The sequence below is a fragment of the Quercus robur genome, chromosome 10 (genome assembly GCF_932294415.1).
Source record: "Quercus robur chromosome 10, dhQueRobu3.1, whole genome shotgun sequence".
Classification (NCBI taxonomy): Eukaryota; Viridiplantae; Streptophyta; class Magnoliopsida; order Fagales; family Fagaceae; genus Quercus; species Quercus robur.
In genome coordinates, this window is record NC_065543.1 from 42,340,338 (window position 1) to 42,412,426 (window position 72,089).

The 72,089-nt window shown below is 34.9% G+C and overlaps 4 protein-coding genes and 1 long non-coding RNA gene across 5 annotated transcripts in view; 1 reads left to right on the forward strand and 4 right to left on the reverse strand.

Moving 5' to 3' along the window:
• Positions 1 to 497: 497 nt before the first annotated feature.
• Positions 498 to 1,622, forward strand: LOC126704193 (RNA polymerase II C-terminal domain phosphatase-like 4). The gene has a single exon (XM_050403216.1). The coding sequence runs from the start codon at positions 498 to 500 to the stop codon at positions 1,620 to 1,622; it is 1,125 nt and encodes a 374-aa protein (XP_050259173.1).
• An 11,130-nt stretch (positions 1,623 to 12,752) lies between these two features.
• Positions 12,753 to 13,864, reverse strand: LOC126702137 ((+)-cis,trans-nepetalactol synthase NEPS1-like). The gene has a single exon (XM_050400782.1). The coding sequence runs from the start codon at positions 13,829 to 13,831 to the stop codon at positions 13,043 to 13,045; it is 789 nt and encodes a 262-aa protein (XP_050256739.1). The 5' UTR covers positions 13,832 to 13,864; the 3' UTR covers positions 12,753 to 13,042.
• A 4,074-nt stretch (positions 13,865 to 17,938) lies between these two features.
• On the reverse strand, positions 17,939 to 19,631 carry LOC126702311 (uncharacterized). The gene is made up of 3 exons (XM_050400979.1): positions 19,294 to 19,631; positions 18,308 to 18,367; positions 17,939 to 18,188 (listed from the first exon to the last, which is right to left on the reverse strand). Exons 1-3 carry the CDS (start codon positions 19,548 to 19,550, stop codon positions 18,185 to 18,187), a joined length of 321 nt encoding a protein of 106 aa, XP_050256936.1. The 5' UTR covers positions 19,551 to 19,631; the 3' UTR covers positions 17,939 to 18,184.
• A 2,559-nt stretch (positions 19,632 to 22,190) lies between these two features.
• On the reverse strand, positions 22,191 to 33,424 carry LOC126703550 (uncharacterized). Its single transcript, XR_007648125.1, has 3 exons — positions 33,289 to 33,424; positions 31,394 to 31,470; positions 22,191 to 22,452 (listed from the first exon to the last, which is right to left on the reverse strand). It is a non-coding gene; the product is annotated as an uncharacterized LOC126703550 (long non-coding RNA).
• Positions 33,425 to 71,627: 38,203 nt separating this feature from the next.
• Positions 71,628 to 72,089, reverse strand: part of LOC126704194 ((+)-cis,trans-nepetalactol synthase NEPS1-like) — a 798-nt gene continuing 336 nt past the window's right edge. Inside the window, exon 1 of the mRNA XM_050403217.1 lies at positions 71,628 to 72,089. This exon is cut by the window's right edge and continues 336 nt beyond it. Coding sequence (XP_050259174.1) covers positions 71,628 to 72,089 — 462 coding nt within the window.

Sequence of the window (72,089 nt, forward strand, 5' to 3'; positions counted from 1 at the left end):
TGATCTATGGCCCTGCGTTTAAAGTGCGGCTCTTGTATTTACATTAAGCCGCGTTTTTAAAAAACGTGGCTTTAGTTCGTCTGGGGCCACGTTTTTAGAAACGCGGCCCAAAAAAACGCGGCCTAATGCCCCTGAGTTTTGTAGTGAAGAGTAAAAAAAATATTTATAATATACGGATAAAGCTGTTTCTCAAAAATAATAATAATACGGTTAAAGTCTCAACAATAAAATAAATGATTTAAAAAAAAAAAAAGTAAATAAAGGAAGAAAAGGAAGGTATAAGAGTGCGTTCTCTAAACTCCATAACACTACCGAGTACGGACGTTCACAAATCACAGGTGACGTTTTGGTTCTAATCTGTTATCCACAAATATAAGAGAGAGAGAGAGAGAGAGAGAGAGAGAGAGAGAGCTTGCAACAATCTTGGGCTAAAGAAACATACAAGATTCATCATGAAGATCATTTCCGTGAAGGGCTTCCCACAAGATTTATCAGCCATGGCTTCCAGTTCATCCAGCAACTTGAATCTTCATACACGTAAAGCAAATATTGGGATTGAAAGGGTAGAGTCTACGGAGACTTGTGCACATCCTAGTGTCGAAAGAGGAGCGTGTATGGTTTGTAAGAGTCGAGTATTCATGTACATTGACAAGGATTTGTGGCTTAGCCCTGATGAAATTGATGGGATACGGAAGGTAGAGTCAGAGAGACTGTTAAACGATAGAAAGCTCGTTTTAGTTCTTGATTTGGATAATACTTTGCTTCATACAACAGGAGAACGCAAACATCTCAAAACCCGTCAAGAACTTTTGCAACATAATATCAAAGAGGATGGCCTAATCCCTTTGAAACATTACGGGATGATGCTCAAGTTGAGGCCTTTCGTCCACACTTTTCTTAAAGAAGCAAGTACCATGTTTGAGATGTACATATATACAAGTGCTGATCGACGCTATGCATCGTTAATGGCTGAGTTTTTTGTCCCTGAAAATGTTTACTTCAAGTCAAGAATTATTGCACGTGAAGATTTACTTGCCCCAGATGAAAAGAGTCTTCTATTGGTGATGAGACACCAACGCATGGTTCTTGTTCTTGATGATACCGAGTGTGTGTGGAGAAATCATCGACATAACCTGATTCTTGTTAAGAGATATGATTACTTTGATGCAAGCCATGACCTTGTATCTCTTTCTACAATGAACAATGATGAAGGTGAGACCACCGGCGTGCTCGCGACCATTCTCAAGAAACTCAAACTAATCCACAGACTGTTTTTCAACCCAAAATTCAAGGGTAGTCTTGCTTATAGAGATGTTACAATGATACTTGATCGCCTTCAGGTACTCCAAGGATGTAAATTAACCTTTGAAGGTATTTTTCCTTTCGGTTTCAAGCCCCAAAATTTGCGTCTTTGGATGATGGCAGAGGAGTTAGGAGCCATTTGCTCTACGAGTGTTTTCACCTCCTGGACACATGTGATCACTTTGGAAGCCACAGAGGAGGAGTCTCAAGAGGCGGAGCTGGACAGAATGATTTTGGTTCATCCAGCTTGGTTACATTATTGCTACGAGAAAGTCAGAAGGTATCCTGAAGCGAATTATCCGATTAAGCTGAAAAAATAGAAGTTGAGATCATTATCTTAGTTCACTTCTATTGACAGCACAGGTATAATTTCCTTTCTTTTTTTTTTTTGTTAAATGTTCTTTGCAATTAGTGAAGTAGAGTTTTTTTTGTTTCTCCTGGACAAAGACATTTAGGTTTTTTTACTTCTATTTTTTGGAGCTTGGTTTCAAGTAGTTAATTGCTATGTCTAGGAATTGATTTCTACCTCAATTGTGATGAGGAGACATGATTACGATGGTTTTTGATAATCTGATTCATATATCTCCTTTTTTTGAGGTCCACAATTTTTTTTTCTATGAATTTGGCCATGAAAATTGAAACAAGACCCTACTGAATATATCCAACTATGCTATTGTTAAATAGAAAACTTATTTTGTATCTGCAAGTGCATGAATTGTAGGGGTGGGAGAATATTAAGCCATGTTAGTCTAACATCAGGTGGTTAAACTGATCTTGAATCATAGTTTAACATGCATAGACAGAGAATGTAAGCTGAATGAGTTTTACTATACCTGAAGTATTTATACAAAAAATGGGAAGCTGCCATATCCCCACTACTAGGGCACTTGTTTTGTCAAGGCCACTTGTTTCGCTTTCAATACAACCTCTCTTAATACTAAGCACCCGTTTGGATACAACTGATATTTATTAGTGTCTGTGTTTTGGCCCCTTTTTTTTAAATTTTTTATTTTTTTATTTTTTTATTTTTTTGAGAAGAGCGTTTCACGTGGGATTATGCTTTTCCAGTGGGTCCCGTGCATTTTTTATGGGACCCAAAAGTACTATATTCAAAAAAAAAAAATTAAAACTGGATCCCACAGTACTATTCACATATTTAATTATTTTGTTACAATATTTTTAGTTTTTAGCAAAATAAGCGGTATCCAAACAGATCCTAAATATGACTCATAAAGTTTTTCAACTTGCACGGATCCATTGATCCCAAGCACACTAATTAATCATCATTGTAGTTCACTCTAAACTGGCAAAATATTGTCTCATTCTTGGTTATTGAACACTTTATATAGGCAATGTTCATAATCTCATGCCTGATGTACATATATTTTATTTACTAATGTTCACATTTAAAAGGTGAAATAAATAATGTGTATTGATGATGTACTTTGAAGAGTGTGTGAGAATAAATGCTCTCTAATCACATGCACCCCACTCTAAACTGCTTGCTTGTTAATTGAACCGCAACCCAAGCACAGCATATATGCTTTTGACATAAAATAATCAATGCACCTCTTCTCAGATAACAAGCAACCATATACACTGTCACACCCCAAATCCAAAAGGTTTCAAAGCGTGAGGGAAGAACCATTAAGAGCGAGAATGTAAGAGATTTTTTTTTCCCCTCTCCTCGACACATGATAAGAATAAATAACCATATTAAAATCTTCATATTACAAGTCAGAGCTCTATAACACTTTTACAAACTATAACTCAAGTCATGTGCCTCCAAATAATGCATGAATATATATCAAAGCTCCAAATGGATAACACAAACCACAATCCCTTCTAGAATGCACGACCTCAACATTGAAGTTATGCCTAAAAAGCCTAAGGCTAACAAACCTTAAGTATCTAACCTCCAATAGAATTAATTATGATCTCGTTAAACTTTGCAAGATTGAGTCACCAACCAATCATAGCATAAATCTCTCAATTAGCATAATTCTCCAATCACCACTAATAAAACAAGCTCCATGCCCGAGGTATAGCAAATTTATTTGAAAAACTGTTGGAGAGTGGGATGAGCTAAAGCCATGTAAGTAGCATAATTAATGGGGGTGGAGGAAATGCAAGTTCATGAAAATGAGCATTTTAAAAACATGCAATAATTTTGGGGATTTCCATTTGAATTCTGCAAAATAATTTCCTTAACATCATGACAAGAATGATAGACATATTGTAGCACCAAGCTTCCCAAAGTAACTATGAAACTACATATTATTCATTATGAGCCATAAAATATCCAATACCATTTCAAATCCAAAAACCTCACCCAAGGTCACATGACAAGGTCATCACACAGACGGGGTCGTCAAACAGACGGGTCGTCACACAGACGGGTCGACACACAGATGGAGTCGTCACACAGACGGGCCATCACACAGATGAGGTAATCACCGATATCATGGCACAATGACAAAACCACATCAAAAGCTTACAAGTTAAAGTATTTGAAATACACAATTCACTTCCACGTAGTTTCATAAAGTATTTACATAACCAAATAGCCACAATATTCTCAAAGTCCTCTAAACTATTTCTTGTCATAAATATTTTGTGAGAATTTCCCAAATAATACAAGCTAAAATAAAGCATCTTTAGAATTTGCAAATAATGCAATAAATTCATAAAATCCATTCCCAGGAATTTTATAAAAAATGCTTATCTTTTCCATGTCAACAAATCATGCATTTCCCCATATACATCACCAAATATAATGCCCTTTTCACAAATAATCACATACATTAAAATTACAACAAAAAGCTTTCTAGGAAAATATAGTTTCCATAAACAATTTCCCAAAATGTGTTTAACCCAAAAGCAATGCTTTATACAACATGGTTATTTTCAAAAATATTACATTAAAAAGCTACTTACCTCGGAAAGCCAACCAATGTTACCTCAACCGGGCATCACAAAATTAACCAATCCCGTCACTCGGTCCATCACCAAGAATCTCAAAACCTTGGGTCTCTTGCACTTCAAAATCTCATGGAGTTTTGGCTCATCTAGGAGAATCAATGGAGACATAATCCTCCCTAATAGGGAGATTTCAACTAGAGAGGAGGAAAAAAATGATGAAGAAGATGGGAGATAGAATGTTTGTGTGTGTTTCGGTGGGTGGGTGAGATAGAAGGATAGAGAAATAGAGAGAAGGGGCAGCTGGTCAAGAGGGAGAGAGATATCAACGTGAAATGAGGAAGAAAAAAGGGGGGGGGGGGGGGGGGGGGGGGGGAGGATAGCTGACTTATGGGAGGAGCTTAATTACAAGTTTGCCCCCAAAATATCTTGTGGTAAATTACCACTTCACCCTTAAGGTTCCTCCCATATTTCATTTGGCCCCATAAATCACTTAAGTATTCATAAGTCCCCCCCTAAAATAGTTAAACACACAAATAAAAAGATGAACTCCAATTCAGATATTATTCTCTTTCAAAAGAAAATTGCTTTAAAGAAAAATATTTGGGGCGTTACATACACCTTGGCAATTGCTGAATGCTTTATACAAGCTGCAATGCCGGAACAATGATTGCAAATATGTGGTTAAAGCTTGAAAAATGAATATCAAGAATCGCCTGATTTGACCTACTAAAAAAATTTAGAATTATTGAATTACATGCAGACAAGTTGCCTCAGATTTTGACCATCCATTATGAAAGAGTTCTTGCACGAAAGACTTGAATTTTTTATGCATATTCCTTCTCGAACTAATTGGGTTTTTATCAAAACCCAACAATACAAATAATTTTTTCATGAAATCTTTTAGTACATAAATTGAGTCACACAAGTGGGATTCAATTTGTTGGAACCGAAGAGTATCACCAAAAGAGCAGTGGAAGAAATCTTTTAGTACATACATGTACATCGCCTGCTTGTTCCATACAAAAGCAACGTCCCAAGAGAACTAATTTCCAAATCAAAGGCTATGTTTCAATTTGAGAATTTAAAATGAAAGTTACTTGTTTAGACCCTAATGCATGTGGCTTGCTATTGAATTTAATCAATTTTGACTTAACTGAGTAATTAATTAATCCAAATTTAGTTTGCAAGATTAACGCAGGTAAGCAACAACAGTAAAAAATTATGACTCACATAAGGGACAAAAAAGCTAGGGACCGTGATGCTCTTAAACTTTAAGGTAATGGTCATCACACTCTATAAAATTTTTTATAGCCAATTTATTCTCTGAACTTTACACATATACCAAATTAATACTTTTGTTCATTTTACCATTTAAGTTAACTAAGGCCAGTAATTTGTTAAGTCTGGATTATTCCATTATCCCAAAAAAAAAGATTATTCTACTAATAAATTATGTTCACAAAACCTTATTATCTTATCAGCAAATCAACTTAGCCATGAACCAAATTTCAGTAGCTTGACCTGTTGTATCCCTTGTTTCTTTTTGTTTGTTGTAAAGAAATGTCTTTAAGATAAAAATAAAAATAAAAATTCAGAAGAACAACATTCAAAATTCCATCCCTATGGCGCACAACATGGCCATGATTTCATCGGGTAGTAGTCTTCACCGCACCAGATTAGAGCAGGCTAGGTGGCTGTAGCTGTCAAACGGCTCCGCACCAGATTTGCTGTGGTTCAATTGAAAGATCCTGTCCTTCTCTCTCTCTCTCTCTCTCTCATTAATTTGGGTTTGGTTAATCTTGTCCACGTGGGTGTCACGTGAGAGACTTTAATTTATTTAAATGGTAAACTTAACAAAAGTATCAATTTGGCACATGTGTAAAATTAAGGGAGTAAATTGACTAAAATAAAAGTTCAGAAGTATGATAGCCACAGCTCTAAAGTTAAGGTGGTGTTTAAGAATTTTTACGGAAAAAAACCAGTAGTTTTTAAGGATATTTGACGAGGATTCATCTATGAAAGGAGCTTACCAAAAGAGCGTCATGCTAAACTAATGCCTATGGTTGATGGTCCTCTTAAATTTCTTCAATGAATTGGTGAAAATGCATACAAATTCAAGCTTCCAAGGGATTATGACGTTTCAGCAACTTTTAATGTTTCTATCATTCACCATCCAATGAAGAAAAAAGCAAGCAAAGACTTGAGGGAGAGTCTTTTTTAACTAGCCAGGGGAAAGGACAAGTGTTTTCCAACTAGGAGAGCTTGACACCGAAGTCTCTCATGACTAGGGAAGTAACCCGTTTATCCAACCAAACTGAGCAACCCGCCCAGGCTGACCTGCTTGCCGCCCAATTCAACGACTCTGGCTGTTGGCGGCAGGTCTCAACCCTCCAAACTTGATTCTGGCTGGTCAAGTGGTGGGTTTTCTCCTTTAAAACCCCAGCCACCCGACCTGCCCGACCACCACTTCAAATGAACCATCCTCTGTTCAGATCTGGCGATGATTAGCCGTCTTTCTTTTAGATCTGGCGACGATTTTTCTCAAATCTACTTAGATCCGGTTATTTTGGCTCAGATCCGAAGATATTTTTCAAAAAACCGCTCAGATCGGTGACGTTGAAGCTTAGATCGGTAAGTTTGCCTTAGATCCAACAATGTTTAAGCTCAGATTGGTGACGTTTCGCTCTCCTCCAACTAGATTAGACAACATTTCATTCTCCTCCACTCGTCACCACTATTCATCAGTTTCAACCGAACTGACCGATCGTTTTTTAGAATCCGATCCGACCCATGGTGATTAGTGGTCAGTTGCGAGTCTGTTCCTCTCCCACCCGACCTGAGTAGGTTGAGTCCGGGTTGAGTCCAAACTTGACCCGAATCGACCCGTGGTCAGCCCTACTCATGACCAAGTGAATAACTTGCAAAAATAGAATGAATTAATCCAAAATAATTAATCCGCAAGCCATACACCATCGGAAAGATGTATGTTTTTAGTTTACAAATGCAACAAACAGTATGCACTTTGAATAGTCTTTTTCAACTGAAAGAATGAATTCAGAAAACTATACAAATTTTAAATGATCTTGTTATTAGTTGCGTCTATTTGCTTTCCAAAGTATCCTTTTCAATTATCATGCATATTTGGTTAGAGGGTGATTTTTTTTTCTTTGAAAGCTTGGCTAGAGGGTATTTTTAGTTGTATTTCGTCAAGTATTTTATTTTTATAAAATGTTTTTGTATCGAAATGTAAGTTATTATTAGTCTAGAAGTCCTAGTGAATGTATAGAAGCATATCAGAAAATATTGATTGTTATTTCAACCCTTGCTTTTGAGAAGAATTGTTTCTTTTGTTTAAAAAAAAATAAAAAATCTCTCTCTCTCTCTCTCTCTCTCTCTCTCTCTCTCTCTCTCTCTCTCTCTCTCTCTCTCTCTCTCTCTCTCTCTCTCTCTCTCTCTCTCTCTCTCTCTCTCTCTCTCTCTCTCTCTCTCTCTCAATTAACAAAGGATAAGGCTTAGGGAGAAATCAAATAGATAGCTACATACTCATTAATACATCCGAAGTACAAGTATAAACAGGGAGAACTTACATTCTTAAACTAAATAAAATACATGGTTATTGTCATCTTTCAAATGTAAAAGCCTTTTATTTTGACCATGGATGGTTAAAAAAAACAGTCTAAGCATCCATAATTTATGTCAATTTTATAAATATACTTCAGTTTTACTCTTTTCACACTTTTGAATACTTCTCATTCATATTTATAGTTTCAAATGTATGTTTTTAAGTCTACTGCAACCAAATTATCCTGGTATTTACTTTATCATTTGATATCTAAAAATCTTTACTTATTATGTTATTCAAGTAAGAAGAATGTCTCAATATTTACTACTTCTTTTTTTGGTATTTACTTATTGCATGCAATCATCAATTTGTTTGCATGCAACTAAATAAAAATCTCAATTGTTTTCTTGAAGCCATTGCATTTTAATGGTGTTAAAATATAAAAATGTGTGTGTGTTTTTTTTAAGTGGCATCATCCAAAAAAATATTTTAAAAAATTGATTTTTTTTTAGAAATAAAAAATAACGTGAATTATATTATTTGTTAATTGAGTTTGGATTGTGCAGTGTAAAGCCCAAAGTAAGCCAACTATGTTTTATTTTTATTTTTTTTCCAAATTTTTTTTGAAAAAAAGGGTTGAGTCACAGGTTAATTGGGTCGAGTCAAGGTTGATTTGCAAAAAATGGGTAGGGTCACAGGTCAACCTATTTTCTATTCGGATCAATAAATTTAAATTCAGGTCAAGTTAGAAAATACCAACCCGTTTCGCCATGTCTAGTTGAGAGCTAGAGGATTCATCTCTTGTACATACCCTCAATTCAACACCCTTAGAGCATTGGCATTAGGTTTACTATGTCAAATATCATTTTAACACAAAAACGTACTATATCAATTTTAGCATAGAATTTTACAATACACTTTGCATCACATATTCTATTTTAAAATTACACCACATTAAAATTATCTTTAAAAAAAAAAATCTTAGATTTATTAAAAAATTTACAAAAAGTAAAAATAAAAAAAGCTCAAGCACCACTGTCTATCACCCCCACAACCCTCCACCATCGTCCATCGTCCATCGGAACCCACCAATAGAGAGAGCTTCAGTCCTAGATGAGAAAAACAAGTGCAAAAAAAAAAAAAAAAAAAAAAAAAAAAAAACCGAGAAATAGATAGAAGAGACAAAAGACAAAGAGGTCAATTGCCATTGGTGGGGATTCGCCGATCTTAACCATTGATCTAAACCGACTAGTGGAGCAAAAACAAGACCTAGCCATTGATCTCAACCTCATAAACAAGACCCAAGCACCAATAGTCGTTGATCTCAACCCCACCACTGCCACATTAGTCAATCTCAACCCCACCACCGCCACAACAGCCAATCTAAAAAAAAAACCCACAACCATGGTGGGAGAGGGACAAGAGAGGAGAGATTATCTGAGAGGGAGAAGATAGAAGATAGAAGAAAGAAAAAAGAAAAGAGAGAGGGGAATGAGAGAGAAGAGATATTTTTTGTTTTTTTTTTTTGTTTTTTTTTTTGTTTTTTTTTTTGTTTTTTTTTTTGTTTTTTTTTTTGTTTTTTTTTTTTTTTTACAACTTGTTACTTCTATTGCGTGTGTTGAGGGGAAAATTTAGATGTTCCCAAATAGAATATGGGGTAGCCAGGCCTAAACTCGATGATGAGCCCTTGAAATAAAGCCCAAAGGCTTTCGGTGTCATGTAAATCCGCCCAAGCAAAAGATAGAGGCTGCACCCTAACAAGAAGACAATAATAAAGCACAATAAACACGTTACTATTGTTAGTTTGTTATATTATTAGTCATCTTACAACATCATAGTTCAAATCAATCATCTAGCGATACGGTATTATCTCCAACGGTAGAGTGATTTCAGGTAAATAAGTGTGTTTACATGGTAAAAATCATATGTTGTCCTTATTATTATTAAGTTAACATGAGGGAAAACTTCCATAGTTTCCAAACATTATGGCCTTCATCATAATAATACTAAATAAGGATTAAATGTTTCATAGTTACAAATAAAAGAGGAAAAATAGGATGGAATGAAGGGAGAGAGAGATCCCAGCTCAATTCAGCAAGTATTAAACTAAGATTTTGGTGAGTGTGTATTTATAAGGCATGAATGAGGTGAATGTGAGCCATTTTGAGTGAGTGAAATGGGATTAATACTAAGATTAAGGCTTTTTGTGAGTGGTGGGCTATTTATGACTAGTTAAGAGACATTTATGAGTTGTGATTGTGTGAAAGGGAGAAAAGAGTATCTGAGATTAGATGAGTGTGGGCTAAGGATGATGAGTGGTGAGCTTGAGGAAAGCTAAACCACGAGCAAAGTAGTAAACAAACCAAGAGTTTTAGAAAAGGTAGCTGTCCTGCTATGGGCTGAGGTGTGTATGTTTTTATAATGGAGCTTTAGAGAAGCATTAATCAACAAGAATCCAAAAAACGTATGACTAATCAGAGGTAGTGAATCAAGGTTAATCTTCCTAGGATTTTTGGTCAGAAGTAGGAGATTTACTTTAGGGTTGCCTTGCTTCTTTGGTTAATGATGGGATTTTAGAATGCTTTGCATTAAATGCCAGGATTTCTGGGACTGAGCCTAATTAATGGGATTAAGGCATGTATCAGAAATGAATCCTAATGCTACAACTGAGATTCGGTCCCTCAAGAAGTAAGATTCAACACCCTAAGCCAAGTGTCAAACTCTAAGTCCACTTCAGAGGGTTCCGCTGAAGATCCCTTTTTACCCTCCAAACCATGTTCCCAAATTTTCCCCTTTAGGATTCATGGGTTTGGCACATGAATCATGTCTTGAACATTTTTAACATTTATAGCATCAATTTGTTGAGGTTTGGATAACTTGGTTTCAGCTCTCCTTTCGTTGGAGGTACAGTCTTGAGGAAGATGATGGAGTTTCATCATCCTTTAGACTTCAGCTGATATGATAGCCCTCGAGCACTATTCACGATAGGTAGAGGATGGCAGAAAACTGATGGGATAGCCCCTAGTTCATCCTCAAAGGCTTGGTTCTCTTGTAGGGATCTCTAATTGTTTTTTGGTTAGGGATAAACAAGGGCTAGTTGCCCACTTTCAAGCCTCTTGCTGGGGACCTTTTTGGGCTGGAACTTTGCTCCATTTCAGTACTTTTAGTTGGGCCACATGGCCCTTTCTTTGATTGGGCTTGTTCCCTACTTCATGAGATTCTTGGGCCTACAAAATTGGCATTAAAGACATGCTTTGCTTTGGGTTTTTTACTCCTCATGGGCTTTAACTGTTAGTAGAAATAAAATGAATCCATGAGTTTTAATAAATATTTATGATAGATTTTGGGTATTATTCTCATGGGCTTTAAATAACAACTTGTTTAGTTTCTCATAATTTTTACTATGGATTACTTTGTAAATGATATTTTCTTTAGGGCTTTTTTAAATAATGACCTCCAATATTGTTTTTGAGAATAATATTTACCATGAGTTTTAAATAAATATGGTAACATCCACTATAATGGAATAATGCGATGTTCTCATGAGTTTCACTATAGATAATCATAATGGAAATGTAGGATCGATGAATAATTACTATGAGTTTCGGTAATAAATATTATGAATGTTATGATGTAAGATAGATAGTGAACATGAGTTTATAATATGAAATAAATAAATGTCATGAGTCTAATAAACATAACTTTCCATGGACTTTTATAAAATGATTGCCATGGGTTTTGAGAATAGATAATTCATAAATTCCATGAGCTTGTAATATTATAATAATATGTTTAAGAATCTAAAGTATTGTTCATTATTGGATTTTTAAGTGAAATAATCATAATATAGTATTTTGCCAAGTATTAATAACCTTGGCCTTTTGATAGAATAGTGCCAAGTAGTTAGTTTGGCCTTTTAATAGTGCAAACGTAAGTTGGACTTTTGATATTGCCAATGAGAATTTAGTTTTGATGTTGCTAATGAGAATTGGGTTTTGATATTGCCAATGAGAATTGGGTTTTGATGTTACCAATAAAAATTGGGTTTTGATATTACCAATGAAAATTGGGTTTTAAATATTACCAGCGAGAACTGGGCTTTGATATTACCAATGAAAATTGGGCTTTGATATTGCCAATGAGAATTGGGTTTTAAATATTGCCAGTGAGAACTGTGCTTTAATATTGCTAATGAGAATTGAGTTTAATGTTGCTAATGGAAATTGAGCTTTAAATATTGCCAACGAGAACTGGGTTTTGATATTGCTAATGAGAATTGGGCTTTGGATAAATAAATTGTCATGAGAATTGAGCTTTGGAAATTGAGCTTTAAATATTGCCAGCGAGAACTGGGTTTTGATATTGCCAATGAGAATCAGGTTTTGGATAAATAAATTGTCATGAGTTTAAAATAGGATATGTTTATTGGGTTCATAGGGCCGGTTTTAGGCTTAGCTAAATAATGATAATAAAATTGGATAAAATATGAGTTTTTGAGCTTTTTTGTGATATTTTATATCATAACCCAATTTAGATAATAAGATATGAAACATTTGTGATTAACATAATAATAGAGTAAAAAATATTTGGGAAAACCCGATAACTTATTAGTGGTGTTTGAAAATAAATAGGTAGTACTCAAATAAAATTAGGTGTAAAAAAAAGTACCCTAACAACATGTTGTAAAGCAATTTGGGATTTGGCTAATGATAAGGCATAAGTTTTAGTGTTTAGTGTGTCAAATACTAAAATTTCAGCATTTAGCATTTGACATACCTGATACTAATGCTCTTAGATCCCAATTTTAAATCTTCCCATAATAGTAAGCTCTAAGTCTCATGCCACACAACCTATAATGAATGACAACATAATCCCACTAAACTTCCAGAACCACGGCATTCCTTTGGAGGGAAGAGATGTAGCTAGAACCCATAATAAAATGAAAACGGATATGAGTACACTGGGATAATCATTAATCGCAAACCTTAATATATAGTCTATTTTACATTATTCTAGTCAAAGTAGCATTGCTTATTGACTAGAAGGAAATTAACAAGAAAGAAAAGGGGAATAGGGACACTTACATTTATTTGCTAATTGCACAATCCATTTGCTCGAGAGAAATCATCAAACGATAGATATAGACTGGACACAATCCAAAACCTAAACAAGTTTTCTAGATATATAGAGTTCAAAGCTTCTTAAATTATTCATTCTTTCTTTTTTTCTTATGAAACTCTGGGTTTTGGAAGTTGATTATTTAGCTAGGACACCACCATCCACCACTAGGTTATGCCCAGTGACACACTCAGAATCATCAGATGCAAGAAACAACACTGCATCGGCCACATGTTTTGCTTTCAATACAACCCCTTTAAATACTAACTGGTCCTCGTAGAGTTTTCCCACTTGCTCAGCATCCATCCCAAGCGCATGGCATGCCATTGGTGTAGCAACCACATAAGGTGATACACAGTTCACTCTGATCCCATGCTCCCCAAGCTGTTGGCTAGCCGATCGAACCAGCCCAAGCACTGCGTGCTTTGACATGAAATAATCAATGTGCTTCTTGTCACCACAACTAGCAGCTACACTAGCAGTGCACACAATGCTTCCCCTAACGTGCCCTTTGACCATAGCATTTGCTGCATGCTTTACACAAGCTGCCATGCCACGAACATTGGTTGCAAATAGGTGATCAAAGGCTGAAAAATCCAGATCAAGAATGGTCTGATTAGACCTACTGAAAATTCCAGCATTACTGAACATAATGTCTAGTTTCCCATAATTTTGGACCGTCCATTCCACCATGGCTTTGACTTGCTCTTCATCTGTAACATCACAATGGATGTAGCTAGCAAGGTTCAAGCCAATGGATTCAACAACACTTTGGGCTAATTCATCTTGAATATCAGCGATCACCACCATACGTGCACCATGACTAGCAAAAAGATGTGCGGTTGTCTCTCCAATGCCACTTGCGCCACCGGTTACTATGACCACCTTGCCCTCTAGTTTCTTCTTGCACAACACTGATTCAGCCATTGTTTACCACAGAATTGTAAATGAGATGAAACAATTAAGCTGCAACTATAATTCTTCTGAAGATAACCATTTAACCATTATATAGCATTTTCCTTATTGAAAAGTCCAACATTAATTGTACAGATCTGTTTTTCACTGTTAAAAAATTTGTAGGGTAATGTAATTTGTCTTTGGTCCATTCATAAAAGGTACTACAATTAACACAGGTGAGAGTTGAGACATATCCATGTGCAATAAATTTTTAGAGACTATTTCATCCATAATTGCGAACTCTTCAATTAATAATGCTTCTTTTGATCTTTCAGTTAATATGTGTCAGGGGCGGAGGGAACGGGGGGCGAGGGGGGGACACCTGCCCCCCACACCACCACCACCACTCCCCCCCCCCCCCCCCCCCCCCCCCCCCGCCCACCCGCGGAACTTCAATTTTTTTACACAAAAGACAAAAATAACGTTTCTCAAATAAAAAAATAAAAAAAAAAGACAAAAATAACTTTTCTATTTATTGGGAACAGCCAAAAGCTACATGGTTCAGAACTCAACAGCCTTAACTAATAGAACTCTAAAATTACTATAACTTTAACATAAAACTATTGGTCCCATCTAGTAATGTTTAAAAAATAAAAAATAAAAAAATAACCCCACTGCTAATGCTATATGCCTATAAGGAATCACAGCAGCCTAATACTAGTAGGACTCTGAAAAACGAAAAAAAAAAACAAAAAAAAAAGTATATATAATACAGTATAAAGCACGCCTCCCATTAAAAAAAAAAAAAAAAATCTTTGAATTTTTTTTTAAATTAAGGGAAGATAATTAGTCTTTTTATAATTTGTAATTTTGTTAATATAATAAGGGTAGATTTGATAATTTATTTGGTTCAGCACTTCTAAGCTCTACTCTCTCTCAAAATCTCTTCAATTTTGGAGAATTAAATATGAAGAATTAGAAGTAGTTAGAATTAGTCTCCCCCTCCTTTCTTAAAAAAATCCAAATAAAATAATTTAACTTACTATCATTCTCTCTACTCTACTTCCCTATATTCCCTCTCCATCCAAATAAGCTATTAGAGCTTCTGCTGAGTTTTTAAAAGTATTCAAGCTGAGTTTTTAAAAGCATTCAAGTCATTGAGTCACATTTAAATATTCATAGGTATATTGCGTACTTTTAATATTCATGTTTAAATTTTTTTTAGATTAGTTTTTTACTTTCAATCTTATCTTTTAATCTTGCCCCCGACCTAAATTCCTAGCTCCGCCTCTGATAAACATAATTTAATAATGTATTAAATTAAATACATCTTAATCACTACCTCAAAACATTCATTAACAAAATCCTATTAAGAAACCTTAGGTTGTCTTTTTTAGGAAAACAATCTTCATTAATTGCAGAATCAGCGCCAGTTGCTACCAGTTTCTTGAGATTTACACCCTGTTGCAGTTATTACAACACAAGGAAAATCATCTGGCTGAACTAATAATCATTAGAAATGTTTTAGACTTTTAGTTTAGTAGTACTTCTTTTCTCCGTGAAACATGTTAACCATATGTTTTTCCCCCTTAGTAAGAATTATTCTTTTGCAACTTAAGAGAATAAGAATTAGTTCACTCCACTTGTAGAGTGAAAGCGAGAGTTTTGTAATGAGTGGCTATATATGGTATGTTACCACTGAGGGTGAAGTCATAATGGTTTGTCCCCTCATGGGTTGCCAAGAAATAACTAGCTAGTTGATAGAAGATATCACTTCAATCAATGGCTAGTTGAAAAATGAATAACTTAGCCGAAAAGTTAAGTTAGATGTTCATTTGTTGCATCCTACTATTAGCATTAGCAGCCGATTCTTTCTATCTTTTTTTTTTTTTAATCAAATTATAGCAAATTAGTCGCTAACCCATGCGATGCACGGAATAGTTAAATATATATTTAATTAATCAACCTCACATTAAAAGAAAAAGGTAGTTAAATAAATATTTGAAAGTACGAAATTCCAAAATTAAATCATAAAGGAAAAAAAAAACATTCAAAATTTAAATTTGAAAAATCCAAAATACTAAATGAATAAAAAAATAAGTGAGATAAGGAACAAACCCTTTCTCATTCTGATTGAGGTGTTCTTTTGCCTTTGTATATAGCATTAAATTTTATAGTCTTTGTATATAGCACTAAATTTTATGTTTTTGACTTTCTGTTATGCTTCTTGCATTTTCCCTTCCCTCTCTCAATTTTTCTTCATTCTTCTTCTTCAATGCTCCTCTCCCAACATACTCTTCATATCTCTTTCTTTCTCTTTCCTTGGGCTGCTGCCACTCGCTCTCTCTCTCTTTCTTCCCTTTTCTAAGTTGCAATCAAATAAACTAAAAGAGAGAGGTTGTAAATTAAAGAAAAGCTTCACAAATCATTTAACCAATAGCATAAAAGTGAAATAAGAAAGAGCAAGGGAATCAAACTTTTGAGGCTCACGACTCAAACTTTGTGAACATGCATCCCCCTCATCTTCATTGAAGAACAAAAGAAAATGAAGTTGATAGCTTTATATTTATTGGCTGCTTTGCAAAGGAACACCACTCCTTCATAAGAGTTTAATACTCACTGATAATTGTCCACAAAACTGCATGAAAAAAAAAAAAAAAAAAACAACAACAACAACAAAATATGCTTTACAAATTAATGCCAAGTGCATGTTCTTCCCAAATGATCTCTTAGGCAACCCCTTTTATGTTGACCATAGACTAATCCAATTTCCTAAATCAAAACCAATCCACCACAACATCAAAACCTAAGTTATATTTAAAATCCAAATTTTCAAAAGGGAAAACAAAAACCTTACAAATGGATGTATATAAAGGGTTGTATATAGAAATGGACCCAAATTAGGGTTTCAACCACTACAAAACCAATTCTAATTCAAAACCAAATCTACCACAAGTACATACAATGCATTTAGTGAGTCATTGTGGTGTAATGCATGGACTTGTTTGATCAAATATGTCAAAGTATCTGTGTGGAATTGGGGGAAGGAGAAATAAATTGAAAGCAATGGGATAATGTTACTATATTATTTTCTTGGATACTTGCCATGCTTGGTTAGTTAATAGTCAATAACATTTTTTGTTTTAATGTAGGATGAGAGCACGGGTGGTGTTTCAGTGTGTTAGCAATTCCTATGACAACTAAAACCAAGAGACACAGACCATGAAGTTGACTTAAAATAATGCGAGAGTATAACTATCAAATTCTAAATAAATAAAGCAAGAGGGAGTGAGATTTTTTTCAAGCAGGAGGTGTACATGTTCTAAATGGGAATGAAAAGATTCTTTGCAATACACCTAACACGCCGTGATGTACAAGTTGTAAATGGGAATAAAAATAGTCTTTTCATTCCCATTTAACACATTTTATTGCTGATATTGTTAGGTGTACTGGAGACGTGTTAGAACATGTTTCAATTCCCATTTAACTCATTTTGTTCTATTCTTTTTTTTGTTTTCATTTTTTTGCTCATTAGTCGGCCCAACAAATGCTATTTGACAACAATAGTCACACTTTCATACAAACTGACATCTGTAGCAACGAAACCAAGTTCATGGATTGTATCAGTTGAATAGATCATGAGAAAACAAATTTAATCAAACAATTAGCCAATATCAACATAAATCTATAATACAAAGAGCTAGAATTTCTCAATTCAATATAATTGAAGAAAGAAAACCTTAAATTTGAAGTGCAACCACTGGTCATGGAGGACTCATACTCAGGCTTGCAAGAATTAGTGCGACCAAATCATGCTCTAATCAGGTTTTCAGAGACCTATTTGACGGCTTCTTAGAAGGGCCGTCAGATACAAATTTGAGTAAAGCAATAGTCCCTAATAGGCACTAGATTACCTACAAAAAATAGTGAAACCATTCAAACGAAACCCAAATAACTCAACATATCAAAGTATTTAGCCTTTAGAGAGAGAGAGAGAGTAACAATTAAATAGCAAAAACCCAAGGTCACACACAATCCCAATAGGCAAACACAAATTGAATATACCAATATGAATATGTATGTGGAGCTTACATAGGTCAATCCTACATACATATAAAAGATGTGTTCAATACATCTATTCAATAAGAAAATTTTAAAAAGAAAACCAAAATTCCAAAGAACTTATTAGTAAAAATCATTACTCTAAACCAAAATTCTAAATGCTTATAGTTCTCTATTAACAAAATTATAACTCATAGTTCTAGTTGGGAGTTGCAATACAAATTCTCACTAACAGTACCTGCTGTAATTCAAAGATAACCCAAAAAAATTTATAGCAACTTATAACCATTTTGAGTAACTTTCTGCTGAGGTGAGTCTCCATCAGCTGCCAACAACAACAATTACCAATTTTAACTTACTTTCTATAATGCAATCTGCACTCAGTTATTTACTCAAAAGAGAAACTGAAATTAAATTCATTCCAAATAGTACAATCAGTGTTACCCATTAAAGTAGAGGATGTGTGTTCCCCATGTTAATTCATCCACAATATCCTTCCACTTCCTAACAACACAAACAAAAATAAACGAATTCAGCAAAAACCCCTTTATTCTTCACATCTAATTTTTACCAATCCAAAATAGGGGACTTTCACAAAACATATATCAGCTTACACTGATTTACAAACAATGTGAACTTTACATTAGAATCTCTGTTTTCCCCAAAAGAAAATACATCTTTTCTGAGCACAACTCATTTTGGCATAAAAGTAAACCACAATCAAGTGAACAAATAAGAAGTTCTCAAAGCTTTAAATCAAGGCAATTAAAAACTAAAAATAGAGTTCAGAAAATTTCATGTCCCAAATCAATGAAATCATTTCATTAAGCAAAACATTGAAGCCAACCACACAAACATAGAAACCTAGTCACAGAATACAAAACTGACAGAACAATATGAAACACGTAGCATTAATTTCAACGAAGCTTAAATACATACATATTATGTACACATATACACAAACAGAACACAAATATACACACAGATCAAACAGACTCAAAAGCGAAATCAACTCTACAGATCAAATGAGTAGTAAAGACCAATACTAGAAATCCAATCCAAAGGAAGAAGAAGAAGACGTGGAAGCTCTGCAAAAAAAAAAAAAAAAACCCTTAAATTAAGACAAAAGAGAAAGAGGAAAGGAAGCGTCATGCCTCCAAGCCAAAGCCCCTTTTTCAGTTTGGCTCAGGAATTTTGTCAAACACTTCGAGGGTGAAGGGTTGGGATTCTATTCTCTTCAGCCACACCCTCAAGTGGGGTTGTTCTACCTTGGGGTGTTAGGGCTTCTTTGATTTCAATCAAAATACAATCATGTATAAGCATATATTCTCAAAACCAAACTCGAATTTCTCTTCAAATTCACCCCAAACTCAAATTAGCTACCAAAAATAAAAATAAAAATTTGATAGGGGTAGAACCCAACAACAAACCCGGTGGTAGAAACCCAGGTGTCGACAGCGTTGTGGGAGAGAAGAACTGAGGGTGAGAGATGGGTAGTGCTGACAAATGTAGAGCTGGAGGAGGGTGGTGCCGGAGAAGGTGGAGCCGTTGAGTTGTGGGAGAGAAGGGCTGATGGTGGCTTACGTTTTGGACTAAAAGTGGAGCCGTTGAGCTGCGTTTTGCGTGTGGGGGAACGGCAGTCTGCATTTTGGAGGAAGGAAAAGGCAGAGGAAGGAAAAGGTTGCATGTGGGGGAATGGCAGAGCAGTTTATAAGGTTTTAGAAAAGTATTTTGCGTTTATGTTTTTATTTTTGGTTTTAGAATTTTTTTTTTTTGGGTTTTAGAATTTTCTTTTTAAAATATTGTGCTGACGTGGAAAATTGTGAGAGCTTTAAAGGTTTTGGTTTTATATATATATATATATATATATATATATATATATATATATATTGATTGATTACACACAAAATTGTTCTAAAAATCTAGCTACTACCTGTAACCTTTTTTTTTTTTTTCTCTCCTTTTAATTGCCTTTTTTTTTCTCTCAACTTCTCTTGTTGTAGGAAAGCACCTCCAAATAGCTCTCCCACCTAAAAATTGATTGTGAAAATATTATGACTATAGAAAGATCTCCAAGAAATAAACAATAAGAACAAAGCAAACTCAAAATCAGAAAATAAACAAACACACACAAACAAAAGAACACCAAGGATTTACGTGGCTCGGCTTTTGGCCTACGTCCATGGGCAACGACGAAGAAATTCCACTAATCAAATATGGAGATATACAAGTTGGTGTATCAATATTCTCACACACACCCAATCCCCAATACACCCAATAGCTTTCTCACAAATAACAAAGAATAGAGAAAATCTTGAATCCTATTCTAAACTAGAGAACTCTCACAAATATGCAGCAACCAATCTCTCTATTTCACTCTACAATTCTCTCTTCAATTGCTGCAACACCTATATCCTATATATACTAGAGTGAGCCAGCTAGGTGTGATTGGTTTGCACCAAAACTACTATGAATACTAGTCCTAAAACTATTAGGAAATAGTGTTGCACATGAAATAGGAAATCAAGACTTGTACGAAAATAGTGTTGGCAATGAAATAGCCTTCAAGTCTTGTACAGCACTCCAAAACAATCATAGCTTAAGTTGAATTCAAGCCACCGACTTCACAAATATCTACCTTGGCTTGACTCCAATCAAACCACACAAACGAAAGTTCTTCATCATCACCACCAAAGCCCCTAAGGGCTATCACAAATTGCAAACGCCAGTCAAATCCAAACAATGCTTGAACTTGTGCAAAGGAACTAGCTTAGTCATCATGTCAGCTGGATTATCTACAATCCCAATCTTTTTAAGAAGAATATCTCCTTCATCAATAATTTCATGAGCAAAGTGGAAGCGAACATCAATATGTTTAGTTCGAGAGTGATGGACTTGGTTCTTTGCTAAATAAATAACACTTTAACTAAGACAAAATACAGAGACATGCTCTTGATAAATTCCCAAGTCTTCAACAAAACCATGTAGCCAAATAGCCTCCTTAATGGCTTTAGTCACAGCCATGTATTCAGTTTCAGTGGTTTACAATGCAACAATGGACTACAATGTGGACCTCCAACTCACCAGTGCTTTAGCAAGTGTAAAGATGTAGCCCATAGTAGAACGGCGCTTATCTAGATCACCAGCAAAATCCGAGTCAACATAATCATTTAACACTACAACAAAAGTGGGTTATGGTGACGAAACGTTTCGTCACCACATGTCCTTATTTCATCACCAAAGACATATGGTGATGAAACCTCATTCGTCACCAAAGCCCCGTCATAGAATGTCCTGGTGAAGAAAATTTTTCGTCACCAATAAAAATATGATAGGTGACGAAATATTTTCATCACCAATAAAAATAATAAGTGACGAAAATTTTTCATCACCTAATATTTTGCGTCACCAAACCAATGATTTTTCATTTGTAATTTTTTTTATTTGACCATATAAGGTGATGAAATATTTCATCACCAATTCTTACTTGCCATTACATTAACCTGTCCATTTCCAACCACTTCCATAAACAAATTATCCATACAATTCCAACTACATTCGTAAACAAATCATCCATTCATTTCCAACCACATCCATAAAAAAATCATCCATATAATCTACAAAGGAAATAAAGAGCTATTATACTTTTAAAACCATTGAACCGAGTTGTTTACAAAGTAATTACAACCATTTATATAAAAATGATGTCTTCTCATACTTTACAAAAAGTGATTTGAGTTCAAGTTGCACCACAAAAATTGTCTCTTTGCCACCAATCTCATATCTACACAAGTATAAAGAAAAATACATCAATACTGTATCTACTGGAAGAAGCAACTACTTGTACAACTAATCACAAGATTGCCCAAAATTCAGCTAAATTTGATACATTGATATTACTATCATGGATCCAATTTAAAAATAAAGTTTGATACAAGGAATATGTTGCCTAACATGTTAAAAGCTTCAATATCACCAGTGTGGCAAACACTAAGCTTATACTAAAACTCTACTAAGTGATCTATTTATAGAGAAGAATTCAAATATGCCTTTAATGGCTTCAAAGTTCATTCTTCCTTTAAGTTGCTCCAAAACAACAAAAGATTAGAGAAATTACCAATAACAACAAAAGATTTATAGTCCAATCCATTTAGATTGCAAACCTGTATCCCTAATAAGATGTACGAAAAAGAAAAAAAGAGAGCCATAACTATTAGTAAGACAATGCCAAAAATGTCCACAGAAAACCCAATTACATAATGTAACTAGTTATGCTATCTAAATCACATAACCAAATGAAACAAGAACTAACTGTAGTACACAAACATGACCCAAACAACTAGAATCAAATAAAGATAGACAAAGAAATATAGTACCTCAATAGTCCAAAATAAAATCTAGAGAATATCCAAGAGGGCCTAAACCATTTGCAACTAAAAAATGTTTGTAAGACCTCAAAATTCCACAAATATCCAAGCCAATGAGAGGTTAATAAACATTGCTTATTAGGCAAGAAAATAAAATGCTAACCAAGGTGTGTTCTAGTTAGTAGATGAGCTCCCCCCACTGCCACAAATGTCATTGAATCCCTTGCTCCTCAAAAATTGTATGATGTTAGCTATTTGAGTATTTTGCAAGTCTACCAAGTAATAAGGCTACATGCCTGTGTGTGTATGTATATATATATATATATATATATCTCATACGTGATTAACCATAAATTAAATTAATTGAAGAATTTAAATTTAGGTTATGTGGACTGTGTGTAACTACTCAATTATGAGCATGACTACCACTACCCCTATCCCTACACGTGGTCAAGCCCCCAATCATCACACCCATTTGAATTGCAAGTAGTCATTATTTCATTTTGTGTTAAAGACTTAAAGTTACTACAATGAAAGCCAGTCCCAAAAGTGTAGGGCTTGTGGGACTCTATGACTCTATAATCTATTTGCCTTTCTTTTTGAGAATGAACCCAGTTGCACTTGCACCTATATCCCACAAGGAATTTTGTCTATTTTATTTCTCATAAGCTCATAGCTCATCAATAGCAAAAAAAATTAAGTGATAGTAATCTAATTTTTGAAAATGAACCCAGTTGCACTTGCACCTATATATCTTTTCATTTTTCCCATTAAGCACAAAACCAAAGTACTCTTATTAGCAAAAGTTTCTAACAGCCACTTTCTCTCTTTTGAACCTTTTCATTCAAACAAACTCAGCTGTCAAAAAAAAACCAATAGAGCAAACCAAAAGAACCTTTTTTATTAGTTTTTTTTTTTTTTTTTTTTTAAATTTTTTGGGAAGAGACGAATTTTTTCTTAGTTATGTACACAATGCAAGTTAATTTAGTTTCTTTGTTTGACTTGATTTCATATATTATAATTTAGACCCTCTAACCCACCCTATTAACCAATACTATTGCAAACTTACTTTTGTTTGTATAGGATACTTGCGATGAACCAAATATTGCAACACTACCATCCTATAACACACAACTTCATCTTACAGGTCATTGAGACTTCCTTTAAGCTTTAAAATTACTTACGTGTTTTTAAATTTTATATTAAGCAACATTTTATTACCAATACATGCAAGGCAAACTATCTGAATTCTACATATGAAAAAAATTGTGCATGTCACCCAGTATTAATAGCCAATGGAGACAATAAAGAAATATTCCAAGTGTCTATCCTTTGGATGCTTCTAAACATGAAATATATAAACAATAAAGAATTGTGCAGTAACCTAGTGATAGGCCACAAACTGAATGAACCCTTGTGATAGAAATTAATTAATTAATTAGTCAAATTATTAATTAATCAATTTATCATGCAAACGCGTGATAGCACAAACAAATCACCAATAAACTAATAATACAGCAGAAAATAAATAACACGGTGATTTGTTTACGAATGGGGAAAACCTAACGGCAAAAACCCCACTAGGTGATTTTTAGGTCACCACTCCCGAAACTCCACTATTATCACAACAAGCAGTTACAAGTAAAGGAATCCCAAGTACTTTACCAACCTACAGTTGAACCTTTACCCCAATACCCAATTGGACTTGTTCTGTAGTGACAGTTCCCCTTTCAGATGCACGACTCCCAAGTACGTGACTAACCAATTGCGTGGATCCCAGTACGCAACTTCAATCACCAACTAAGAAGGTTGCTGGTTGCAAAGTTCTTCAATTCATCCATACGATGAAGATCAAGAAGATACTTGGTCACAAAACTCTACGGTGCACATACACAGCAACTTCTTCAAGAGAAAGAGATGAACTAGGGCAAGAACTTTGTCTCCGGTCACAATTTGCTTGAACAAAATTTGCTTAAAGCTTGTGCAACTTGTGAACAGTTTGACGGCCCTTAAAACAATCCTTTTATATGTCTAGGGTTAGGAGAAAAGAAAGCCCAAAGACACATTCACGGATCCCAAGAAAATCATATTAGAATTCTGAAATTCTTAAACCTCGATAGATAGGAGGTGTCGAGCAACTATCGAGTAGCTGTCGAGAACACCGAACTTTGAACAGCTTTCTTAAGCTCGATAGATGCAACTATCGAGTTTTAATGAATTTGCACTATCAACTTGTTTTCTTGAACAGACTTGAAGGCTTCAATATTTGATCTTGAAACATGATTTCTTGAAGTATTTAAACACATCCTAAATCTATCAAAATACAAGTAAAGTGCGTTTTGTCAAAGGATAAGCCAATTACATAACATCATGACATATGTTCTTAACATGTGAAACAAATATGTCCTAACAATCTCCCCCTTTGGCAATTCGTGACAAAACCACAACAAACAAATGAACATATGAGAAAAGTCATAAAACACTCAACTCATATTCACTTGTTGAATACAATAAAATCTATCCTAACACAAACCCTTGAAAAACTTTGCAAGAAGAGAGTTTATGGCAAGTAGACTTTAACAACCTATATTTCTGAAACACTTTAAACAAAACTCATCAAGGCATCTTTGTGTGAAACAGAAATAATAGATGGCATACAAGTATAAGAAACATGTGTATTAAGAGAGAAAAGAAACAACACATGAAGGAGTAGGTGATAGAAAAACATACAGCAATATAAAGAAAGAGATAAGTACAATGCATGTCTATAAATGGTCACAAGACCTCATGTACAAGAGTAATGTATCCTACAAAGAAAGAAAAGAAAAAGAAAAGATACATACTATCCTCACTACATCCCTCAAAACATCAACACTCCCCCTAGCAAAATGGTCCTATACTAACTCTCCCCCTAAGAATGTCTACTCTCAAATCCAAAACTAATCCCCCTTTTTGTCACGAGTGACAAAGGGTAAGAGTGTCAAATAGACATCTCATCGGTAGAGCTAGCATCTCCATCAACATCATCGTCATCACCATCATCATCATCCTCATCCTCAAAACCAGAAGCCACGGGAGAAGGGGGTGAAGGAGTAGCCTCAGGAGCAAAACCACCCATAGACGCCTGTCGCCGTGCTATACGACCGACACGAAAGTTCACCTGATATAACTCCGTAGAGAGTGTATCTCGGCAAGCATCCATGCGCTGCAGCTGCGCCATGATGTCTCCTAAAGTCACATCGCCCGAAATAGAGAGAGGAGCGAATGTGGATGGAGCAGAATGAGATGGAGCTGAATGGGAGGGAGGAGCTACTGAATCCGACTTCCGTGATCGAAGTTGGGCCTCACTACGTTTAACGGTAGCGTAATCTATGGCACACATAACGGTGAAATGGTCGGAAGAGGGAAAAGGAATGGAAAAATGGCGTAAGATCCTCATGATAGCGGAAGGAAAGATGAGCTTATCATGGGACGCCGAATCTAGATGAACATCTGTGATAGACAGAATGAAATGAGAAGGGAAATCTATAGTAAGATGCTCAAGAAGAGATAACAAAAATCGAGCACGAGGCTCTGTAATAGAGTTATAGTGAGAGAGTGGATGCAAAACAAAGGTCATCACCATGTTCATGAATCTAGGACCTTTAGCAAAAGGTCGACATGGTGTAAACAGACGCTCACCCCAAGCAGAAAGGCGCTCACAGAAAGTAGACATGAGCTCATCCCTAGACACAGTCCTCAGACGCTTACAACTAGGATAATCAGGAAACTCTATCCTAGGGACCCGAAGCACATCCATAACAAGTTGCGGTGTGATAGGAATGCGCGTACCTCGAACACGAGTGAAGAAAAGAGGTACTGATCGATCAATCCCGTGCATGTTAGAGTAAAACTCCTAGATAAGCACGAGAGGACAGGTGACCAGGACATCACACAGTGACTCCCATCCCCTACTGTGAATGATAGAGGGAAGGTCGGTGTCGGCAAAGTTTGACAGAATGACTTGGCGTTCCGAATGAATGCCTCGTCTAGATCCGAAAATGCCTTGAAGGCATCATCATCATGGAACCGAATATGAGATAATGTAGGATCATATGATGAAGAAGCACCGGAATGAAGAGGGTTCCGGGCTGGAGTGGATTTACGTTTAGGTGTCATAGACACAACTAATGTAAAAAGAAAGAGAGGGAGAGAAAAGAAAGACAATCAGAAAAGTCCCAAGCAATTTCAAATATAACAATTATATTGAAAAGAGAGTACGTATGCATGGGAAATGCATGAACATGTGACATGCAAAAGAAATTGCATCATGGGCTCAGTCCAATCCAAACCTATTAGCACACAAATAGATAGCACACATCTAAATGCATGACAATACCATTATAATGCTAATGTGATGCAATGTATGAGGTTTTAAACTCATTTAAGTGAAAACCCATCCCAAAATTTCAAAAATAACTCATCCATTTTGAAAAACCCCAAAATTTTTCAAAAACCCCAAAACCTAGGTTTCAAAACATGAAATGCATGAATATGAAAGGATTAGAAGCTTACCAAGTGAAGAAAAACTTGAAAAAGCTTGAAGAAACCTTGAGGAACAGTTAAGGGAGTGAGATGAGAGAGTTTGGGAGAGAAATCAGAGACGTATTGAGAGAGAGATCGAGTGAAATAAGTTCTGAATCACACGAGGAGCTTAAATAGTGCCAGCAGTAAATCTTGACAGATTCAAGTATCAAGAGGTATCAAGATATCTGTCGAGGAGGTGTCGAGAAAAATGGTCGTCGATAGCTAAGGTATCGAGAAGGTGTCGAGGAACAACTCAATAGAACCAAGAACAGAAGCTCGATCGATCCACCTGGTGTCGAGAAGCTATCGAGGATGCAGAGCCATTCTCAATCGATCCACCAGGTCTCGGGAAGCTGTCGAGATTGCGATTAGAAAAAGCTGAAGAAGTTCGACAGACAGCAAGGTATCGAAGAGGTATCGAGGAGGTTTCAAGCCAGCATTTAAAACCAGTTTTTCGAGATGAGAAAAACAGACATGAATGCAATCCAACATGCAACTCAACCAATGATCCAATCAACATATTAAGCTCTCAAAATCATCTCTCAATAAAAATTTTAAGCACATGGATCTTCAAAAAGAAGCACACACACACATACAAAACAAGTTTAACCAATTTTATATTTCAAAAACAAGTCAAGACAGTTTAGTGAGCATACATTAACACATGTAAAACCTTGTGATGGCCAAATCACATTGTACCTGCACATGTATCAAGAATAGCAAAGAATATTGCGTGTTGTGTGTGAAAAACATCGCAAGATTGCATAAGTGTATACATGTTATGACGATTTGAGATATGAGAAAATCACTTTAACTCACACAATTATAACTGCTTGATGGGGACTATCACCTTTGAGGTACATCCTATAACTCCCACATCTCCTAGAATATACGCTTGCAATCATTTTAAAGCATTTTTGATCTTTTTGCTTTTGATTTTTCTTTGCATATTTTTCTTTTAAGCATATCATGCATGGGCATATTAGAGAAAGAAAAGAACTACCCAATGATATTTGACATTCCAATTTTGCTATACCTAAGCACACAAATGTCATTGACACTACACTTTTACTATGCCGAAGCATATAGGTGTCATATTATGATTGGCGGGCAACAGTGGTGAGATTATTATTTATGCCTTTCTCTTAGGATTTTCTAGACCTTCCCATCAAAAAGAGTGATATGAGTGTTAAGTATAAGAGACAACTTAATCTTACTCATCACAAACACGAGCCACAAAGCTCACTTACTTAGTTGTGCATAAAGATTCTCATCTAAGCTACAAATGATACAAAATTTAGAAGACTTTATTTCAATGGTCATCCAAGGTACACAAGTACCAATGTACACAAAACACACACTGTTTTTGTATTTTTCTAATTTTTCAATTTTTTTTATATGAAAAACAAAACAAAGCAAAACCGGAAAAAAAAAAAATGTTAAACAACCAAAGCATAAAAACTAGACTGACTCAAAAATTGAAAGCAAAACACAAAAGTAATGCACACACAAAAAGAGAGAGAGAGAGAGAGAGAGAGAGAGAAAAGTGACAGAATCACTTGGAGCCCTTTTCCTTCCACACCTTGGAAGAATCTTTCATTTGATTAAACCCTTGAACCGGCGGTGAGGGGGAATAACCGTTCAAGTTCGAAAGGAATATGAGGGCTTTGAGAAGATCTCCAAGGGGAGCAAGAAAGGATTTAAGCTGATTCTAGTTCCCAGATGCTATCATGCCGTTGCTCTGTTGAGTGGCAAGCCACTTGTAGCAATTTGGTCGAGTGTGACCGGCAGCTCCACAATGATGACAGGGATGCTACTTCTTTTGTTTAGGCTTTTGAGAATTAGCCTTCTTAGCCCTAGGGTTTTTAACATCTTTCTTCTCAAGCTTAGGGGGTGCTCCTAGGATAGATTTACCCTTGTCTATGTTCTCACTAGCTAATTCAGTCTTAATCTCATTATTCTCAATTTTAACATTACTAGCAGGAGAAATAAAAACAGTAGTACTAGTAGAAGCAGTATTAGAGGAAGAAAGACTATATCCTAAACCTATTCGATCTGAAGCAGATTTCTAAATGCTGAGCATATCATCAAGCTTTGCACTTGAAGTCCTCTCCAATTGAGCTCTGACTTGAAACATCTCCGCTTCAAGCTTCTTGGTCTTCTCAGGTAAGAAATTGTTCTCGAATCTCAGTGCTCCAATAGTCTGATTCGCTTCATCAAACTTTGTGGAAAGCTCCTCACAATCAAGTTCCATATCACTGAGCTTCTTGGTGGTTAGCCTATATAGTTTCTCATGCTTCTTAGAAAGCTTGTACAACTTCTCATAGGCTGTACGGATGTCATCTTGATCATCCATCTTCTCAAATTTGGATTACACCAATTCCTCCTCTTAACCACATCTTCAACAATCCTATCAGTAGGATCAATAGTGGCCGTGAAGGCATTTAAGATTCCATCATCCTCATTGTCGGAATCATCCTCAAGCTCGGTGTCACTCAGGGTAACAGCAAGTGCCTTGCTCTTCCCAATGCTCTTGAGATATGTAGGACACTCATTTTTCATGTGACTGAAGCCTTGACAGCCAAAGCACTTAGGTCCTACGGGAACAGTGTACTGACCACCTTCCTTAGAATCCTTCTTCCCTTTGTCTTGTCCTTTAAACTGAGAAGAACTAGATTGCCTGCGATCCTTGTCGAAACCCTTTCCATTGGCGTTCTTCATAAACTTCTTGAATTGTTTGGCGATGTAGGACTTCATCTTGGAATCTTCATCATCAGAAGACTCATTTGTCTCACTGCTCTTGGCCTTCAATGCCATGCTCTTGCCTTTACTTGTCTTGCCAATCCTTGTTAACCCTAACTCGTAAGTCTGCAAGTTTCCAACCAGTTCAGTCAAAGGAATCTTATCAATATCCTTTGATTCCTCTATAACCATGATCTTGGCATGAAATCTCTCAGGTAGAGATCTGAGCACCTTCCTTACAATCTTGGGTTCAGGTCCCCAAGATTGAAGGCTGAGTTCACTATGTCCTTTAGCTTGGCATAGAACTCATCAAAAGACTCATCCTCCTCCATTTTTATCTCTTCAAAACTTGTAGTGAGCCTCTGAAGTTTTGAATCTTTTACAGCCTTTGTACCCTCATAGGTTGTTTGGAGGATGGTCCAAGCCTCCTTGGCAGTTTCAGTTAAGGATATCTTCTTGAACTCCTCATTGGTGACTGCACTGAACAATGCATTCAATGCTCTGCTGTTGAAGTTTGCCGCCTTAATCTTGGCATCATCCCAGTCGACTAGCGCTTCTGTAGGCTTAGTCCAACTTATCTCCACAATTTGCCACACTTTCTCATCTAGAGACTACAAGAAAGCTCTCATGTGTATTTTCTAGTATGCATAGTTAGTGCCATCAAATAAAGGAGGTATGATTAAAGATTGTCCTCTATCCATGACAAACAAGGGTCAATAGATTAACACAGCAAAGATTAAACTCTAATCAGAGTGTGCCTGCTCTGATACCACTTAATAGGCCACAAACTGAATGATCCCTTATGATAGAAATTAATTAATTAAATAATTAGCCAAGTTATTAATCAATCAATTTATCATGCAAACACGTGGTAGCACAAACAAATCACCAATAAACTAATAATGCAGCGGAAATTAAATAACACGGTGATTTGTTTACGAATGGGAAAAACCTAACGGCAAAAACCCCACCAGGTGATTTTCAGGTCACCACTCGCGAAACTCCACTATTATCACAACAAGCGGTTACAAGTAAAGGAATCCCAAGTACCTTACCAACTTACAGTTGAACCCTTACCCCCAATACCCAATTGGACTTGTTTTGTAGTGACAGTTCCCCTTTTAGATGCACGACTCCCAAGTACGTGACTAACCAATTGCGCGGATTCCAGTACGCGACTTCAATCACCAATTAAGAAGGTTGTTGGTTGCAAAGTTCTTCAGTTCATCCACACGATGAAGATCAAGAAGATGCTTGGTCACAAAACCCTACGATGCACATACACAGCAACTTCTTCAAGAGAAAGAGATGAACTAGGGCAAGAACTTCGTCTCCGGTCACAATTTGCTTGAACAAAGTTTGCTCAAAACTTGTACAACTTGTGAACAGTTTGACGGCCCTTAAAACAATCCTTTTATATGTCCAGAGTTAGGAGAAAAGAAAGCCCAAAGACACATTCATGGATCCCAAGAAAATCATATTAGAATTCTGAAATTCTTAAACCTAGACAGATAGGAGGTGTCGAGTAGTTGTTGAGAACACCGAACTTTGAACAGCTTTCTTAAGCTTGATAGATGCAGCTGTCGAGCCAGCTGTCGAGCGTTAATGAATTTGCACTATCAACTTGTTTTCTTGAACAGACTTGAAGGCTTCAATACTTGATCTTGAAACATGGTTTCTTGAAGTATTTAAACACATCATAAATCTACCCAAATACAAGTAAAGTACGTTTTGTCAAAGGATAATCCAATTACATAACATCATGAAATATATTCTTAACATGTGAAACACATATGTCCTAACACCTAGTATTAATAGCCAATGGAGACAATAAAGAAATATTCAAAGTGTCTACCCTTTGGATGCTTCCTCTACCATATACAGCAGTCTTAAGGCATCCCCATAACGCAATTCTACAGTAACAGTTGAAATCTGAAAGGAAAAAAAAAAAAAAAAAAAAATACAATCCAATTGTAAAATTTAACAGTTTCAAAAATTTAACCGCGAAATTTAACAGTTTCGCTGAGTGTTTCATCTTTATCTTTATGTTTATCTTAAGCTTTTAGATGTAATAAATATAAATATAATGTTATATAAGTCGGACAAAATATACAATAAGTTAGGCATTTTACCAATTCCAAACCATTCCAGTCAAAAAAGAATGAAAGAAATATTGGATCAATTTCAATATCTCTAAAAAACAACTGTCAAATTTTGTGTGTATCTAACATTTTCTGTACCCACCATAAATCTAACCCATAAAATATTTAGTTCCATTATTAAGCACAACCTGGAACTGTCCTATCTAGCTAGTGTCCCTGCAAGTTGAAAGCTATTGACACAATCCCATGTACTAATTTAAGAGTTTTCTTCTTTTTCTTTTTCCCCTGAGACCTTTGCTTTCATATTGCATTAAATGCTTAGAACCATATGAATCTTCGAAATCTTCAAACTTGGTTGGATTTACATATAAATGGGACTGGACTGAAGTGGGAGGCAAGTGTTGCGGCTTCATATGCTTATTTTTGAGTCACATGGATTGCCCATACTTGAAAGATATATTAATTAAGGTTCTACAAAATTTAATTCCATGCATATCAGTGTGGGACCTGAATACCGGATTTGATAGCTCTCTTTCATAATCATCACAGTGAATGAATGTGTTAAGACTCTTTCATTCACAAAATAAGTAATTTCATTATACAGTATTCATGTGTGTGTGTGTTGTTGGGACGTACAAAAATCCATAAAAGCCCATTCATGGAGCTCAATTCTAGGCATTAATCCCACACATGATGGTGGACCAGAATGCCAATCAGGCTATCAAGAAAACCAATAAAGTATCCTTAATAAACTATTTTGAAGCAATAATCCCAGAGAAACAAGATATACTTTTAAGAGAGTTAGTTAAGAGTTTGTGATGAAGGAACTAAATTTGGAACATCAAGTAGAAAAACACCATATAGACTTGAATTCAGTAATTCGTCTCTGCTCATTATTCCCATAAATTGGAAAAAATATATAAAGGATGTCTATTTTTTTTAATATTGTTTCACAACGCTAGTCTTTTTGCAATTAAATGTAAAGGAATCTAATGAAGCAATATCTAGAGTTACTATGCTAAAGACAGTGAAGGGGTTTTTTTCTTACAATTTCTTTCTCTTGAAATTGTTAACGTCTACCTCTAATAGTATAATATTTGACCATTTAACTAATACCCATTCCTCAGATTACAAAATACCCCTTCCTCATATCACCCATTCCTAATACCCATCCTCTAATAGCATATATATATATATATATATTAGGATAAGTTAATCGACTACCCATTCCTCAGATTACATAATACACCCACCATAAATTACTTCAAAAATTTTACTAACTAAACAAAACTAAAACTACTGTAAATTACTTCAAAATTTTCTAAGTTAAATATCTTGTTCCCATGGCTTCAAACCAAAAAATCCACAACAAGCAAAATCAAAACTAAGAACTAGTAGAAGCTATACCAATAAGAATTAAACACAAAAAAAAAAAAAAAAAAAAAAAAGAAAAAGAAGAAGAAGAAGAAGAAAAAGCATGATACCCATATGAAATTTACAAATCTATCAACTCTATTAAACCCAAAGCCACCACCAACGCCAAAATTTGACACACACACAGTCGGGCATCATACCCATCCTCAATGGACAAAATTTCACATGTGTTTCGATTGGGATGAATAAACTTTGGGGGAAAATCGAAGCGTACCTGAAATGGGTTTTGATTGGAGACAATGGAAAGCCCTTTTTCCTTGCGTCGGCATTAACTCTCCTCCTCACTGAAAATGGCGCGAAGAGAAAAACGATTCCTACAAATAGAGAGAGGATCGATGAGAGAGAAAGAGAGAGAGGATCCATGAGAGAGAAAGACAGAAAGAGAGCTTACCAATTGATGAGGGAGGCTAAGAGGCGTGAGGTTTGGGTCTATTGGGTTTTGTTTAGGCGTGAGGTTGAGAGGTTTTTTTTTTTTTTTTTTTTTTTTTTTTTTTTTTTTTTTTTTGAGAAGGTGGGAAGCTGAAACTTGAAAGGCTAAAAGGTGGGAATTGGGTTTCGTTTAGGCGTGAGGTTGAGAGCCTTTTCTCTTTTTTTTTTTTTTCTTTTCTTTTTCTTTTTTTTTTGGAGAAGGTGGGAAGTTGAAAGGTTGAAAGACTAGGCACTGAAAATTGGGCATGGGCACCACACAAAAAAAATTGAGAGGGCGCTATTATTTTTAACAATAGGTGACGAAAAATTATTTCGTCACCGAAAACACCTAAATCTTTATATTGGGTGATGAATTTGGAATTTCGTCACTCAAGGTAGGTCTTTGGTGAAGCAAATAAATATTTCGTCACCAATTTGAACATCTTTAGTGACAAAATATTGATTTTGTCACCCATTTAAACTATTTGGTGACAAAATCTTCCTTTCCTCACCTAATGCTAACATCCAGTGACGTAATTTTTTATCCTCACTAGATTTCATCACCATAGCCCACTTTTGTTGTAGTGTTATAAGTGGCTTCCAACATAATCATCTCTCTCGAACTTCAAACCCAAATCAATAGTTCCCAAAATGAATCTCAAGATCCATTTAGCCGCTTGCCAATGATATTTCCCTAGATCATGCATATAATGACTAACCATACTGACAGCTTGTGAAATGTCCGACTGAGTACACACCATTGCATATATGAGGTTACCAACCAAACCCACATACAAGACATGAGCCATGTACTCGTGCTCCTCATCAGTGAGCGGTGACAACAAAGCACTAAGCTTAAAATGAAGGGCCAAAGCAGTACTCATAGGCTTGATATTGGAATTCATACCAAAACGTTATAGTACTTTAGTCAAATGTTGTTTTTGTGTCAAATGAATAGTGCCCTTCACTTTATCTCATGCAATCTCCATTCCAAGTATCTTCTTTGCTTCACCGAGATCCTTCATCTCAAATTCTGAACTCAACTGAGTCTTCAATCATACAATTTCTACCTTGTTTTTACATGACACCAACATGTCATCAACATATAAAAGCAAGTAGATAAAGGATCCATCATAAAGGATAAAGGATCCATCATAAGGCTTACGGAGATATACATAATGATCAAACTGGCTTCTAGTGTACTTTTGCCGAATCATGAAGCGGTCAAACCGCTTATACCATTGTCGGGGAAACTGTTTTAATCCATACAATGATTTCTTCAATTTGTAGACCCAATTCTCCTTACCAGCAACTTCAAAGCCATGAGGTTGAGACATGAAAATCTCTTTCTCCAAATCTCCATGCAAGAAAGCTGTCTTCACATCAAGTTGTGCTAGCTCAAGATCAAATTGTGCCACCAAAGCTAGCAAAATACGAATAGAGGAATGTTTAACAACAAGATAGAACACCTCATTGTAGTCAATCCCTTCCTTTTGAGCATATCCTTTAGCAACCAATCTAACTTTGAACCGCACACTATCTTTGAATGTAGGTCCCTCTTTCTTTGTGTATACCCACTTGCACTCAATCTCTTTCTTGCCTTTAGGAAGCTATACCAAATCCCAAGTCTAATTCTTGTGAAGAGATTGCATCTCCTCTTCCATAGCCTTTTTCCATTCACCACTCTTAGATGAGCACACAACTTCTTTATAGGTAGATGGAATGTCTTCTTCAACAATGGGAAGTGCATAAGCTATAGCATCAACATATCTAGTTGATTTTTGAATTTCCTGTTTGGATCTTCTCACTACAATGGACTTTGTCAACTATGAAGGTGTCAAAACCGGAGCTTTACTCTCATCTATATTATTTCCCTCATCAACCACAATATCATTGTCTATGTTAATAGAATTGGAAGAAACAACAGAAGTTTCAAAGTCTACCTGCTGCGGATCACTCTCAAATATGCTCTCCTCCACCTGCTTAATAGGTTTGACAAACTCAAATTCATTAAATGTAACATCTTGGCTATGAATTATCTTCTTTGTCTCAGTACACCAAAGCCTATATCCTTTCACACCTAAATTAAAGCCCAAGAAAATAGATTTCTTGGCTCTAGGATCCAATTTTGAATCCTTCACATGATAATATGCAAGACAACCAAATATGCGCAAGGAATCATGATTAGTAACAGGAGATCCAGAGCATACCACTAGGGGAGTTTTCCCCTTATTCGCAGCTGCAGGCAAACGATTGATGATGTGACTTGCATATGTTATTGCCTCAGCCTAAAATTCTCTACCTAATTTTGCTTGAGACAACACACACCGCACCTTCTCCAGAAAAGTACAGTTCATTCTTTCAACCACTCCATTTTGTTGTGGGATACCTTTAACAATGAATTGACGAGTAATACCTTCATCTTGACAAACTTTCAAAAATAGATTAGACTTGTACTCACCACCATTATCAGATTTGAGCCATTTTATCTTATAACCTATTTGAGTTTCAATCAATTTCTTCCACTTCAAAAATACATCAAGAACCTCATCCTTATGCCTCATAGTGTAAACCCAAACCCGGCGGGAGTAATCATCAACAAAGGTAACATAATAATGCTTACCTCCAAGAAAAAAAAACCTTAGTAGGCCCCCACATATTTATGTGTACATAGTCAAGTGTACCATTTGTTTGATGAATTGCAGTGTCAAACTTGACTCTAATTTGCTTCCCCAAAACACAATGTTCACAAAATTCCAACTTGTAGGTCTTGGAACCCTTTAACAAACCTTGCTTTACTAGACTTTGCAAAGCATTCTCACTAGCATGCCCTAAATGCATGTACCAAAGTCTAGTAGTATCTAAAGAAACCCCCTTAGTAATATCAGAAGTTGTGGTTGCTCCACCTACAATAGTACTCCCATCAAGGAAATACATATTCCTTTTATGAGTGGCCCTCAATGCTACAAATGCACCATATGAAATTTTCAAAATTCCATTCTCCATGGTAATCTTAAATCCCTTGGATTCTAAGAAACCAATAGATATTAGATTCTTTTTCAAGTCCAGTATATATTGAACTTTTATAAAATTGAGAACTATTCCATCATATAACTTCAGCTTGATTTTACCCATCCCAAAGATCTCACAAGCTTCATCATTACCCATGACGACTAAACCACATACCGACTCATCTAGATTGTAAAACCATTCCTTCTTCGGACACATATGAAAGGTACAAGAAGAATCCATGATCCATTCATCTAAATGGCAAACAAATGATAAACCACTCAATGCAAAATCATAATCTTCGTCAGTACTATGTGCTACACTAGCATTAGAATCTTTATTGTTCTTATTCTTCAAAAGTGGGTAGTCTTTCTTCCAATGCCCCTTATTGCGACAGAAGGCACACTCATCTTTCCCAATTTTCCATTTTGTAAATCCTTTTGACTTAGAGCACGATCTACCTCTTCTACTAGACTTCTTATGTTTAGACATGCCTCTAATCACTAGTGCTTCACAACTTGTGTCCATGTAGGCCTGCTTATCTTTCTTACGATACTCATTGTTAGTCAAAGTATTGGTCACATCATTAAACTTAATTTCATTCTTCCAATACAATAGTGTTGTGATTAAATGATCATAAGTATCTGGTAGTGAATTCAACAATAAGAGAGCCTTATCTTCATCTTTAATCTCAACCTCTAAATTTTACAAATCGACAAGTATTTTATTATAATCATTCAAATGCTCAGACATAGAAATACCTCCACGATATTGGAAATGGAAGAGCTTTTTCTTCAAATATAGACGGTTCTCCACACTTTTCATCATATACTTGTCTTCTAACATCTTCCAAAGCTCTTTAGCCTTTGTCTCCCTCATAACAAAATACTTCTGATCCTTGGCCAAACACAAATGAATAGTGTCGCAAGCCTATCTATTTATCTTGTCCAAATATTTGTCTTCCAAAGCAATATCCAACTCTTGTTGGATCAAGACATCCATAACTTCGCATTGCCACATGCTGAAGTTGTTCGTTCCATCAAACTTCTCTACCTCAAATTTGGAATTAGAAACTGTCATCCTAATTGTTGAAGGTTTTGCAGAAGATTTTGCCAAAGCTTTTCCAAAGGAATCACCTAACATCTTTCTCCTCAATAATTAAGTTCACAAATCAATCACCAAAATCTCCAAAGAGAACTCATCCAAACACCTAGGTAACGAACATGGGCTCTAATACCAGTTTGTTGTAGGAAAGTGCCTTCGGATAACACTCTCACCTCAAAATTGATTGTGAAAATATTATGACTATAAAAAGATCTCCAAGAAATAAACAATAGAACGAAGCAAACCCCAAAATCAGAAAATAAACAAACTCACACAAACAAAAGAACACCAAGGATTTACATGGTTAAGCTTTTGGCCTACGTCCATGGGCAATGACGAAGAAATTCCACTAATCAAATATGGAGATATACAAATTGGTGTATTAGTATTCTCACACACACCTAATCCCAAATACACCCAATAGCTTTCTCACAAATAACAAAGAATAAAGAAAACCTTGTAACCTATTCTAAACTAGAGAACTCTCCCAAATATGCAGCAACCAATCTCTCTATTTCACTCTACAATTCTCTCTTCAATTGCCGCAACACCTATATCCTATATATACTAGAGTGAGCCGACTAGGTGTGATTGCTTTGCACCAAAACTGCTATGAATACTAGTCCTAAAACCATTAGGAAATGTTGTTGCAAATGAAATAGGAAATCAAGACTTGTATGGAAATAGTGTTGGCAATGAAATAGACTTCAAGTCTTGTACGACACTCCAAAACAATCATATCTTAAGTTGAATTCAAGCCACTGACTTCACATCTTTTTCATTTGACTCTCAATAACTCTCTGTGTGTGTGCGTGTGTGCAGAGAGCAGTAATCATTGGCCATGGAGTGTAGGTGGTATTGGGACATATGTGGTGGTTGATTTGTTGAGTCGCTATCATGGGTCAGTTGGCGTTAAGTCAGTACATGGGGGAAAGGGCAATGTAGGTGGCTAATTGTTCTGATGGCTATGGCAGGGTTGTATGTGGGCTAATCTAGCTTGATGTAAAACAGACGACAACAGCCTTTCTAGACCATCAAGTGCCCCTGAAATGGAGAAAGGCAAAAAGGCACTAGTAGAAATTATTTGGGCAATGAAGTCAAAATTAAATGAAATTTGATAGACTGGAGAAAAATGGTCTTATGATCAATAGCTGTGACTTTTCCATGAGGTGCGTCTTGATTTTTGTGAATTCCTTCGTTTAACCTCTGAAAACAGTGATTAGTGTGAATATGGCTTCGCTTGTTTTGGGATGACCCTTAAAGTCGGTAGTTTATGATTTTGCATTTAACTTAATTTTACCATTTTTTGTAAAATTCAGTATTTTGCCACCTAATCTCGTGATTAGTGTGAATTAGGGTTTCAAACGATTTCCTAATCATTCTAGGGTTATATTTATTTCGTATTTATATGTTTTGTATCTTCTAATGGAAAATCATATTATTATTAATAAAATTCAGAGTTTTTCTCAAATTTTTCTCTAGTAGATTCTAGACCTATCACCTTACCTTATGGACTCAAGGAAACCCTCGTAGACTCGAGGTTTACTACTAGAAACTAACAGTATAGTTTTTGTTCTATCAAAGATAGAATCGTGTGTGCTTTCTTCAGGCTTCCGCGACATCATAACCCCTATCTAGCATGGGCTAAGTTAGGCGTGAGAGTGAGGTGTAGTGGAAACAAATATATAAAAATAATTATTTTAGATTATTGTACAATGATTTATTGCAATATAAAAATTGAGATATATGATAAATAAAAATAAAAATTGAATGACTAAAATAGAAAAAGTAACTTTTAATTTCAAAATTTGGCTAAAATTTGCAAAACTAGATGAGAGTGATCTAAATTGTTTTTACAAAAGAATCTAGCAATGTAGTTTGCAAATTTCAAGTGCTATCCTCTTGACTAAGAAACATGTGTTGGATTCAATACTCGAGGGTCAATTCTTTCCTCCTCTCACAAAAAAGATAGGTATTTCCTTTTAACTTCTTTTCCTTCCAATATTTAATTAAAGAAATGGAATAATACTAATGATGTTACCAAAAAAAAAAAAAAATCCTTTAAATTCATTTTCATTCCACTCTAACAAAAAGTTACTTTTTTCATTTTTGTTTTTCCTTTCAAAAATTCAAATATAAGAAAGATAGAGATCTATTTCATTTTCATTCTATTCTATTATAGCTATTCTTTTCTATTCAATTCCTTTATATTCTCCCAAACATAAGATTATTTTTCTAATCACTCCTAGCAATGACTTTGTCACTTGTAAAAAGTGTCGTATTTGAGAGGCTTAATATATATATATATATATATATATATATATATATATGTCAATCGATCATGTAACTTTACAAACTCAAGTTTAAATTTCTTTTTAGCATAAATTCTCAAATAAAATGATACCTTGTGTGTAGCAATATGCTTACTTCAGTCATGAAACACTAGATTATTTGCTATTGTCAGTGTTAACTTATTGTCCAAAAATATCTTGTAAGCTTCTTTTTACAGTATATGTAGCTTCTTCAATAAGTTTCTATGCCAAACCTTGTGACAAATACTTGAAGTTGTAGTAGCATACTTAGAGCACTAGCATTGGGGGGTGTAAAATCCTCTAGTTGCTATTTTACAACCTAAGACACCCAAAACCCACTCCATCCGGGTTTGTAAACTTAAAAAAATTTGCAACCTATGAATAGTAAGGTTGCATATGCAACCTTACTATTCATAGGTTGTAAAGAAAATATATATATATTATTTTAATCTTGTGATTATGTGTGAAGAGAAAAAGAGAGTGGGAGGAAAAAGAGAGAGAATAATACTTTTTATTTTTTTATTAGTTAGTTTATATTATTTTATTGTGTTGTGTGTAAAAATAAAAAATAGGATGTAGGGTGAGTTGTAAAATAGGTTGATAAAATAGATAAAATAGTGTTTTAGGATGCAAAATAGGTTTTTTTTTTTTTTTTTTTAGCATCCTTGGATGCTACTACTCTTAGCTTCACAAGTGAAAAGCGTTAAAAGTAGTTGCTCCTTTGAAATCCTTATAGATGTGATATCATCCATATAAAGTACAAGTGATGATAAAAGTCTTGTAATTCAATAATATTACCTACTCTCATTCTTAAAGAGATGTATAGTCCAAATCCCCCTCTCCTATTTTTATTACTATGAAATTTATAAAGAAATAAAAAAAAAATTAAAAACCGATGTCAATGTTGGATCTAAATGAAAATGTTGTTTACTTCAATCACAAAAAACTATATTGACAACTATGGAAAGAAAAATTACAAAAATATTGTATATGTAACCTTACTCAAATGTTATTTTGATTCAATCATAGTATCAATGTTTTCCAACCTTTTATCACAATATCAATGTTAACGTAGGCAATGATAATGCTTTGGTCTCCTTAAACGCGCGTCCCATCAGTGTTGTATGGCTGGTTAAATCTTCATACAATTAAACATAAAGGGTGAGGTTCGGTCCGGTGTCTAATTACACTAGACCTGTTAAGATTATAACACATGTCCACTCACTACAAAAAATTTGGGTTTAGGCGACGTTTGTAAAACGTCATTAAAAACCCAAAAAATGTTGCTATAGACACAAATGGTCTACAACGACTTTTTTTTTTTTTTTTGTGACATTCAAAAACGTAGCAATAGAGTAGTCGCTATAGGTCTATTGCAACGTTTCTAAAAACGTCGCCATATGTGACTCTTTAATAGCGTTCAAGAACTTTTAGTGACGTTTTCTAAAACATCACTAAATAATATAACATTTTCGAATATAATGTAGGAAAATACATTTAGCGACATTTTTAAAATGCCACAAATAATTGAACCTATAGCAACATTTCAAAAACTTCGCAAAAGCATTCGTCCTCTTGCTTTTTAGCGACATTTTTAAAAACGTTGCTAAAACATGTTCAGTATATTTTTTTTTTAATATTAAAAATGCTATATAAACCTACTCAAAATTCAGTAATAACTAACATAAGCTCGTAATAGATCAAATATACCTATTGATCATCAATATTCCACAATAACAAATGTCCAAACTAACACACTAACACATTAACCATAGATTCAAATATATATATATATATATATATATATATATATATATATATATATATATATATATATATATATATATTTAATACCAATACATGTATCATCTTGAATTGACCAAAACACTTTTCTACCTACAAAAAAAAAAAAAAAAAAAAAAAAAAAAAAAACCACCTAAACTATGACAATATTATAAACAAAGTAGAATACTTCCAAAATTAATGTGGTTGTTCAAAACAATTATGCAATAGCCCATGGAGTCCTTAAAACACTGCATTTACCGTTATAATTTAATACCCTCACATATAACTAAACCTCTCATTTTCATTTATACATTCAAGAACTAAAAAAAAAAAAGATTTATATCCATTTCTATCCATATCTTCATTCACACAACAAATTCAAAACCAATTATTTTCATAAACACGCAAATAAGATTACACATAATCTTAAATATAATAAACAAACCATATTAAGTCTATCTATATCCTCATTCACACAAATGGACTAAACCTCTACAAACTTAAACAAAAATTATGGAAGTAGAATTACACGTACACTTAAATATAGTACACAACATATTCAAAATCACATAGTTTCATATACATGCAAATAGGATTACACATAATCTTAAATATACTAAACAAATCATATCAAGACTATTAGGCCTTGTTTGGTTTGTTTTTTTCCATCACTCAATTTCCATTACTCAATTTCCGTCACTTATCACTCATCACTCATCACTCAAAATACTACACCCGTTTGGCACCATCACTTAATTTCCATCACTTAATATTTTTCACACTATTTGTGGGTCTCATACCTGTCACTCATTGCAGTTTTTTTTTTTTTTTTTTACCCAAACTCACCGAACCTAGTGAAAAAAAAAAAAAAAAAAAGAGAAACCTAGAACAGACTGAAGTGAAAGAAAGAAGAAGAAGAAAAGAAAAAAAAAAAAAAAAAAGAAGAAGAAACCTAGTATAGACTGAAGTGAAAGAAAGAAGAAGAAGAAAAGAAAAACAAAACAAAACAAAAGAACCGAACAACCAAGAAGAAAGGAAAAAAAAAAAAAAAAAGTCAAAAGTTGCGGCTGGTACTGTTTGTGGGTCCCCTTTTGTGTGTTTAATTACAATATTGCCATTGAGTTATGAGTTATGGAAACTAAAAACAACTAAAATATGTTTTCAGTTTTCATAATTCATAACTTAAAAATCAGAGAATTGAGTGATGGAAACAGAGTTATCGTTTGTCAAACAACCTTTTGTCATGGGTCCCACTATTTTTGAGTTATGAGTTATGGAAACTGAGAATTGAGTTACAGAAACAAGTAAACCAAATACCCCCTTAATATCCTCATTGTGCAACTTCATTTCTATATTCCACAAATGTCCTATCTCTAATGTCCATCCAACTTTTGTCCATAGCTATAGAACAAATTTACACAATAAATACCTATAGCATGATATCATGAAAGCATAAACCAACCATTAGTTCATATTCCAATTACTCTAACAAAACAAACCTATGCTTCTAAGAAAACAAGACAAAATTTCCAAATTTGAGAAAATGACTTGCAAGTCACACCAATGTCCTAGGTGTAGGCATAAGGAGTCTAAATTCATAAATAATTCATTAATACATTTGGTAACTAATCAATATCTCTCGATAATTTTCATTTAGTTTGCATGTTCGACATGTGAAAGAAATGAAATAACCAAACAACAATCCACCACAAAACAATTATCAATGCAAGTCACTCGCTTGCTTCAACTCAACAATCCACCCCAACATAATTATCATAATCACAAATATAGAATGCTTACAAGTATTGAAGTCTAAAATGTAATCAACAAATATAATTCAACCATATCCATCCAAATTTTCATAAAATAACAAACACTCCCAATATGAATGTAAAGCACCTTATGGCACCATGCAAGCCATCTGCTTGCTCCAACTCAATAATCCATATCAAGTATATCCATATCTTCATTCACACAAATGGACTAAGTCTTGAAACTCTTAAGAAATAAGTAAAAACCATGGAAATAGGATTACACATAAACTTAAATATAATACACAACAACTTCATAACCACCTAGTTTCATAAACATGCAAATAAGATTCACGTAACTCCTAAATATAATAAACAAACCATATCATGTCTATCTATATCTTCATTCACACAAATGGACTAAGTCTTAAAACTTTTAAGAAATAAGCAAAAACCATGGAAATAGGATTACACGTAAACTTAGGGATTTAAGACACAACTTCATAGCCGCTTAATTTCATAAACATACAAATAAGATGACACAACCCTAAATATAATAAACAAACCATATCAAGTCTATCAATTTCTTCATTCACACAAATGGACTAAGTCTTGAAGCTCTTAAGAAATAAACAAAAACTATGGTAGCACATATACTATAATTTAAAGTCATAAAAAAAAATACTATAATTTTAACACCCCACCAAAAGATTTGAGACTTGATTAAACATTAAAGCTACATGTATTAGCACATATAAACAACTAGGATTACAACCCATAACCTCATATAACAATCATCACAACACAAGTCAAGAAATTCAATCCCATATAAAAATCAATTACCACAACATCAATTCACTTCAAAGTTCTAAAACTCATTTTATATATATATATATATATATATATATATTGCATAGTTCAACTTCAAGTTTAATAAACAACTACAAGCAATTAAACATAATCTCATAACTCATTAAGGTAAAATATCAAATACTTGACATGAAACAAACACAAGCCCACAACTTAAGCAATTTTCATAGTTAGCATTATCAACTTTTCACATTTATCAAAATCATTCCAAAGACATAAGGAAACTCAATTTCAAAAATTCATCTCAATCTTCCTCATAGATTGAAACCCATATGGTTGTGTGTGTGTGTGTGTATTGCATAGTCCAACTTCAAGTTTAATAAACAACTACAAGCAATTAAACCTAAACTCATAATTCACTGAGGTAAAATATCAAACACTTGACATGCAACAAACACAAGCCACAACTCAAGCAATTTTCATAGTTAGCACTATCAAAATTTCAGATATATCAAAATCATTCCATAGACAAAGAAACTCAATTTCAAAAATCCATCTCAATCTTCCTCATAGATTGAAACCCATATGGTTGTATATATATATATATATATATATATATATGTTGCATAGTCCAACTTCAAGTTTAATAAACAACTACAAGCAATTAAACCTAACCTCATAACTCATTGAGGTAAAATATCAAACACTTGACATGCAACAAACACAAGCCCAAAACTCAAGCAATTTTCATAGTTAGCACTATCAACTTTTCACATATATCAAAATCATTCCAAAGACATAAAGAAACTCAATTTCAAAAATCCATCTCAATCTTCCTCATAGATTGAAACCCATATGGTTGTGTGTATATATAAATATATATATATATGTTGCATAGTCCAACTTCAAGTTTAATAAACAACTACAAGCAATTAAACCTAACCTCATAACTCATTGAGGTAAAATATCAAACACTTGACATGCAACAAACACAAACCCACAACTCAAGCAATTTTCATAGTTAGCACTATCAACTTTTCACATATATCAAAATCATTCCAAAGACATAAAGAAACTCAATTTCAAAAATTCATCTCAATCTTCCTCATGGATTAAAACCCATATGGTTGTCCAAGAAATACAACCCTCAAACCCACTAAGTTATTACCATAAACATCATTAAACAACAAAGCCCAAAGGATTTCATAGAAGAAAATGATAGAAAACTTAGATTTTTACCTCATCTATTGAATTAACCAAACTTAGAGGGATGGTCTTTCAAATGGGTATGCTTAAAGTGCTGGACTAGGTATTGACATTGGCATCGGGAAGTGGCTGGGCTGGGCTGGCCGGTGGGCTGTGTTGAGAGAGAGAGAGAGAGAGAGAAAAGGAAAGATAGAGAGGATTTTTTTTTTTTTTTTTTTTAGAGAAAGAGATAGAAAGGGTTTTGTGTGAGGGAGATGTCAGTGGCTGAAAAAATTGAAGTGGGTGAAGTTTTAACTTTTAAGAGAGTGGGAAAAGTGAAATTTTACGTGGGAAAGGAAAAAAAAAATTTTGCTCAAATTTGAGCTCTATTGTGGCTATTATGAAAGTGTTACTAAAGGTTTGGGTAGAAATGTCGCTATAGAGTTTAAAAATAGCACACTTTAATGTCCCTAGTGATGCTGAACAAAATAAAGAATGGACATATAGTGACCTTTTTAGAAAACATCGTTATATGTCCATTCTTTAGCAGCATTCTCTCTCTCTCTCTCTCTCTCTCTCTCTCTCTCTCTCTCTCTCTCTCTCTCTCTCTCTCTCTCCAATATCACCACTGACAAAGCATAGGGATTTACTAGAGACGAAAAGTCATAAGCACAAAACAAATAGATCCAAGCACCTCAGTGGTGGAGATTCACCGTGTCCATTGCTGGTGAAGGATGCACTAAAGCGGCAACTAAGGGCGACGACACGTGGTGGCACGTGAAGTGGAACATGGGGACCGGATTCCTAGGTTTTGCATATCGAAGGTTGGTTAAGGGATCTATGGTGTTGGTTTTGTAAAGGGATTTATGAAAACTCATAGATCTGAAGGGAGGCTCGGATTGCTCATGGTTTTGTACTTGCAACGATTGTCACTTTTAATGGTGGCGAGGCAACTGCAGAAACTTGGCGGCTTCCTGGGTCACAGTGCCCGATGACTATATGATTTGTTGTGAAGGAGAGAGGCAAGAAAAAAATGAGAAAGTGATGGTTTTTTTTTTTTCTAACTGTTGGATTTTTATTTTTCCACGTGTCACTCATCTACTTAAAAATTAAAAACATTAAACCAAAACAATCATCTAACCAAAATTAAGAACATTCAACCAATCTCGATAACTCCATTTTCATCTTATCATTAGCACAATAAAAATAATCCAACTACTACACACGGCTTCTCCTCAATTAGTTATTGTATCTATTCCTTGATGATTCTCTAAACCTTTTGGTTACGTGCTGAGGTTTACGAACTTGCAGATTTTTTCTCTAAGGTTTATGAAATCATATTGTGAAATCATATTGTTGTTTATTTGATGAAAGTCTGTTGTGAAATCACATTCACCAATATATGCAATTATTGGTTTTGTTAATTAATGGTATATTTGCAATCATATATGTGTTTATTTGATGACTTTGCAAAATGATCCTAAATTGTTGTCTGTGATTTGTACTCGATTTATTACGTAATGAAAGTTGGAATGGTAGATAAAGTTGTTTGAACATAATGCCGTTTGGATGGGTTCGATGATAATTAGGGATATGTGATATCTAACTTGGTGTTTGAAATATCTCAACAGACAACAGAGAAGAATGAAAATCTGCAAGTTTGTAAACCTTAGCATGCTGTCAAAAGGTTTAAAGAATCATCAAGGAATAGACATTGTATATGTTTGGATAGCGCTTATTTTGCTGAAACTGAAAAATTATTGCCGAAAGTACTGTAGATAAAGGTAAAAATTAGTTAAGATAGTACAGTAGAACCTATGAATAGTAGCAAAAATAAGCTGAATAGTGAAATAATTTTAATTTTTCATCTCCACCCAAATCCACACATAATAAGTAATTGAGAAGAAGCCATTTTAGTAGATTGGATTATTTTTATTGTGCTAATGATAATGAGAAGAAAATGGAGTTATCAAGATTGGTTGAATGTTCTTAATTTTGGTTGGATGATTGTTTTAGTTAAATGTTTTTAATTTTTACAAAACCTAGCTTTTAGATCTTTTTTTTTTTCTTAATTTTTTAATTTTTTATGTTTTGAGATGAGAGAGACATAACAAGGTAGCATAAATACAAATTTACCCATATTTTTAACAGAAGTGGATAACTGGAGACAAACAGAGCTTACCTCAGGTGGGAAAATGCTAATTTTTAAAACACAAGTAGGCAAAATATTTTTCGAGCAAACCATAGGTGGGCAATATAAGGTTGAATTTATTCAACCATGTGTTGGCTTTATTCCATGCCAAATTTGCTTGTAATTCAATAATTACATACTCTGTATTTAGGTGGGAATCATGTAAGGGTTGCGTATGAAAGAGTGCAAAGAATTCAAGTGTGTGCAATCAAGAGCATTCTCGCGACTGGAACTCGCGAGTGACTCGTGACTGATGACTTGCCAGTGCCATACGTGTGAAGCATGCAGGAAGTTGAAGAATCATGATAGCTAGAGCACTACAGGACAAAAAGGACAGTCTAGCCAGTCATTTATTTCACAACTGAAACTCACAACTTGTCCCAGTCGCCAGAGAGTCGCCAAAACCCCCTGTTTTGCAGAAAAAATGACTTTTCACATTCCTCACATACTCCACTATAAATACCCTTATACCCACAAAATGTAGAGAGCTTCTAGAAAGAATTTTGAGAGAGAAACCCCAGAGAACAACAAGATTGATTCATCCACAATTTTATACATTTAACTATTCAAATTCCTCTACTCTCACCCTCTCCATTGTCATACCCTTGAGAGGATATTTAGCCAAATCCTTACCTCACCATACCCATATCAGTGAGAAGATTATTTGGTGCTTGGGAAGCAGTTCAGAAAGGACCAATTTATTTAGATGATGCAATGGGCTTATTGCGAGATTTGGAAAACTAGAGAAGACATAGTTAGGCTTAACGTTGTTAGAGTAAAAAGCTTGGAGGGCTTGGGTGCAGTGGGTAGATTAGGCTTGGAGGGTCTATTGCTGTTTATGTATCCCAACTGATGTTCTAGTGGATTATTTTACCACTTGAAGGGCAGAGGAGAGGTTTTTTACCGAGTTCTTCGGTTTTCTCTACGATAACACGTGCCGGTGTTATCTTTGTGTTTGCATCTCTTTAACCTTTACTCTTGCCTTTTAATTGCTACTATAGATGTGATTAATTATGGTTTAGAGTAGTTTGTTTATTTGGGTATAACTTGTACTTATCATTTCGCACATATATTGTTTGGGTATAAGCTTGTGTTGGTTATTTCGAAATTGGGGGTCTAAACAGTCACTAGTGTTTAACACACCAAGTGAACTTTCAATTGGTATCAAAGTGGGTACACTTTGACGGATTTTTATATCCTAAGTGTGATCCTATACCCCTTGTAGCTATGGATGAAGCTATGGAAAAGGCTATGTTGAATTGCGGTTCAAATGTTTGTGATAATGACTCTATGAATTTCTTTAAAGATTGTCCTAACAATAAACCCCTAGAGTTATTAAAAACAAAGAAACATGCTAGAATGTTTGTTCACATGCTAAAGTACCTCAAACACAAGAACCATGTCTTACATAATTGTCTATGTGAGTCAAATTCATTGATTGAGAAGTATTAAAGAAGAAATAGAATATTGTGTGACAAGGTGGATCACCTTAAAAAGAGAATTCAATCTAGTAAAAGAATAGAAAATGAAGATGATTTTCTTTTTAAAGGTCAAGAGTGCTTATCCCATGCTTGCTTGTTTGTGCACACCTCTTTGAAAGTGTTCAACTCTTGTTTATGGTATCTTGATAGTAGATGTTCTCGCCATATAACAGGAGATAAATCACTGTTTAAGTCTCTCAAGGAGAAGGTTGGTGACTATGTGACATTTGGTGATGGAAGCCATGCTCAAGTTCTTGGCAAAGGGACTATTAACATACTAGGGCTACCTCTATTGAAAGATGTTCTCTATATCAAAGGGCTTAAGGCAAATCTCTTGAGCATCACTCATATATGTGATGAGGACTTTCTTGTTCAATTCTCAAAGAAGGGGTGTGTGATAATCAATGAAGTAGGGATTCAAGTCTTGGAGGGAAATAGGACTACCGACAATTGCTATGGAGTAGTTCCTACACCAAATATCTCTTGTAGGAGTGCCTGAGTCGATGTGTTGGAACTTTGGCATCAAAGATTTGGCCATGCAAACTTCAAACAAGTGGTGAAAGTGTCCAAACTTGAAGCCATTGTGGGGCTTCCAAAATTTGGAAAGGTGGAGAAGATCATTTGTGGCGCTTGTCAAATGGGGAAATAAACAAAGTCGAATCATCAAAAGGTGAATGTGATCTCTACATCACGTTGCTTAGAGCTTCTCCATGTTGATTTAATAGGGCCCATAAGAACCGAAAGTCTAGGAGGAAAACAATATATTATGGTCATTGTCGATGATTTCTCAAGATACACTTGGGTGGAATTTCTTAGAGAAAAATCGAAAGCATATGAAAAGATGGAGAATTTTTGCAAGAGGCTTCAAAACGAGAAAAGTGTACCAATTGTCAAGATAAGAAGTGACCATGGCAAGGAGTTTGAGAATGCTAGATTTGAGTCTTTTTGCTAGAAGAATGGGATCAAGAATGAATTTTCAGCTCCTAAAACTCCTCAACAAAATGGGGTGGTAGAAAGGAAGAACAAGGTGATTCAAGAAATGGCAAGAGTTATGTTACTCAACAAGCAAATCCCTCAAAAATTTTGGGGAGAACCCATGAACATCTCGTGTCACATTGACAATAGAATATTCTTCCAAGTGGGAACAAAGAAGACCGCAAATGAAATTTGGAATGGGAAGAAGCCAAAGGTGAAATGCTTTCGAGTCTTTGGGAGTAAGTGTTACATTTTGAATGATTGGGAGAACCTTGGAAAATTTGATGCAAAAAGTGATGAAGGTATCTTTCTTGGACACTCAACCACTAGCCGGGCATATAGAGTTTTCAACAAGAGAACAAAGACGGTGATGGAGTCCATCAATGTGGTGATTGATGATGCCATAGCAAAAGTAGCTATTGATGATGGTGGAGAAGGACCAAGCTCCAAAGAAACCACTGTTGAGGTTGAAGTCCAAGATGTTGAAGTGGAAGAACTTTCACTGGAAAAAGAATCTACTACCGTGAATTCTAGAATGGAGACAAGATCAATGTCTAGATCCTCAAGTCTTCTCACTCCTCCGGAAGTTCATCCTCCTATCTCCTAGAATGATGAAGTGTCCACCTCAAAGAAGCCATCATCAAGAGTGGTTAAAAATCATCTGAAAATTAACATTATTGGGTCTTTAGATGAAGGTCTTCGTCTTAGGAAGGGAAGCACACTTATTGCAAACCATGTAACTTATCATTGCTACCTTGCTCAATTTGAGCTGAAAAGGGTAGAAGAAGCCCTTCAAGATGAGAATTAGGTGGATTCAATGCATGAAGAGCTAAATCAATTCGTGAGGAATGATGTATGAGAATTTGTTCCAAGGCCCAAAGACGCTCATGTCATTGATACCAAATGGATTTTCAAAAATAAGACCGATGAGGACGGTGAGATAATAAGGAATAAGTCTCGGTTGGTGGCTCAAAGTTACACTCAAGTATAAGGAGTAGACTTTGATGAATCCTTCGCTCCCATAGCTAGACTTGAGTCTATTCACATCCTTTTGTCAATTGCATGTACTATGGACTTCAAACTCTATCAAATGGATGTGAAATGTGCCTTTCTCAATGGGTACCTTAATGAAGAAGTCTTTGTTGAACAACCCAAAGGCTTCCATGATCCTCACTTCCCGGATCATGTCTTGATATTGAAGAAGGCCCTCTATGGTTTGAAACAAGCACCTAGAGCATGGTACGATCAGCTCACAAATTATCTTTTGGATAGAGAATTTAAGAGAGGGTATGCCGACCGAACCTTATTTATAAAGAAGGATGAGAACTATCTTCTTGTAGCTCAAGTGTATGTTGATGACATAGTATTTGGAGCCACCATAGACACCATTACTATAGAATTTTCTGAAGAAATGAAGAAAGAATTTGAAATGAGTATGGTGGGGAACTTATATTTTTCTTGGGTCTTCAAGTGAAACAAAGGAAGGATGGTATATTCATCTCTCAAGAAAAATATGCTTGAAATCGTGTCAAGAAGTTTGAACTAGATTCCAAAAAGCATGCCTCTACTCCATGAGTTCATCTACCAAGCTTAGTCTTGATTCTTCCGGGGTAGAAGTGAGTCCAACTTTGTATAGGAGTATCATTGGAAGTCTCCTATATCTCACGACAAGTAGGCCGGACATTGCATTTAGTGTGTGATGAGAATGCAAATTGTCATATTTTTCTCCCTTAATGTTTAGTCTTTTATATTTATTTGGTGCCTAAATGTACTCATTATTCTTATATTTTGATTTAGGGTGCAAATGGAGGCATTAAGTGCAAAACGTAGCTAACTGGGCGATTCTGGACAGCTTTGACATCGCTTCGTAATCTGGGCATAACACTCTCATCCAAGATCCGATTGAGATGATTGAAGATGCTATGGAACGCCAAGACAAAGCTCTACAACTTTCATGTTTTGAGTTTTGAGAGATACGGGCTGCATCAAGGTCGAAATTGGGCTTGAAGTTGCTACACCTGCACTGCGCGCTGACGTTGTGGAATGTTCCTTTGCCTGCAATTCTAATATGCAGATCTGATGGGGTTTATTTTCAGAAGCTTCCAGATCTGGTGCATGAAATTTCCAGCTGAAAAACACCACTTTCCTAGTTATATTAGGACTTTGTTTTATTTTTAATATTTTTCCTTAATTAGTTAGATTTGGATATTATTATTGAGAATATTTTTAGGAGATTTTGTAGGCTTGGGAAAAGGGGAATTAACGTGTAAAAGGGGAAGGAGAAATCAAAATTGGACACACACGCCTCTCTCTCCCCTCTTCTCTGATTTTTTTCCTTTGAGTTTTCATCATGGCCCTACTTGGCTAAACTTTTATACTTGGTTGAAGGAAACTGAAGCCTCGGGATCAATAAAACTGTGAGATCTATTTTGAATATCAGATGTTCTTCTGTGCCCATTTTCATGATTGTCTAGTTTAATTACTAGGAGGCTTACTGGTTTATTATTTGTTGCAATCTACTGCTAGGTTAGATATCAAATCCCTAATTGTTTGATCTCTCTAACTTGTGAAGCAACTAAGATTTAATGGTTTGCTGTGTAAAAAATTATTAGATCTTTAGGAAGAATGCTCGACTAAATTAAATGCAATCGCTTATGTTTGTGTTGTTTAGTTTCATTGATCTCTCTAATTCTTAAGGCTGTTACTAGATTAAACCTTTAGCGCTTGTCTTGGGTTGTTTAGTAGTTAGGGTTTATTAGATCGCCTGTTTTCTAATTAACTACGACTAAGGAGAGATAGAAAAATAGTTCCAACGGTAAATATTCAAAGTGTGAATTGATATATACTTACATCGATGATCAGTTGTAAAATTCTAATGGTGGATGTTGACTTAGACCAATGTTTGTTCTTTTGATTAATTTCGATACTTTAATTTGAATTGTTCCTTTGTTGTTGTTGTTGTTTTTTTTTTTTTTTTTTTTTTCTTAAAATTGTTTTCATTATACTCCACCCCCTCCCCCCTCCTCCTTGTTCACGTAGCATAAAACTAGGCTAGATACTCTCCGTGGGAACAATCTTTACTCGCACTACTACATATATTTTTAGGAGTATAGGTTTTATTTTTGGTTGCCTGCGACAGCACACCAGTGTGGGAGTTTGTGCTCGCTATCAAGCAGCCCCGAAGGATTATCACTTGACAGCTGTGTAGAGAATCATACTCTATATTAATGGCACTCCCGAGTATGGTCTATGGTACTCAAAAGACTCTAATGATTGTCTAGCCGGTTACTCGAATGTAGATTGGGCAGGAAGTGTTGATGATCGAAAGAGCACTTCAGTCAGTTGTTTCTATCTTGGAAACTATCTTGTATCATGGATGAGTAAGAAACAGAACTCAGCATCTCTATTTATAGCTGAAGCCGAGTATATAGCTGCTAGAAGTTGTTGTACTCAACTTCTTTGGATGAAGAAACTTCTTCATGATTATGGGATTCCTCAAGAAACGATGAGTGTGTTTTGTCACAACACTAGTGCCATAAATCTTTCCAAGAATACTATTTAGCATTCAAAGTCCAAGCACATAGAAATTCGCTATCACTTCATCCATGATTTGGTGGAAGATAAAATTGTGTGTCTTGAATTCATCCACACGAACAACCAAAAGGCTGACATCTTCACCAAATCTTTCGATAGTCCACGGTTCAAATCGCTTTGTGAGACCATCTGCGTCGGTACCATTCCTTGAATCTCATGTGTGTTGTGTGTTTTACATATCTATCTTGATTTGGTCTCACTTGAGTAAAGCACACACTACTTTGATGGTAACATGTTTTCATGTTTTTACTTTTTTTTTTTTTGTTTAAAAAGCTTTGAATGTTTGTTCTTTTTTATCAACCTTTACTTGCTTTGTGTCAAAAATCCAAAAACACATAAAAAGTAGAAAATCCAAAAAGTTTGATCGGCATTATTGTTTATTGTCACACTCTTGTTTAGCCTTGTACCTCTATACTAATGGCTTTCTACATTTACAAGCTTAGCTTGTTCTTTTTGCACTTGTATCTTTGTGGGAAAAATCTTGACATTTATGTGACTATTGTAAATAGATTTTCAAACTTGTCATGAATGATTAGTCAATAGTTTTGTTTATCTTGAGACATGCATAGACTTGTGCCTATATATCTTCCCACTCTTTTATATTTTTTTGCATAAAGAGCTCATCCAATGTCAAATCTCGAAAAGAGATAATGAGTTGCAAAAGCTGTCGTACATATTAATATTTAACCAGGAAAAAGGTAAAGCGACTTACATTGAAAGTGTTTGATGCCCAAAAGCCAAAGGGTTACTCTCAAAATTGAAATATAAAAAATTTCAGGCATCGATCCTAAAAAGAGATGTAATGTTCTAAAAAGATCAAATGTTATGAAATGTAAGAAGCCAAATGAAAAGTTTCAAAGTTATGTAATCAAGTTTTGTGAGAGGTCATATATGCTCATTTCTATAATTGAGATTGGTCACTCTACTTAGTGCAAATTATGTATGTCTTGGTTGAATTGATCATTGAAACTTCATATTAGACTAAGGACTATCTCACATTTGATACCCACACACATCACACATGTCTATGTTCAATGAATGCCTTATTCATTTGTGTGATTGTACTTGATTAAATGTGTTGTACATACTCAATCATATGTTGATCAAACACAAAAATATTTTTGAGTATTTTAGTTGTTTTTGGAAAGTGTTTTTGTTTAGAAAAAATTTCAGAAAATCCAAAAATTTTCAATTCTGCTTTTTGGTAACTCACTTGCAAGTCATTCTAGTAGCGAGACCCTAGTCGCGAGCTTACTTAGAAGGTTTCGCGACTCCTTGGCAAGTGAGACCTCCAGTCGTGAAAAACACTTAGAAAAATTTTCAAAATTTCTGGGTTTTTGTCATTTTTGCGACTCATTTTCGTGACTATTTCGCGAGTAGAAGTCCAGTCGCTAGCTTACACAGAGAGGTTCATGACTCACTAGCGAGTGGATGCCTTAGTTGCGAAAAAGACTTAAACAAAATTTTCAAAATTTTGTACAAGGGTTTTTTGGCAACTCGTTTTGCCGACTTGCTCGCGAGTCATATGAATTGCGAAAATCGCGTGTTTTTCACAAATAGGGTTAAATCTCAAACAGTTTTCAAAAAAATTTCAGTTTTCCCTCGCATCACATGCATAACCCTTTGTCTTCTCCGCCTCTCCCTCTCCTAAAACCGCCATTCTTACTCTCAAAACCTCCATTTTCTTCTTCAATTTTTCATCAATCTTCAAGAAAAGGTATGGCTTTTCTCTTATTTTCACTCTATTTCAAGTTTCTAGCCCTAGGTTTCTTGGATTTTGTGTTTATGTTGAGATATTGAAATATGGTTGTTGAATATGGGTTTTTGATGAGTTTGATATATGGGTTTTGTTGGTTTTGTTGGTATAATGCTTGTTATACATGTTTTACATGTTTGTTCTTCATATTTATGCATTGTACTATGATTTGTGTTGTGTTGTGCATACCATGTTCATGATCAAATGTCTCTTAGATGTTTTTGTGTGTTTCTTTGGACTCCATTGAGTACAAAGATTGTGGGGATAATAATGTTTTCTTGATTTTGAAACATCAAATGATTATGTGTTTTCACACTTTATCCTAGTTTGCACACTTTTGCATATGATGGACACACACACACCTTTTGACATGTTAAGTGATTAATGCCATGATTCTATCATGATGTGATATTTAGCATCCTCTCATGTCAATTTGTTTTGAATTACTCTTTAAATTCCAATTTTTAGGGTTTTAATTCAAAGTTTATGTTTTGGTTCTAACTTGTTACTAATCAAGTTTATTACCAAATTTTGTGCTCTGTTTTGTGGTATTTGCTGCTCTGTTTTGCAGATAACTCCATGAAAAACCACTGCTTAGCATGGTGACAAGAGGAAACGCATGGATGAAAGCCGGTTTCACTCCACTCAACATTTTGAGCGATACAACCATCACTTTGAGAAGGCTCCAATCATTCAGGAGCAATTTGTGGATCTTGTTGACCTCAAGGAATCCTTCATCCCTGACTGTTTTGAAGGAAGAGGTTGGAAAAAGCTCCTTGGTGATCTCCCCAAGGTTTGTGAACCACTGATTAAGGAATTCTATGCCAATGCCATACTAAAAAACGATTACCTAGACTATTGGGTTAGAGGCCATGAATTCACTCTTGATGTGGGGGACATTAATGGTGTTCTTGGACATGGAGACCTAGATCATGATGACTTCACTCCTTTCAAGGACAGGATGATTTCTATAGAAACGGTACAATCCCGTATTGGTGGTGCTAGGGAAGGAAAATGCCTTAACACAACCACCTTCCCTCCGAATTTGAGATGCCTTACATACATCATATTGTTCAACCTGTATCCGATAAGGAAGTTGACTACCATCAACAATGCTAGAGCCATCTTCCTAATGGAGCTTCGTGAGAGAATCTACATCGACATCGGTGCTTATGCATTCACCATCATTGCTAAAGCAACAAGGACAACCTCAAGGGCAAAGCTTGTTCTCCCTAGTTTGATTATGAGGGTCCTTCATGAAAAAGGTGTGGAGACTCCATAGGATATAAGCCTAATGAGTGTGCCTCCTTCCATCAACTCTTAAACAATCCTAAGGAGTAGAGTTCATCTTCCGGGTGATGAGGAAGCAGGTGAACCTGAACAAGCACCTCCTGCAGACACAGAAACTGAAGCGGAGGGAAAACCATCTTCTTCAAGAAGAGATGGTGGTCGAGGAAGGAGTAGAGCTTCATCGTCTTCATCAATGCCTCCAAACACTTTTTAGATTATTCTTGAGAGGATCGATGGCCTAAGAGATGTCCAAACTAAGCACTCCAACAGACTTACAACCATCAAGGACCAAATCAACTTGCTTACAGCCAAGTTTGATAGCTTCACGAACCAGCCATAACCCTTTGGCCATTCTAGTAAAAAAAAGGGAGTAGTATGGAGTAGCTCTTGAAGGGGAGAACTTTTTATAAGTTTTTATAGCTATTATGGTTTTTCATAGTTTTTATGGTTGATCATAGCACTTATTCTAGTACTCTATGGTTTTAGTACTTTGGTTTTTAAGTACTCTATGACTTTAATAGTTTGGTTTTAAAATACTTGGATATTGTGTGTTATGGATGCTTGAATGTTTTAGCTATTTAATCCATATTTATTTGTACCTTTGCTTTTTTAGCTATTTAGTTTTTTTAGATTCTGTTTTGCATTCTCTTTAGTACTCTTGTGCCCTTGTTAAATCTTGTATCCTTGATGCAATGACCTTAGTGTTCTTGTATCGGTTGAGTGTTGGACATGCAAATGATACTTTGCATTAAGGTTATTAGCTTGCATGTCCAGATGTTCATTCACCGTGTGAATGTTCATTGTGGTCATTATTTATAGTGACTGTTCTTGTTTGGTCAAACCATGTTTAGTTCTCATATCCATACTTGCTTAATCGCATTGTGCTTGCTTCATATGCATTTCAAGATTTCTGTTTATAATAAACTTCTTGTGATATTGTTTTCAGGAAAACATGTCTGTATGGTTCAAGAGTTTCACAGAATCTAAACTTAGGTGTGAGTGAGTTTTGGCAACTGTTCTCAACTCACATTATAAGTCTAAAGTCTGTATTAGGGTTTTGTCACGGAATAGCTAAAGGGGGAGATTGTAAGGTTGAATTTATTCAACCATGTGTTGGCTTTATTTTGTGCCAAATTTGCTTGTAATTCAGCAATTAGATACCCTGTATTTAGGTGGGAATCATGTAAGAGTTGTGTGTGAGAAAATGTGAAGAATTCAAGTATGTGTACAATCAAAAGCATTCTTGCGACTGGAACTCGCGAGTGACTTGCGACTGGAACTCGCGAGTGACTCGTGACTGATGACTCGCCAAAGTGCCACACGTGTGAAGCATGCAAGAAGTTGAAAAGTCATGACAACTGGAGCACTACAGGACAAAAAAGATAGTCTAGCCAGTCAATTATTTCACGACTGAAACTCATGACTTGTACCAGTCACAAGTGAGTCGCTAGAACCCCCTGTTTTGTAGAAAAATGATTTTTCACATTCCTCACATACCCTACTATAAATACCCTTATACCCACAAATGTAGAGAGAATCTTGAGAGAGAAACCCCAGAGAACAATAAGATTGATTCATCCACAATCTTATACATTTGACTCTTCAAATTCCTCTACTCTCACTCTCTCCATTGTCATACCCTTGAGAGGATACTTAGCCAAATCCTTACCTCACCATACCCATATCAGTGAGAAGGTTATTTGGAGCTTGGGAAGTAGTTCAGAGAGGACCACTTCATTTGGTTGATGCAATGGGCTTATAGCGGGATCCGGAAAGCTAGAGAAGACACAGTTAAGCTTAACCTTGTTGGAGTAAGAAGTCTTGAGGGCTTAGGTGCATTGGATAGATTAGGCTTGGAGGGTCTATTGCTACTCATATATCCTAATTGATTTTTTGGTGGATCATTTTACCGCTTGGAGGACGGCAGAGAGATTTTTCGTTGAGTTCTTCGGTTTCCTCTTCGATACACGTGCCAGTGTTATCTTTGTGTGTGCATCTCTCTAACCCTTACTCTTGCCTTTTAATTGCTGCTGTAAAAGTGATTAATTATGGTTTAGAGTAGATTGTTTATTTGGGTATAACTTGTACTTATCATTCCGCACATATATTGTTTGGGTATAAGCTTGTGTTGGTTATTTTGAAATTGGGGGGTCTAAACATTTACTAGTGTTTTACACACCAAGTGACCTTTCAAGCAAAGTGTAATTTCTCTTCTTCTTTTTTTCTTTTTATCTTTCTGTATTTAACGTGATGTGTTGGACTCATAATTTGTCTTTTATCTATATCAAAGAATGGGTTTATGGCCATGTATCTCTTGCATTGCGGATTGAGATCAAGGCCCATGCTTTTTCCTTAGCGGATCAAGGCTCTAAGCGGACATCATTTATGTCATCTCTCATTGAATAGATTTTCCAATAACAAATCATATATTTATACGAAATGGATCATGGGGAAAATTCCAATTGCAAGATAGTAAAATTATTTGGGCCATTACCATCATGATGGCTCGTACATAAATCTTAGAAAGTCAACTCTTGATGGGTAAAAAATTTCATTTTGGGTTGGCCACTAAAAACATAAGGCGCATATATGTTTCTTGAATGGCTCAAACTTTAGGGTCTATTTGGTAATATTGTTCTAATAACGTTGTATACGTTTTTTGAAAATACGTATAAGTGAAAAAGTGTTGTGGAAATACGTATTGTATTGTTTAAATAACAAAAACTATTGTTTAAATACTTCTACCAAACACCCCAGTTGTTAGGAATCTAGTTATGTATATCTAAAAGCTGAAGAGTAGTATTTATTATTGGTACACTCCTATTAAACCACATCATCCACCTATTTCCAACATTCTCTCTCTAATTTCCTCTATTCTTTTATCTTCTTTTATTTTTGACTTTTCTTAATCCCTCCACTTATTATAAATTTACAATTCTCTATTTCATTCTATACATAGTTTTCCCACGCACAAAAGGTTCTCTCTCTCTCTCTCTCAATTTCTTTTTCACTTTTTGGTGCATTTTTTTTTCTTGCATCTCTACTTTAGGTTGATGATTTTTTTATATTATTATTTGGAACTTTACTTTGGGTTGATGTGATTAAGTTGTGTTTTTAAGTTGTTACATTTTTTTTCTTCTCTTTGATTTCATAGATGTTATCCTATTGCATTATATATAAATATAGTATACAAGAAAATATGTTATTTTATTACATGACTTGGATAATTTGGTGTTTATTACAATATTTTTTATTTTTACTTTTTTTTATTCTCGTTTTATTTTCTATAAATTTCTTATTATTCTCTCTCACATTCCCTCTTAAAAAGTGGTTATTCTCTCTCTCTTCATTTTTTATCCTTTCTTGCAACTCTACTTTATATTGATGAATCATTGTGATTTTTAAAACTCTATTTTAGGTTCATACATTTTGGTATTGTATTTTTTAGCTCCCTATTACAAGTAGTATATCTCTCTCTCTTTTATAGTTTTGGTTGGTTTAATTTTGTTTGAGTCAATACTTGATTATTTTGTAAGTAAGAGTTTATATCAAAACACAATCTTGACTAAGCTAATAACAAATCGGCATTTGGTCCATTTCAGTCTATTTTGGTCAACTTCATCAATTCAGTCCGGTTCAATCCACTTCAGTCAATTTTGGTCCAATTTAGTCTACTTCGGTCCACTTCAGTTCAATTAGGTCCATTCAATCTACTTCGGTCAATTCGGTCCATTCTTTCTACTTTGGTCCAATTTGACCCATTTGGCTAATTTAGTCCACTTTGATCTATTCAGTCCAATTTGATCCATATGGTCCACTTAGGTCTATTTAATCCAGTTGGGTCTATTTGGTCCACTTTGGTTTATTCGGTCCATTTCAAATTACTTCGGTCCAATATAGTGTACCTACTTAGAGTATTCTCATCAAGTATCTCAAGCCAAAAATGCTATTTTTTAGCATCTTATTCCAAAAAAGCATACTAAAACAAAGATGTTATTTTTAAAATTATTAGCATTTACGCTACAATGGACGACTATCTATGACAGTCTGCTGTAGCTCAAATCTTATAAATATAATAATATTATAATACTACTTTAATTAAAATATCTTTTCTCTCTCTCACTATTCATCTTTTCTTCTCACCTTCTTTCTCATTTTCTTCCCTCTTTCACCGGTCTCCCTCTTCTCTCTCTTTTTTCTTTCTTTCTCATTGGTTCTCTCTCTTTCTTCCTCTCTCTAGCCCTCTCACCCTTGACCTCTCTTGCTCGTCCCTCTCTCTCTCACCGATTTCCCATGGGTGAGTCACAATGCGCTGGCAGCACTGCGGGTCGCCTAGTCACAATGGGTCATGGGTCACATTTTGGTGGTGGTTGAAATTTTGTGATGTCTGGCTTTTGTGTTTGTGATGGTAGTTGTTTTGTAATTTGGAGGAGGAAGTTTGAAGGTGGTGGCTAGGTTGTGGTTTTTTTTTGTTTAGTTGTGGGTGGGTATGGTTTGTGGTAGTGGTGGGTTGATTTTGGGTTGGGGTTTACAGTGGTGGCAGGTGGGTGAGTGAGTGAGTTTTGGTTTTTGGTGGTTAATGGTGGGTGGGTGCGGTTTGTAGTAGTGGTGACTAGTGTTGGGTTGATTTTGGGTTGGGATTTATGGTGGTGGTAGGTGGGTGGGTGGTGGTGACTATGGGTTTGCTGGGTTAGGTTTGTTGTGGGTTGGGTTAGCTGGTGGTGACTGTGGGTTTGCTGTGGGTTTATTTTTGTTTGTGATTTTGGTGGTTGGGGGTTGGGTGGTGGTGGCGGTGGGTGTGAGTGTGGGCAATGGTGGCTGGTAGTAGTGGGTGTGGGTAATGGCTATGGATTTGTGGGTAGCAAAAAAGATGAGATTGGGAATAAAAATAATTATAAAATAATAAAAATATTAATATTTTAATGAAGTGATAAAAAATATAAAACCTTTAATATTGGGTGTATTATAAAGTGAGTTGTTAAAATAAATAAAGTAGGTTTTTGAGATGCTAAATGCTAAATTTTTTGAGATCCTTAATGAGAATGCTTTTAAAAATAACAAAATACAAGTTTGGGTTAATATTACTATTAATTATTTAAGTAATATCAGTGCACAAAAACAACAATACAATCCCAATAATTAAGGCGACTTTTAGAGCACTAGGATAGAAACAAAGAGTCTGAAATAGTTTTATCTTTTTGGTTAAAAAAAAGATAAAAGATGGCCAGGACAATCACTATTTACTCCCCACCGGCCATTTGGTTTTTCTTAAAGCTCACTGCATGTGTATTTTTTCATGTGATTCCCTCCTATTTTTAAAGTGTTTGTGCATAATCTGTTGGAAATAAAAGAGAGATAATACCTGAATTTTCCTTAGAAATTACACAATTTGATTTACCAAAAAGAGGTGGCAGAGATGAGGCATGGACCAAGTCATTGTCTTGAGACAAATCGTGCCGTCTACGGTATATCCGATGCAGTTAGACAAATAGTTTCTACACGTTGTCCCCAAGATACAACAGCCCAGCCACCTTTGCTGATTATCCTTGCGAGCCTACACTGCTTGTAGGATATAAGCTCTCTATAGTACTTTCTTTTCCTAGAAAATTTTGTAAAAGATAGAATATTTTGTGAGTAGTAAGAAGCAATAGATGGTAGGTATTTAAGACAAAAAATTGTTTTTGAAAAGTCTGAAGCTTTCTAATTCAAAATTTAAAAAAAATGTGTATTTATAACTTTTTTTTTTCCTTTCCATATATATAGATAGCCGGACTTATAACTTATCTTTATCCAAAGAATCAAAAGGGTTTGATATCCATTAAATGGTCATAAAGTTATTGAAATTAATAATATAATCAATGGCTTTCTTAATATATATATATATATATATATATATATAATATTATATAGACCGGATATCAAGTCTTTGCCAGCCTTTTGTACGTTGAGAATAAGAAAAGAAAGAATCATGATCTATGCATTTAATGTCTCATAAAGTGGCTGAAGACTAAAAGCCAACCGTGTAATACAATTTTCAAATATGCATAAATATTGCCATTTGTTTTTGACTTTCCTTAAACCAAATAGTAAACACTTGTTTATATATGGTAACATAAAATAATTCAGCAATAGCTGTACATTTAAGTGCTGAAATTCATCCATATATGACGTTATTATGTCATATTCAATTAAGAACATTTGAATACAAAACGTTTAGAATGAAAAGTATATATTTGTAATAAAACCAAATATGCTGGCAATTGTGGTATTAATATCACGTTAATGTTCATAAATTTTCTGATTAAAACCATTGACAAAAACTATTCAAATTTTGAATTATATTTGAATTTTCAAATTTAGCAATCAACGTATTTGACATTAAGGGACAATTGATACACATAAATGAGTATTAAATTAAATATAATATTTTTTATAAAAATATCCAACAATCCCCCACTTATTTTTATAAAAAATAAATAGGTAAATATATATATAAGAAAATTTTCTGGGTTAAGTAGAACATTATGCATAATGGGAGTGCCAATGGCTTGAACCCTTATTTAGTGTTTCAGCAACATTGTTCCAAAGTTAATAGTGATCTAAGTCTTGAACTATAACTTTTTCTATGGATACAAAACGTTACATCACACACATAATATTCCAGTACTCTGCTACGAGCTTCTAAGCCAGCACGTTACAGCCTTGTGCTTTATCCCAGCATCCATGAGCTATTTAGAGAACTAGCCCCATTCTCAAAGGAAGCGGCCTCACTTCCATGCTCACTTAGGTGTGGCTATCAAGGATGTTCTTGTAACTCTAACATCCTACTCATAAGAGCTATCGTCCACATTAAGAGTTTTTATAAAAACTTATCCTATATAACGTTACAAGATACATGCACGCACACCATGGGGAGGGACATGAGTATTATTACTCATACATATATTTAGTGCATGTTAATCAAACTACTCTATGATTAGTTTTTCCCTTTGAACCTAGTTCTTGGAATCTCCAGTCCCTAGGTAGGGTATCCTCATAGGTAGTTTATTCTTCTTTGGGCTTAAGTCCCATCCCCCTCGATGCTATCCAGATCTTTTCTCTAGCTAGAGCTTTAGTTAATGGATCCGAAATATTATCATTTGTACAAATATAATCAACATTTATGGTACCATTGTTTATGTATGATCTCACAGTACTGTGTTTTCTTCTAGTAGATCTGGATTTACCATTATAGTATTTATTGTGCACTCTACCAATAGTGGCAATACTATCACAATGAATTAAGATGGGTGAAATAGGTTTCTCCCACATGGGAATTTCAGATAATAAATCTCGTAACCAACCCGCTTCTTCACTAGTTGAAGATAAGGCAATTAATTCTGCCTCCATGGTGGATTTAGCAATAGTCTGTTGTTTTTTAGATTTCCAACTTATTGCTCCACCACCTATTGTAAATACATAGCCAATGGTAGACAAAGAATCAGCTGATAAGGTGTTCCAACTAGCATCACTATATCCTTCAAGAACAGCAGGATATCTTTGATATAGCAAACCATAGTGCACAGTTCTTTTTAAATATCTCATTAATTGAGTCATGGCATTCCAATGCTCAAAATTAGGTTTGCTAGTAAATCTTACTAAAACTCCTACGACATAAGCAATATCAGGTCTAGTACAATCAGTAGCATATCTAAGACTACCAATAATACTAGCATATTCCTTTTGATTGTAAATATCATTTTCATCTTTAGTAGGGAAAAGATGCACACTAGAGTCAAAAGGAATACTTGCAGGTTTACAATCAAAATAATTATATTTTTTCAAAATTTTTTCTATATAATGAGATTGATCTACAAATATGCCATTTGAAGTTCTAGAAATTTTCATGCCAAGAATCACATTAGCTTCTCCTAAATCTTTCATATCAAAGTTATTTTTAAGAAGCATTTTGGCAGCATTTATAATATCCATATTAGGACCAAAAATTAGAAGATCATCAACATATAAACAAATTATAACATGAGCGTCATCAAATGTTTTATAATATATACATTTGTCACTTTCATTTGTTTTAAAACCATTAGAAAGCAAACATTGATCAAATTTCTCATGCCACTGTCTAGGTGCTTGCTTTAAACCATATAAAGATTTTAATAACTTACATACCTTGTGCTCATTACCTAGCATTGTAAAACCTTCTGGTTGGTCCATGTAGATTTCTTCTTCTAAATCTCCATTTAGAAATGCCGTCTTTACATCCATTTGATGTATCATCAAATTATGAATAGCAATCAATAATCTAATAGACGTAACTTTAGTAACAGGAGAAAAAGTATCGAAAAAATCAATATCTTCTTTTTGTTTAAAACCTTTAGCTACAAGCCTTGCTTTGAATTTTTCAATAGATCCATCAGGTTTTAATTTTCTTCTAAGTACCCATTTACATCCAATTGTTTTACAACCTGGAGGTAAATCTACAAGTTTCCAAGTATTATTAGATATAATAGAATCCATCTCATCATTGATGGTTTCTTTCCAAAAACCTGAATCAAGAGAAGATAAAGCTTCTTCTAAAGAAGTAGGGTCACCTTGTAAATTATACACATAATATTCAGGACCAAAATCCTTTTCAATCCTAGATCTTTTACTCCTCCTAGGTTCAATCTCATATTCATTAACATCTTTTGACTTAGATGTTGAACATTCAACTTTCTCTTGTTGTTCAAAACCCCCATTATTTTTATATTTAAAAGGAAATTTAATTTCATGAAAAATTGCATCTCTAGATTCAATTATTGTATTATTATTAATATCAAAAAATCTATAAGTTGTACTATATAAAGAATAACCCAAAAATACACATGTTGAAGCCTTTACCCCAAGTTTAGGTCTTTTGGGATCAGGTAGCCTCACATATGCTAAACAACCCCAAACTTCGAAAAAATTCAGATTTGGTTTATATTTTTTCCATAATTCAAAAGGAGTTAAAAAAGTCTTTTTATGAGGTACTCTGTTCAAAACAAAATTTGCAGTTAAAACAACTTCTCCCCAAAAATATTTAGGAGCCCCAGAACTAACAAGCATAGCATTAGTTAAATTTATAAGAGTCTTATTTTTACGTTCAGCTACTCCATTTGAAGATGGAGAATAAGGGGCAGTAGTCTTATGAACAACACCAAGAGATTGAATATAATTATTAAGACCAAGAGTATCATATCATTTTCCTCTATCAGTTCTAAACCTTTTAACCTTTTTATCAAAAGTATTCTCAACTTCTTTTAAGAAAACTAATAATTTTTCAAAAGCATCACTTTTGTTTTTCATAAGATAGACATATGAATATTTTGAAAAATTATCTATAAAGGTTATAAAATACCGATTATGTCCACGTGTCAAATGTCCTTCAAATTCACAAATATCACCATGGATAAGTTCTAGTAATTCAGTATTTCTTTCAACTGATTTATGAGGCTTTTGAGTAATTTTAGTCATGCTACAAATTTCACATTTTTCAAGTTCATTTTCAAGTTTATGTTAGGAACCCAGTGGTTCCTAATGGAGATTGATGAGAATTATAGGGGAATGAATGGGGATTGTAGGGAAATTGACTTAATTCGAGGTAGTCACCCTCCATAGAGAAAGAGAGAGATTAAGAGAGAGAAATGCACTAACAAATTGGTTTATTCTTCATTGATTCCTCATATTGGATTACAATCATGTATTTATAGGAGACTAGGTCTAATCTCATTGGTCCACATGGACTCATCCTATTGGTTCTATTATTCCCCATGTGCATTAATAATTCCAACATGTGCTAAATATGATTAACATGCTTGGAATTATAACTAACTAACTAACTAGGTTCTATTATTTCCCATGTGCATTAATAATTCCAACATGTGCTAAATGTGATTAACATGCTTGGAATTGTAACTAACTAACTAACTAAATCTCAATACAACAATTATTATCCATATGCTTATAGCATTCCTAACATTTCCCTCCCCTTGAAAACACCTTGCCCACAAGGTGTTGTTGTGAAATAGCATCTTCATCAAAGGAGATCTTCCAATGGACCAATACCGTAGTGACATTTTGATCACCATATTCATGCATTTCTCTTTGACAAGCGGTCCGGTGCACATGAAGGTTTCTTCTTCGTAGATCTTCAAACTTTGCTCAAATTCTTGAGCCTTCAATGGTTCTTCAATCTTCAAGGTCTCATTGGTTCTTTGAACCTTGAAATATTCTAGTATCCTCAAGACCTCATTTGATTCTAGAACCATTAGAATTCTTGGAGCTTGTATCTTGGATTCTTGGATCACCGACACTTGGATTGCCAATTCTTGAATCATAGACTCTTGAATGGAAGCCTCCATTGGTGCATCAAGAATGGGTTCTTGGAAGATCATCATCACCTTCTTTGTTGATTCTTTCGACTGAACTTCAGGGGCAGCATGTACATGTATATCATCATCCATTTTGACACAAAAATCAACATCTCGGCTTGCAACAACAGTAGTAGATTCTTGGAACTTGATTTGTTCTTCGAGTTTCATTGAATCAAGAGATTGTAACTCCTCTTCCGTCATGTTCTCAAGACCCTCTTGCAATCTTGAGAGCTCCTCCTTCATGGCCATGTTAGATTCATCCAAGGCCTTCATCTTCTTTGAAATATCCTTAGCTTCTTCTAAGGCTTTGTTCAACATTCCTTGTATTTTTTTCAAAAGCTTTCTTTCATCACAATTGCTTGTCTCTGGATCAACGGCTCTGATACCATTTGTTAGGAACCCGGTGGTTCCTAATGGAGATTGATGAGAATTATAGGGGAATGAATGGGGATTGTAGGGAAATTAACATAATTCGAGGTAGTCACCCTCCATAGAGAAAGAGAGGGATTAAGAGAGAGAAATGCACTAACAAATTGGTTTATTCTTCATTGATTCCTCATATTGGATTACAATCATGTATTTATAGGAGATTAGGTCTAATCTCATTGGTCCACATGGACTCATCCTATTGGTTCTATTATTCCCCATGTGCATTAATAATTCCAACATGTGCTAAATATGATTAACATGCTTGGAATTATAACTAACTAACTAACTAGGTTCTATTATTTCCCATGTGCATTAATAATTCCAACATGTGCTAAATGTGATTAACATGCTTGGAATTGTAACTAACTAACTAACTAAATCTCAATACAACAATTATTATCCATATGCTTATAGCATTCCTAACAGTTTAGGAATTAAACCTAAACCACTCATATTTTTCATATATTTATTATTAATATGACATAATCTACCATGCCAAACATTCACACAAGAAACAATATAAGCAAAACTTGAATTTTCATTCATCTCAACATTAAGTTTAAACATGTCATCACAAGCATAGCCTTTGCCAACAAACATGCCATTTTTAGAGAGTACATATTGATCAGCCTCAAAGACTTGTTTGAAACCAGCCTTATTCAACAAAAAGCCAGAAACTAGATTCTTTCTAATGTTAGGAACATGAAAGACATCTTTGAGAGTGACTTCTCTCCCAGAAGTAAATTTGAGAAGCACCTCTCCAATACCTACAACTTCAATGGTATGAGAATCACCAAGCATTATTTTCTTTTTCTCATCCAAAATGGTATAGGTCTTGAACCAAGTTTTATCATAACAAACATGTTTGGTGCCCCAGAATCAATCCACCACCCTCCTAAGCCTTCGAGAATATTAATCTTGGTAACCATAGCCACAAGAGGCTCTTCAATGACATTGGCTTGAGCCATAGGCCCATGTTTTCGAAAGCGACAATTTCTAGCCGAATGTCCAGGCTTTCCACATACAAAATATGCATAATTGCTATTATTAGTGTGGCTGCCATTATTTGGAGCATGCTTAGGATGGTGTGCTTGGTTCTTTCTTTGATTAGAGTGGGTCTTATGTTGAGGTTGATTTCCATTTGGCCTACGTTTGAAGTTCCTTTTCTTAGGCCTTACATAGTCATTATTTTTTACATTGGCTTTTGGCATGTTTTCATTTGAAGAAATAAAATTTACCTTCGGACCACTTACTCCATGGAGTTCAACAGCTTTGTCTTGGTTCCTTGCCTCTAAGCGACAATTTCTAGCCGAATGTCCAGGCTTTCCACATACAAAATATGCATAATTGCTATTATTAGTGTGGCTGCCATTATTTGGAGCATGCTTAGGATGGTGTTCTTGGTTCTTTCTTTGATTAGAGTGGGTCTTATGTTGAGGTTGATTTCCATTTGGCCTACGTTTGAAGTTCCTTTTCTTAGGCCTTACATAGTCATTATTTTTTACATTGGCTTTTGGCATGTTTTCATTTGAAGAAATAAAATTTACCTTCGGACCACTTACTCCATGGAGTTCAACAACTTTGTCTTGGTTCCTTGCCTCTTCCTCCACTCTCAAACGGGTGATAAGGGATTCAATGGAGAGTTCCTTTTGCTTGTGTCTTAGGACTTTGGCAAACTCCTTCCAAGACTCAGGCAGCTTGTCAATGATGGCTGAAACTTGCATTTGTTCATCTACTCGAATGCCTTCAAATCGAACATCTTGTGAAATCATTTGAAGTTCATAGGATTGTTCCACCACAGACTTGCCTTCAAACATCTGAAATCTGAAAAATCGGCTACATGCATATTTCTTGGATCCAACTTCCTCTGTATCATATTTTTGATTCAATGCCTTCAATATCTTTTTGGCTGATTTGTAAGCTTGATCATAATAATCATACAAATCATCAGAAAGACAATTTAAGTAAATAATTTCTACAGTAAAGATGATCCTTATCCCATTTCTTAACATTTTTTCATGTTGAGAAAGTTCTTCTTCAGTCAATTGTTCATATTTCTTTTTCTTTGGTTTTTTCTCAGTTAACACATAAGCCACATTCAAGAGAGTAAGATAAAATAAAGTCTTTTGTCTCCACCTCTTAAAGTTAACACCACGGAAGCGGAATGGCTTATTAAGATCACTCGCTCTAGAGGAATTAGACATAACATTACCATTTTCCAAGGATGATTTTGTGTTCTCCATACCGATTTGTCTCAAATTGCTGAAAATAAAGGAGAGATAATACCTGAATTTTCCTTAGAAATTACACGATTTGATTTACCAAAAAGAGGTGGTAGAGATGAGGCGTGGACCAAGTCACTGTCTTGAGACAAATCGTGCCGTCTACGGTATATCCGATGTAGTTAGACAAATAATTTCTGCACGTTGTCCCCATGATATAACAACCCAACCACCTTTGCTGATTATCCTTGCGAGCCAACACTGCTCGTAGGATATAAGCTCTCTATAGTACTTTCTGTTCGCAGAAAATTTTGTAAAAGATAGAATATTTTGTGAGTAGTAAGAAGCAATAGATGGTAAGTGTTTAAGACAAAAAATTGTTTTTGAAAAGTCTGCAGCTTTCTAATTCAAAATTAAAAAAAAAAAAAAAAAGTGTATCTATAACTTTTTTTTTTTCCTTTGCATATATATAGATAGCCGGACTTATAACTTATCTTTAGCCAAAGAATCAAAAGGGTTTGATATCCATTAAATGGTCATAAAGTTATTGAAATTAATAATATAATCAATGGCTTTCTTAATATATATATATATATATATATATATATATATATATATATAATATTATATAGGCCAGATATCAAGTCTTTGCCAATCTTTTGTACGTTGAGAATAAGAAAAGAAAGAATCATGATCTATGCATTTAATGTCTCATAATTAAAGTGGCTGAAGACTAAAAGTCAATCGTGTAATACAATTTTCAAATATGCATAAATATTGCCATTTGTTTTTGACTTTCCTTAAACCAAATAGTAAACACTTGTTTATATATGGTAACATAAAATAATTCAGCAATAGCTGTACATTTAAGTGCTGAAATTCTTCCATATATGACGTTATTATGTCATATTCAATTAAGAACGTTTGAATACAAAACGTTTAGAATGGAAAGTATATATTTGTAATAAAACCAAATATGCTGGCAATTGTGGTATTAATATCACATTAATGTTCATAAATTTTCTGATTAAAACCATTGATAAAAACTATTCAAATTTTGAATTATATTTGAATTTTCAAATTTAGCAATCAACGTGTCTGACATTAAGGGATAATTGATACACATAAATGAGTATTAAATAAAATATAATATTTTTTTATAAAAATATCCAACATAATCACATAGCCAATATTACTTATCTCAAAAATTCACATTTGAATGGGAAAAATAGCACATTGGTCATGACTTATCTAAAAATTTTCATGACTTATTTTTTCAGTCGTATGCAACAGCATAAGCCATGCATGACTTATCTCAAAAATTCACATTTAAATGTGAGAAATAGCACCACTAGGAAATTCCCAGTTTGGAATAAAATCTACTAAAACTTTTTGATAGTTTTTCAAACAAAATAACACCAGAACACACTTTTTATTCTCTTTCGATAATCAACTCCAGAACACTTTATTACAGACATTAAAATAGTTCAGGTTAATTCATAATCCAATCTAATACAGTCTATTTTGCAATAACCAACTGAAGCAACAAACTAGCCCCGTATCACACCAGCTAATAAATTTTTAGCATGCGTCCAGCGTACAAGACATAAGCCCCCTAACATATGGGCCCCACAAATACTACAAGCGTAAAAGATATCATTGTTGATCCTCATTAGCCAACTTTTAGATCAATTTGGATATTATTTATTTTGTTGTAAATTAAAAATAATAAAATAATTACTGTTTACATATGAGTTATTGTTCATTGGCTTAAATATACTGTTTATATCCTTGAACGGTGTAAAAGGTGCTGGTTCAAAAAAGAGAAAAAATCTGAATCCAAACGCATAATTAAGCTGGTCAAGATTTAAACCCAGCATCTACCACCAAATTATGGCCAGTGACAAATTGGGAATCCTCAGAAGCAAGAAACACCACAGCATCTGCCACATTTTTTGGCATCAGCACCCCACCTTTCAAGTTTGAACTCGACTCTAACACCTTATCTACCTCCTCATCATTTTCAAACCCGAACATGTCCTTCAGCAGTGGCGTCCCAACTGCCCCTGGTGAAACACAATTCACGCGTATCCCATATGAACCCACCTGCAAGCTCGCTGACCTCACCAACCCTAACACTGCGTGCTTCGACATGGCATAGTCGACAAACCTATCAGTACCAATACTCGCCGCCATGCTCGCGGTGCAAATTATGCTCCCCCTCACACGCCCTTCCACCATCGCCTTCGCCGCGTGCTTCACGCACGCCACCATCCCACGTGCGTTCACCGTCATGAGCTTGTCGTAAGCCGACAAGTCTAT

Excerpts from the sequence above, each read along its gene's own strand:
- LOC126704193 (XM_050403216.1), top strand. The coding sequence starts at position 498 with ATGGCTTCCAGTTCATCCAGCAACTTGAATCTTCATACACGTAAAGCA.
- LOC126702137 (XM_050400782.1), bottom strand. The coding sequence starts at position 13,831 with ATGGCTGAATCAGTGTTGTGCAAGAAGAAACTAGAGGGCAAGGTGGTC.
- LOC126702311 (XM_050400979.1), bottom strand. The coding sequence starts at position 19,550 with ATGCAACCTTTTCCTTCCTCTGCCTTTTCCTTCCTCCAAAATGCAGAC. Across the intron at positions 18,368-19,293 it reads ACCTGGGTTTCTACCACCGG|GAAGTGGAAGGATATTGTGG; the intron begins GTTTGTTGTTGG and ends TTGTGTTGTTAG.